This window comes from Phaethon aethereus (genome assembly GCF_964289735.1).
Source record: "Phaethon aethereus genome assembly, chromosome: 3".
NCBI classification, from domain to species: Eukaryota; Metazoa; Chordata; class Aves; order Phaethontiformes; family Phaethontidae; genus Phaethon; species Phaethon aethereus.
Window position 1 is genome coordinate 22,693,401 of NC_138576.1, and position 72,089 is coordinate 22,765,489.

A 72,089-nucleotide genomic window follows, 5' to 3' on the forward strand; every position below is an offset into this window, starting at 1 on the left:
GAGACTCAAAAGGAAACAGCTTTAGTCCAAAGGCTGTCTAATGATAGGATGACAGGCCTAAGTTATCATCTGTGAAATATCACCTTGCCAACTCCCATTGAAAGTTGGTTTAAATTAACTCACTAAGGGCACTATGAGAAGACCTCCGCTTAGTTAGTATAACAAAGAAACAAGACATTGCTTTTGCAGTGCTTGTGAGAACGCACTGGAAGAGTTTGCAGATAACTTTATTCTGAATTATATACTTTATTATTACATTGATGTGTGATGAAATGGTTGATCATCTCTATTTTTAATTAGATGACAGAAAAGCTAAAGTATAAAATTAAACTGAAAAAGTTTTGAACCTACTGAGGTATAATTTTACAATTTAAATACATCAATCGAGTAAACCTTATGTATTTCAGGAGAAGCTAATTATTTTCTTTTAGAAATAAAATGATGAAGCATTAATGAGACTTCTCCAAAAATGCTTTACAGCATCTAACACACTGCTCGTAAACAGTTTCGAAGTCCTTTTCATTCCCCTAGAAAAGAACAGAGGAAAAGGAACATAAGAATAGCAATACTGGCTTAAACAAAAAAATTTTGCAAACTAGTTTCCCGCTGCCACTAATGGCAAATAACTAACATTAGAGAAGAATAAGAACAGTACAAATACTTGGTGATAGTTTTTGCATGTTTCTCCCTCATCTGAACTACTTGCACCTCAGGAATTTCCACAGACACTGTGGCTTTGTACTCAACAGTCCTGGATGAACCTCCCTTCACATATTTCTTCCATTCCCTTTTTTGAGTCCTTATAAGCTTTTTCTTTTTTTCTTTACATTCACAGTAACCCGTCATGTTGAGCTTCACAGTTTAATGAAGCACTGTGTGGAAAAAACCACAAACCTAGCCCACCCTCTTTTTGTTTTGAACCCACTAATGCCATTTGATATTCTCCACTTCTTGGGTAATGAATAGCAATTCCTTATTCATCGTTTCCCATGATATCAAGATTTTACAAAACCCTACTGCATCTTCATCCACTTCTCCTTCCTAAACTGAAGAATCTTAATCCAGCTGGTTGCTCTTGGCTGATATTATTCAACTTCTTTGACCATCTCTGTCCATGTCTTTGTCTCTATCTTTCCTGATTACATCCTCTTTGCAACAAGGCTGACCAACCAGGGCTTTACCCGATATTGAAAATATAGGTGCATTGCATTATTTGAATTTAAATCATTGTTACAAGCATAAAGACATGTTTTCTTGCCTATCCCAATAATGTAATTGTCTTGTTAATTCATTAAAAAAAATGTTTACACTTGGCTTTGTGTAACATCAGATTATATGTCACACATCAGCTGCAGGATCTGGAAAGATTATATACTATACATACACAATTTTTAATCAAGCCACCCAAAGAATTTCTTACACATACATAGTATGGATCTTCAATGATAAGTTGCTTCTGTGGATCATAAGTTCCAAGTAGTTCAATTTTGGCCTTGCAATCTTTAACTTGGTTGCTTTTCCTTTTCAGATCTCTGTAAGAGAGAAAATAAAATTTTTCCCCATGAATTTTTCTTCAGAACCTTTTTTGGCATCAGCATGAGATGCTCATGACTGTTTCTAGAGAACACAGGAAAATAATATGCTTCTGGACTCAGTCAATTCTATGGACACTCTATGCTGCTGCTTTTTTTCGTTTGTTTCTTGTTCCGAGTTGTTTTTTTTAAACTGAGTATTGAGGACATACACATAAACTTAATTCAGAGCATAAACAAGCAGTGAGGCACTCGACCTAAGGCTTAACAGAACTTTGTAACAGTAAGTTCATCAACTTCTTCCTCAAATCAATCATTAGTACTTTCAACATCCACCTTTAGCTTGTATTGAACAAAAATAATGAAAATTATCTAGGTATTTTTCCAGAAGTATGAGTAAGTTTCTCCCATCTGTTCAAAACCAGTGTTTTAAATTGGTATGCTGCTAGTTCTCTCAATACTGACTCTAACTCATGTGAAGTCCTACTACATTCAGTTAACAGAAAATGGTAAACCAGTGAGGAAGACCTGTCTTCCTTTGACATACTATAACATTTCATCAGTTGTCACATCCTTTTTTCTGCATTGCCTCCAATTGATAAAACATACCAGTTTTGAGACAGTATTTTCCCCATCTACTTACAAATGGCTATTACCCCAAACGCAGTTAAAATGCGCCTCTCATCACCTTCAGATTAAAAGCAGCTCAGTACTATGATTTTCACAATGTTGAACAGCCAGAACATAAGTTCTTTTAATATTACACATCTCCATACCAAATCATCATTTTACTTACCCAAATTAAAAAAGGCAAAAAGCCCAGTAAATATTTAGAGTCATAAGCATAAGCAGTTTTTATTTTTTAAATGTAATTATTAGTTAATTCTGATTAAGAAATTAATTTCAGATAGTTTAGAAAGTCAAAGTAGCATTGAGACCACAATACTGTTTTTCCTGGAAGAAAATCAGGACTCCTTTATCAACTAAGAAGTTACTGCTTGAATTTACAGATTTTCAATAAATTCTCTAGCCTTTTATTATTAAAAAAAAATTTAACCACTTCTTTCAAGGCTTTTTGGCATACCACTTAATGAACAGGAGATGGCCAGGTGCAAAGGGAGTACAAGAGACAGTATGTCCTCATTCTTAACTAGGCAGGCATCAGCTGCACATCTATAGCATAAAGTATACTGAATTTCCATGTCCTTAATCCTTAAGTGGCTTGTATCACACAAACCATTGAATTCTAGGTCATTAAACATATTAGAAGTGAAGAATCCATCTATTAGGAAATCATTCACACACATATACAAAAAACCCACCAAACCCCCCCAAAAAACCCAAGACAAACTAAGCAGTTAAATGTGTCATCTGTCTTCAAAATGACTCATGAGACATCACTACAAGTAATCTATATGAATTTGTTCCATTTTTTCATACATTACCTTAGATTGCTCTCATCCATACAAAGTATATAATCAAAGGTCTGGAAATCATCTTTAGTAACCTAGAATTAAAAATACGTGCTTTAGCCTACAAACTGTGTTTGATTTATAAAAAGGGGAAAAAAAGTATTTTCAGATTTCGTAGTTCTGATTTATTAAGAGACACACAGGTGGAAAGAATAAAACTATGTGCCTTCATCAACTTTTACAACAATTTAAGGCATTTTAAATGTTCTCTGCCATGATTATTTATCCCTTTTGCAAGTTTTCCACAAGAAACAAGTTAGCTATTTTACCAACACTTATTTTTTAAACATCTCATGCATCAACTTAGAAACATCATTATAAGTGATGTTTCTAATGCTTTCTAATTACTAAAGCTAAAGCAGGTTTTCAGTCATGGAAACCATGCAATAAAAATATGGACAAATTATTTTCTTAACAGGAAACAAAAATGTAGTTAACCAGGAATCAGTTGCAATACTTCCAGTCCAGAAATTTGTCACTACACAGAAAAAGATAGCAAGTGAAATTCAAAGCTGAAGTACAGTGGTATGAGTCACAATCTCTTAGAAACAAATGCATTCACAGTATTTTAGGCCATGTAAGTCCACTCTGATACGATGTGAAAAAAATCTAGGATCTATTTTACATCTTCCTACCATCATACCATCTGTGTTAGTTTACACTTAAGCCTTAGTTTAGGGTAAAATTTTCCCAGACCATGCCCACAATTCACAGTATGGTAGAATACGATATCTGAACCAAGTGTTCATAATGAGGATGAATAAATGGAATAAAATCTATAATGACTTCACATTAAGACTGCATTTCACACATAGTCCTATGTGTAATATCATAACAAAAGAAACTTGGAAAGATTGTTTAGTACAGGTCCTTCTGGCAGGTGTCTCTGGGAAGGATGGGCTAGAGAAGTAAGCAAGCAAGTGAACAGACAAAAAAGCCAAACACATTAACCTAGAAGTCAGAGTTTTAACTTGTAAAAATTATTTACATATTCAAAAAAGTTTTAGATGGCAAAAAACCCACTTATTTTTTGTGTAAACAACCAGTACACTGATTAAGCGCCCATAACAGGGAGTAAGAAAAGACCTACAGAAATTATCACCTGACTAAAGCCATAAATGAAACATTTCACACAAGGAGAACTGGGGGGGGGGGGGGAGCATCTGAAAAGAAAGAGTTAATGGTGAAAACTAATGCAGACTTGTTTATTTTCACTGTAAAAACATTTGCTGTATTCATGCAGTGCCTTTGACCTATGAAAATATTTTTGCAGTGGAAATAGCTCTGTTTTCCTGGCAACTCTAAGCAATACCTCTACAAGCTGCTTCTGGTTGCTCTACACAGCTAAACACTGGCCCCTGTGAAAAAAAGTGGGCATAGACTTCTTTGTAGTACAGATATATGTAAGACTAAAATTAAAACAGTGAAAAGGAAAAACACACCTGACACACTTCCCACACTCTGTATACTTGACAACCTGACAGTTATCACCCTATGAACTGGCACTAACACAGATGCAAACGCAGCCCTAAAAACAAGATTACTGGTTGGCTTGTGCTCTTAAGCCCTACAGTGACATCAGATACAAAAAGCTTAATTGAGCAAACTCCAGTGAACTAAAGATATTCCTCAAAACTATGAAAACTAGTATTTTGGGGGAAGAAAATGAGGACATAAAAGTTTATGTACATTGAGAAGAATAGGGGAGAGCTCAAGTAGTCAACTTTGGATAGAACTACACAGACAATAACAACTTTACATTAAAAAAATGCATACAACCATTATTAAAGACCATCAATGGAGAAACACATCATCATTCCACTTTATTTGTTAAACATATCCCTTTGTTTAGAGAAGGGAAATCTCCTTTTCTCTGTCTAAAAACTGAAGAGATGCAGTAGTTCTCAAATTTATCCAGTTGTGAAGCAGTGTTTCATACAACCTTCCTCTAATCTCAATTTCATATTTAAGGCAACTGCACAGTATGAGTCAGAAATCAATTTTGGCCTCAGCATGAATGAAAGTGAAATTGATTAATATCTATCTGTTTTGTACATGAAGACTAAGAGCTTAGAGAATTTCAATGAGTGCATAAACATACAGGCACCTACCATCAACTGAAATGTTAACAAACTATTTTATATATATACACATGTATTTTTATACCTCACTTTTAACTTAAAATTCACTTAAACGATCACTGTATACAATGGTAGGATGTAATCAATTTAACATTCTCTCTTATATAAATGATTCTTGTAGAATTTATGTGAGTTTTGAATAAAAAAAGATACAATCTGTGATTATCATAATTATGCACAAAATTACATGAAAGAAAGTGCCTTTAATTGGTCGGTAACAGTGTTCCACAGGAGTGAAGAGGATAATTGCATGAGGTAGTCATCTCATGGCAGTATTTCAAAGCCAACAGAAGACAAATCTCTCCTATTTCTGCAGCTTCTGTATTAAATATTTCTTAATCTGTTCTGAAACAAGTCATACACAAAATCCTACCTTTGAGTTTGTCTCTAATAGTGAAACACATACACCTCCACTTGTACTAACCCAACCACTCTGAAAAGTCCTATTCTATACTGTTGAGTCCCTCTCTATTTCCAGAAGTACTACAAGACTGCATCATGTCCGCACAGTTTACAGAATCAGCAGAGACCATTTGATGGAAATTAAAAAAAAAAAAAAAAAGTTGGAATTACGTAGTTAACATCAGTTCAAAATGAACAGTTACCTGTAGTTCAGGGATTTGAAAATTTTCTTTGTAAAAGAAATTGCTTGTACTGGGATGTTTTAGAAAAATTTTCATCCTGATAGTCTTTCATTTTATTGTCTCATTCTTGTTAATTTTCTCTCCCTCTATACATAACATTTTAGGCTCTTCTGCTTTAAAAATCTCATTTGCCAGAATGTATAAACGAATGTCTTCATTAAAGTGTTTTCATTCCCTCTCTGCCAAAGGAGGATATATAGATTTGTTTCAAGGCAGAGGATCAACTGGGTTTGGATGCTTTGCTTTAGTTTAACTGCTCGTAAACCACTCCAGTAATACCCAAGAACAGTTCTCAAGTTTCCAAGGCTTATCTTTTAAGAATCCAAACATGTTACATACTGTGACTGAAACACTGACTGATTAGTTTCAGTACCATTTAGCTTGTGTAATGATAAATAACGCTGTTTGTAAGCAGTGATAAATAGTAAATCCAGAACTTGTAACAGGAAAGATCACAACAGACTTTTTCTAGTAATTATTATAATAATAAAACATTGAAAATCTGAAACAATGTTGTGCTCAATCCTATTTGTCTTATATAACGGAGATTAGCATCAGGAGAGGTCAGCAAAGGGCAGTTGACTAATTGAGGGAATTTATTTTAAAAAGTTAAAAAATTAAACATGTAGTCTTTGAAAGTGAAGAAAGTAATTATGACCTCAGTAAGGTCTAGTAAAATTCTGAAGGGAACAGAAATGGAAGATAACAACAAGACTACTTGATCTTTTTATCAATACAAGAACTAGTGGCATAAAATCAAGCTAAGTAAAGGTCAAACCCTAAGAGAGTATCTTGTATCCAGAGAATAGTTAACTGAAGTAAGTTATGTGCATTTATTTGAGTATCTGAATGACTTAAATAGACGCATACACATTTATTTCTCATCTTTCTGGAATGCACCATGGAAATACGGGTTCTTTTGTTAATGAAAACTGAGATGAGTTTTGGTAAAACTTAGAAGATTTCACTAACTGACAAACCTGTCTTTGACTTAAGAATGCTTCAAAGGTACATTTTCCTCTGAAGTTACCACCAACCATACTTGTAATCTTGGGTTTGATTTCTTTAATTTTAAATTTTTTAAAAGAACTTCATGCAAGAGCAGAAGTTTTTTTGTGATGGGTGAACAGGTATTCTACTTCTTTTTGGACCTGCTAAATAAAAACAAAATCCCTTGCTGAAAGAAGCATCACAGATTACTAAAGCAAGTTCATGTTAAAAAAATGTTTTAGAAAAATGCCCAAAATACTAAACATTTGAAGGCAGTATTTTTCTATAATGCAGAAACTGCTGCAATGCTTCCCAGTTATACTTCCAATGAAGCTTAATACCAAGAAACTCACTAACCTCAGCTAGAAGAGTTAGGCCACTTTGGAGTCCTTTGAAAAACTGCACGTAGTATTTATTACTCGATGCTTAACCATGCATTGCTCAAATGACTTCTGTGATTGTAATGGTAAGGGCTAAACAAAGCATGGGTATGAATAAGAAAGAAAATATACTCTCTTCTACCTGCCGTGCTTTATGTGCTGTCTCAATGCCATGATTTCTTAGACAGCTTAAAGCCCTTGCATCTGGGGAGCGCCCCACGTTCCAGTCTGAAACAGCAGCACTGTCTGTCATCCACTGTAAGAACAAAACAAATACACACACATATTTAAAGAAAATTAAACTACAGTACCTGCCTGGCAATATGATTCATGGTAATACCATGCTTCTTCATGCAAGTCTGTCCTCGATAGTCAGGAGGGCTTCCTATTTCACTGGTAGATGTCGCTGCACTGTCTATCCTCCACTACAGAAAAACAAATGTATATTTTTATGTTTCCTTTCTCACTGCTTATATTTCTACTAACTGGCTGCGAGACAATTATTTCTTAGGCAGGTACAGAAATAAATAGCTTACCTTATTTTCAACTTTTTCATCAGTTACAAGTTTTCTAAAAACTGCTTCAGCTATTGGAGAGCGACAAATGTTTCCTATAGAAACAGGAGATTAAAGTGAAATTTCAGACAATTAAAAAAAAAAAGCAACATCAGTAATTGTGTGGACTTATCAGCATAGATCAGAGCAAAGATTTTTATTTACTTAGGTAGAATGTGGATTGCCTATGTTGTTATATCCCACGGGATTCTACAAGGGTGGAAACGGAGAGTCCTGCACCTGGTTTGGGGCAATCTCAAGTATCAATAGCAACTGGGCGATAAAGGGATTGAGAGAAGCCGTGCCAAGGAGGAGTTGGAGGTACTGGTGGATGAAAAGCTGGACATGAGCTGGCAATGTGTACTCACAGCCCAGAAGGCCAACCATATCTGGGCTGCATCCAAAGAAGCATGGCCAGCAGGCCGAGGGAGGTGATTCTGCCCCTCTGCTCCTCTCTGGTGAGACCCCACCTGGAGTCCTGCATCCAGCTCTGGAGCCCTCAGCACAGGAAAGACATGGGCCTGTTGGAGTGGGTCCAGAGGAGGGCCACAACAATGATCAGAGGGATGGAACACCTCTGCTGTGAGGACAAGCTGAGAGAGTTGAGATTGTTCAGCCTGAAGAAGAGAAGACTCCAGTGAAACCTTACTGCAGCCCTCCAGTACTTAAAGGGGGGCCTATACGAAAGATGGGAACAGACTTTTTAGAAGGGCCTGTAGCGATAGCACAAGGGGTATGGTTTTAAACTAAAAGAAGGCAGATTCAGGCAAGATATAAGGAAGAAATTTGTCAGCATGAGGGTGGTGAAAGACTGCCCAGAGAGGTGATAGATGCCTCATCCCTGGAAACATTCCAGGTCAGGTTGGACAGGGCTCTGATCTAGTGGAAGGTGTCCCTGCCCACAGAAAGAGGACTGGAACTAGATGATCTTTGAAGGTCCCTTCCCACCCAAACCATTCTATAATTCTATACTGTCCATCAGTCTCTTGAAATGTGTATTATTATATGAGAAGATATAACTTATTAAAATAAATAGGAGGAATATTGTGGAAGCACATTGCTCTGCTCTTTTCCTCCACAAAGTATCCGTGATCACCGCAGACTAGGCAAAATTAGAGAATTTAAATGGCAGCAAATTATCTTCAAATCTTCCTACACACTGGCAAATTTCAACTAATGCTTTACTGGAGAATCATGATTATTTCACTGAAGTATTTATATACCTACCTGTTAACAAAAACTTCTGGACAATTCGAAAACACAGCCACCACCACTGTTGAATCCATATAGTGAAACAGTTTAACAATCTGTAGCAGAAATGCTCCTGACCACTGAAGTGAAGTCACTGCGGGTCAACCTGAGCCCTCATCAAGAGCAGCTTCCACCAATTCCAAAACCCCCGAAAAGAAATCAATTACACAAGTTCTAAAAACACCTCAGGAAAAGAAATTTTCCTAATTTTTTTTGGTCCAAAATATGGAGGATTAGGAAGAAAACATAACTGATGGCAAAGCTGAAGTGCTGTCATTCAGCCAACAAACAGTTAAGTTACGTAATTATATAAATATGTAATCAGTCTTCCCTTCCAGTGGCCTCCAATTGCACTAGCCACTTGATCTGACCTTATTTTCACTACGAACCTATTTCAATAATGAAATAGTGCCCCATTAAAAAAATACAAATAATGGACTTACAGCATTTTTGCTCCACTGCTGAAGCTGTAACTAAGTTAACGGTCTAAGGTAGACTTCTCAAACATGAATGCAAAAATACATATTCTTTGAAAAAGAATGAAATGTCTTAACAACAATAGAGTCTATTCAACTATTACTTGAATTCTTTCTACCTTTTCGTCCTTCAGAAATTCTGAGTAAGTAGATGGATATTCAAAATATTTGGTATGTCACCTAGATGCGCAATAAATCATACACACAACTCTTCACTTTCCATCAAAGAGAACGTACGACTTGCTCATCTCTGACTTTGAACAGATAAAATATCACAAATGGCATTTCTATACCTGTAAATAAATCACTCTTCTACTACTGCTTAAATTCCTTCCAAATCTCAGACAGCAAAAAAAAAATGAAATGCCCATGAACAAAGCCAAATTTCGGGTAGCAAAACAAAATTTTCAGATCAGGCACTTAGCCTCATTTTCATGCCCGTATTTTCAAACAAAATATCAGGGGAGATACTTCACTGCTAAAGAGGAAGAAGCTGCTATGATCTGGGCACATAATAACTTGCTGTCAATCATACCAACTGTATGATTTCCCAAAAAAGTGGGAAATAAACCACTGAAGTAATACAAATTTGTTGTCAAAGTTTTAGAGAATATCAAATCACTAAATAGGCAAAAGGAATTGTCTAACCATTGAGAAACTGATCTTGCTGAAACATTAAGTGAAGTTTGATGGCAGCAGATCTTCTTCCAGGTGAAAGAATACTATTTCCTTTGTTTGAACTAGTTTATTCCAAGCAGAGAAACTAAATTGGTCTTGGAAGAAAAATAAAGCAGGAAAAAGTTGGGTTTATTTATGAAGTAAGTGAGAAAACAAGTTAGTCCTTATTAATTATAAAAATGTTAAAGAATATGGTAATTAATTAAAAATAAATATTGCTGCTTTAATTGAGTTAAGCATTAAACAATATAATTTTTACAGGAAACAGAGGGAACATGGTAACATGTAGCATAAGACAGAAAAGAACCTTCATAATCAATGAGTCCAATCCTTCGGTATTGCAGGTATATACAGCATCACTTCTCTTACAAACACACCAATGTCTCTCTTAAAAGAAGCATCGTCTATCTTATAAGGCTATTGCAGAAACTCATGTCCTGTGGTAGCCAGAAACCTTCCAATTCCCACTTAATATTTATTCTTGGAAGTCTATGCTCATCTGATCTTGGTTAACATCAATCTCTACCTTAAAAACCTTTCTTTCCTTCAACAGGAACAGAACTCTTGTCAAGCATAGCTGTGCTAAACTAAACAAACCAAGCTCTCAGTCTCCTCATTAAATTAACTGACCCTTATCTAATCACTCCAGTTAAGCCAATTCTGCACTTTTTCTAAATTGAATTTATTTTTCTTGAATACTGACAAATAAAACAACAGACTACACTGCATGAAAAGTTTTTACCAATTCGTTTTATAGAAGAAAAAAAAGTCTGAAATATTTACTTAGCTCTTTTGAAAATAACCTGAGATAACTTCTACAATCACATTGGACTCCTTCATGAGTATCAAATTTGTGATCATAATCCCCTACTTCTAATTTATCCATTCCCTCTCTTTCTCTGTTGCTTCAAACACGTGACCTTTAAGTCTTCTTTCTAAACTATTAAATTCTGTTTCCATTACACCAGCTGTTGAGGCCATCTACTTCCTGGACAATCTTTTCCCTCTGTATGAATGATCCCATGCAACTACGCATAAACACTAATTTTCATTACTACACTCAAAATTTCAGTAATAAACAATGGTCCTACTAATTCATTAACTAGCTCCCAGAATTTGGTACTTTTGAAATAAATCCTTCATGGCTTTTTCTATTTGTTTAATCTTCTGCTTTACCTGGATTGAATGACTTATTCCAATTTTCACTCTTCTAGAACCTGCTCACTGCTTAAAATAAATGCCATAAATATCATCTTCAATATCATATCAAATATCATAATGAATGGCACCACGATCACTGACTGATTAAATATATTAACTACCACTTCTAGCAGTAACTAGAAACTGCAGTTATATTCTTTTTGAAACAAACATGTAACCTAGTTTGTGACTTAAAAATCAATGTCTTCCCTGAAGACACATTCCAAATATTACTGGAGGTTTTAACACAGTTATGGAACTGCATTCACCATTCAAATCTGTTCCTGAGGACTATGGACAGAATCCCAGAACTGACTTAACAGAAGCTCTTTTCTCTGCATACTCTGCAATATTATTTTCATCTTAACCAACTCTGTTTAACCATGCTACTCCTTGTGATTGTTACCATTAATCTCCTCATTAATGTAAAGCCTTATCTATCTCATCTCACTCACATGTACAAACTTCAACCCTTTTTTTCCAGTCATCGTCTCTTTCCCACTACAATTTCTACATTTCATATCCAGTTTACATCCCACATTTGTCTTTCCAGGCTTTGTTGAGGTTCCTCACAGATGCACAGTATTTCCCAAATTATGGATGACAGCCATAATTGGGGACTGAAGGGGGAACCTCACAAAAAAATTCACAGGGAGATTATCTTCCTCCTTGGACTTGAACCATATTTGCCTTAAATGTTACCTACATTTTATCTTTGATACCTATCCTCCTCTGGTGTTCCTTTCTCTGTTGTATTTCTGATTTGATCATGCCCTTTTTATGTAGAAGATAACAACATGAAAGGTCTCCAAATCTACATCTTCTCCCTTCATTTTTTAAATTTCAAGCCCTTTAAGTTGTAGTGACATTTTCAATCATAGAAAACTGGTACCCAAGGAACTCAGACAGAGTCTGCCCATTGAAGTAAATCCTAAAGACATCTTCAAATATGATGGTTCAAGGATAAGAGACTTGAGATCAATCACAGAATCATTTGTTGATCACAGTCATGCTATCTCACTTATTTTCTAGGGACAAGGACTCCACTGACGGTTATCCAAGTCAATGCTTAATTTTTTGAGTTCTTGTTCCAGTCTGTGCATTAATCTTTGACCCATTCCCATACTGAAATCGAAGTGTTGCTTCTACTGACAGGAAAGACAACTTGAATCCATTTCCTGCTCTATAGCTATCTATAGAGTCTATAGCTCATCTCTAGATACTGCTGATCTAATAATCTCTTTTCTCAATCATTTTTGCATCTTCATTGTTCTGTATTCAGCTCTCTAACTCTTTCAGAACCTCCCCAAATGCAAATAGATGCTTTTCTCTTCTTCTTCTGTTTTTCTGTCTGCTGTTTGTGGCAGAAGTTTTATTAGCTTTCATCCTCTCACATTTTAAAAACTGCTTTAAACTCTATTTATCTTTCCATGCATGGTCAGTTCATCTGAGTGACTGTAATACTGCTTTCCCAGTATCATTTGCATTATCCATCAGGTCCCCTTCATAAGCAAGTGTTTAAAACTTACTACTCACTCTATTCCATTCTGTACTCAAATTTCTGTCTGAACATCATCATGATTCCTAGATCTTTCCAGTTAAATCTATCTTCTCACACTCAGCATTCAATTAGCTTCATAAGGAACCATTCAAGGCTCTGATTTCAGCCCAGATTCCCTGGCCTTCCCATTCACAGCCAATTTCATTGCATACTTACACTCTTTATCTGAAACATCTAAGTACAGAGCTACCTAAAAGACATCATCTAACTTCCATACATCCCCCCACTACCAACACACAGTGGGATTTCTCTCAGAAGTTGAATATTAGCATATGTGTGTGTGTATACATCTAAGCAGAACTCAATTTTGGCTCAAGATACCTAAATGTGGATGTCTACATGAGGACAGTTTCAAAGTCCCTAGCCAATCAAGGTTTAGTAATGATGTGATTAAATGTAATCAATGTCAACAGCAATATGACTTGCCAGGATTCATGATAGTCAAACTATTAGCTAATTACCTCAATGTTCACATTTTAAAAATCTTTCCCTGCAGCAAGAGCAATTATACTGAGTTATCAGCTACTGGAACATTATGCTTTTCTCAGCAACCCAGAGGCTACCCAGTAAAAATAAAAGTTTTCAACACATAAGCACCTACTCACAACCATCAGACTCTTAACATTTTTAAGCATATGTCTTAATCTTATTTTTCCAATTCCAAGATCATCTTTACAACCACGCTTTCAATGCTCTAGCACTTCTGCATCATTCTGAAACACAGATTAAATAAAGCATTGTATTCTTACAGATACCTTATCAATGCTGAACAGACGAAAGGCATTTTCCTTACATTTATCTAACATTCTCCTATTTATCCAAAAAAAAGCATTATTTCTTTTTGTCAGCTTGCTAAGAACCCTCATTACCGCAGCTGTTTTCCATGACTTCTTCAATGTCTTCTCCAAGCTATTACTTTCCCATTCTGCAGCTATAAATGGCATTTTGTCCCATGAAACTTTGTATTTGGCTATATCCTCCATACATGGAGGAGATCAGTAAGCCAGTGCTTGGTCTAAGATGCCCATGCAGCTTGTTATGTTATAGTGGAGCAGTCATCAGAGAGAAAGAGGCTGACTTATATAACACAGCATTATATTAAGCTCATTTCTGGACCTCAACCATTAATTAGATGAGCTACGTAAGTGTAAAACGAGCAAACTGCATTTTGGTTCACTTCCAGTTTTAATTATTTCTTTGCTTTACATGGAAAAAAAAAAAAAATCTTTCCTAGTGCCTTTTCATATACTGTAATTACAAATGTTCCTGGGTGCTTCATTTATCTCTCAGTGATGAGGAACCCTTATCATTAAGGTAGTTATGCACATCAACTAGCTTGTATTTTGCTGTGTAATGCATATCTGCTTACTTCATTACAAAGAATACAGTCAACAGCTATTTCAGTAATATGTTTCTTTCAAAATCATATAGAAAGAAAATGTAATTTTTCATGAAGGCTTGTACTTTCGTGGATGAGCTCTCACTGAATGTGGCAAACTTCAGAATTAATGTGCTTCATTAATCAGCACAGAATACTACAGATAAATGCGGTTCTAGAAATCTGTTTAATACTCTTTTCAGCAATAACCATAGTCATTATTTCTAATAAAATTTATGAAGAAAACATCTATTAAAGCATAAGTATCACTCTTCAAGACTAACAAAAAAAATGAACCAAATTTAAACCAGGAAGAAGAAACAAGTTGCCTTCAAAACTTAACTGAAAAGAGTATATATTTGACTGGAAAAAAAAAGAGGTGCTTGGCATGTCAATTAGATTTTATGTCACATGCCACATACCATTACAGTTTGGTTTTTTTATAAACCAGTAACAGAGAAGGAGAAATTTAAAAGGTATTTACAACATTTGTTTAAAAAAAATCAATCCCATTAACATTGGTCCTGACTTGTTCACCCTTTCTTCAATCTTAATAATTTCACTTCATACCTAAATTATTATATTATCTTCTACTAATAACACTTCCTCAGAAACCTAACTGGATTAGGAACCTGCTACAGTGCAAATCACCATTGTGGGCTTACAGAGCTATAGATATGTATGAATTGTTCTGTGAAGATACCTACTGCCTTTAAAACATAGTGTTTGGAAAGAAAGATGCATATTAATTAGGTCTTTTATACAAAAATGTTTGTCTAGGGCACTGGCTCCCAAGCATATGCCAACTGATAACCCCTTATTAAAGAATGTTTTCCCTTAATTATTATTAAGGGAATCAGGGGCTGATTCTCCTCTAAGGTAAACATATTTCATAAAACAAAACTCATATTTTGCTATTCAATTAATCTGCATTTCTCCTATTACAACAGGAAAGCAGATTAAAAAAAAAACCACAAACATATTAACCAATGGTTTTGTAACAAAACTGGCAAAATGCCAAGGATTCACAGGGATCGGCTTTCAGCACATAGCTAAGATTATAAGGGTTGGGAAGAAGACAATGTTAAAAGCCCTCCTAGATCAGAGCAAAGAGACATCTAGCTTGTTATGCCCAAAAGGGAGCAGAAGCAGATGTTTAGAGAAAGTATGTACAAAATGGGGCATGGCCCTGCAACCCACATAGTCAGGCTGGCAATTTGTTGGTTGTGAAGATGCAAAAGGTCATCATGCTTATCAGTAATCAACTGTCTTAAGCGTCAAGAAAGCATCCAAACCCCTTCTGATCCCGTTTACATCTCTGTTTTCCATGACTTCTCATGACGTGAGATTCACAACTTAAACACATAGAATACCTTAAAAAAAAATTAAAAATGCTTCCTAGTTCTTCATTTTGGTAGCCCTTCAAAAAACGCTTGTTCTTGTCACTCTTTTTCATGGCGACCATAATTTCATAGATCAAAATCATGTCCACCCTCCACCAAGTTATATTTCTTACATATAGTCCTAATATATTTCCCCTCTTCTTAGAGAGGCTGTTCCATTAACTCAGTCATTCTTGTCACCATTTTCTCTCCCTTTTTAATGTCAGGTGCTCAGAACCGCAAGCCACATCCAGGAAGTACTGCTGCAAAAATGTAGCGTCAGGAGCCTTGCTGGCGGGTTCTCCGTTCCCTCCTTGCTGCTCTAGAGGATAAGCACCGAGCAGCCCATTTCAGAAAGCTATGCACAACCGCCCTTCAGTGCTGCTCTCGAGTCGCAGCAATTAACTCACGCTGGTTTATGCGTATTTAGGTGCCGCTCGCCCCCACACATAACGGTCGCGTTTATCAATACTGGTCTTCACGTCTCATAGCCTATCGATTACTCCGACCTATCACAAAGGCAAACGGGAAGGAGACGGATGCTGCTTTCTGCTTCCCTTCTAGGTTACTACTCCGGCGCTCCCCGAGAAGGCAGACATCCGCAGAGCCACCCCCAGGAGGGACGCCTGCGGCTACCGGGGCAGGCCTACAGCAAGCCCGCCGGGCGGGACCTCTCCCCCGGCAGCGGCCCCCACCTCACCGCGCTCCCTACACCCCCGCCCGAAGAGTGGCGGGAGGAGGACGGGAGAAGACCCGCCTCTCCCCTCGCCCCGCTCACCCAGACACACGAAGAGCACCGATTTCACCTCCCCCGCCGCCATCTTCGCTCGGGGCCAGCAGCCACCCAGAGAGGGGACCTTCTCGGCTGTCGCGCCGCCTGCGCCTCGCTTTACGGCACCGGCCGTTACAGCCGCCTACATTTTTTGCCTGATTTGAGAAAAAAGGCCGAACCGTGAACCTCTGCCAAGCACCAGTATATGCACTTGGGGGAGGGTGCAGAGGGGACTGGGACAGGACGGCGCCGCACGCGTCCGCGGGGGCGGCAGGCAGGCAGGCGGTTGGTAGCCGCCCTGGCCCCGCCCGCCTCACCTGCGGCAGGTGCGCGGCTCGGCGGAGCCGCCCCGGCGCGGCCCAGTGCGGCGGCGGTGGCGAGGAGAAGCGAGGCAAAGCGAAGCAGGGGTGTCCCGGCCCGGGCAGGAGTAAGTATCCCCGCGGGGGGCAGGCAGGCGCCTCAGCGGGGTTAGCCGCGGCGGGGGGGCTTTCGCCGCCTGAGGTGGCGACCTGTTCCGTACTGCTCGCAGCCTCTCCCTTCTCCTCCCGGGCGGGCGGCCGGCCGTCTGTCTGTCTGACCGGCGAGCCACTGGGGAGGGCATGGCGGGGGGGAAGAAGCCGGCCGCCTCCCCTGTCTCTGCAGAAGCCACCCAGAAGGGCGCAGGGCGCTACCAGGCCCGCCGGCCCTTGGCGGCGCCCTCGGGTGGTTGCCCCTGGGGGTCTCTCCCGCGCTGAGCTGATCAAGACCTCACCGCAGACTAAGCAAACGTGCTCTTACGCTGCGAGCAACGCGTAGTTTTTTTGCCATTAATTTCCCTTCCCGCCCAATGTTGTGGCATGTGGTGCGTCCTCGAAGAAGACATTTAAGAAGCGTCGAATATGGCGTTGGCATTACCAGTCTGCTGGTGAGGTTGAGCAGAAGTGTTCTTCGATTTCCAGAAGAGCTTGAGTATTTCTTTCTTTTTTTTTAATCTGGCTTCATCTGTTGTTATATACCATGTACCTGACTGGTTTTTGTAACGCTGGCTGCTGGCCCCGCGATGGCAGGGTGTGGCCAGGACAGGATTCCTCTGTTTCTTTTAAGACTTGTTTGCCTTGTTTTTCAGTCAAAATGCAGCACTTTTGAGGTTAAATAAAAATGCCAGATTCTAATATTTGTGCCAAATCTGTGGCTTTCAAATGAAAGTTAACCGATATAACCTGAAAAGCTTATATATAGCATATTTTCTGTGGAATGGAACAAATAGCGCATTTCCTTTTATGCACCTTCATATGCTGGCCTGCATACATCACTTTTTTTTCATCAATGCAGTTGTACACTGCATTTTTTAATATTTATTTATTTTACTTTGCAGTAGACATGATTGGTAATTGGAAACACTTGTTCTCTGTCCAGCATTCCCCTCATTACGTACTGCAGCACTCTGCTCTCGCACAGGTCTGCTTGCAGGTGTCAGGAGTGCAAGGTGGTGGAGCCAGAAGGAGACCATGGCACTTGCTCAGTTATCAGATGCAGCCTCAGCAAAGGAGAGAAGGACAAGATGCCTTGGTTGTGTAATTCTCGTGTGTAGCTCTACCATGTTGTATAACCTGAGCAGTGTAGCATGCTTTTATTCCTGCCTTCTGTCAAATGGAGTGCCTTGAGGTGTCAGTGTAGGAAATAGATTCACTACCACCACCTCTCTGTGCATTTGTGGGTTAGGGAAAAGTGAGGCTGTATAGAGAAGTGAGTGCTTTTAAAGACCATTCTGGAGTTCATATAAAACCCAGTATTTGTATGTATGTATGTTACACATAGGTACATGCCAAGCTCTAACTTTGAGATGAAGTATTTCATGTTTTCATGTCTTGGGGAGGGGAATGGGGAGGATGATTATCTTAAGAGTTCTGCATTCTCACCCCTCAGTAGTGGAAGGCAGTCATAGTCAATAACTTCTTCAGTTAATGTCAACTTCATACGTTTGAAATGAACTCTGACAGAATTCATTATTGTTCTGTGTCTGGTATCATTGTTTCTCACCACTAAGATTACTGTTTCTGATGTAATAAGCTCTCTATAGTATCTCTTATTTTTTAAACATACATTACATTTTCATAAAAGAGCCTGTAATGCAAGGCTGCTATGAAGAATAGACTGTATGACTCAGTGGGAGAGAAACACTATTGTGAACAAGACAATCAAAGAGCTTAGGTAGGACTTTTCAAACTTGATTAATAACACACTTCTTGGTTTTCGTGGGTTTTTTTAAAATGTTTATTCTTTTTAGTTTGAAGAAATGTTGTGTGATTAATTGTAGAAATTAATTCATTGTGGGAATTAGTAACTTGTTAGATTTGACACATGCGCATAGGGAATTGGGACATGCATGAAATGGGGAGGTGAGTGGGTCAGAATGATAGTGACACTTTTGCTGATAGAAGTGTTAAATATTTTATGCAGAAAATAGCTGGAGTCTGTGTTTTGTTAAGGTACACAAATATTTTTTCGTGCAGGTTATTATTGTAGCATACAGGGCTATTGTAGTGCATGCTGGGATTGTACTCTGTCACATTTTTGTTCTTTCTATGCTTCTGTCCCTGGTGAGAAGATAAGGTGGTTTTTAGAATTTTATTCTGAAAAGCACAACTTTAACTAAAATAAAGTTTTCTTGTGTAAAGTAATGTACTTGTTTACCTGCTTAGATTACCTTGAAGCATATTCTTTGTGATTAAAACAGAGTTAGCAAGCCAAAGTTGGGGTTCCCTTTGGGATTTTCCCCTTACCCCCATGTCTAAATTTCACATCTCATACCAACTTTTTCATTAATACGAGGAGAGACAGGCAGAACTGAATTCGTAGCTCTGACTTAGGTTCAGTCATGCTACTTATCTTGCTTGGTGGGCAGTACTCAACCTCTTTGGTACCAACTATTTACACATCAAACATATTAAAATAAGTGTATATGAAAGACTTTCTAAAAGGGTTTCAGGTAGACAGCTTCCCAGGGCTTGGGTGGCACGGTGCATAGGTGTGGTGGTGTGTTTGGAGCAAAAGCCTACAATTCTTGTAGTACAAATTCTTGGAAGAGTTCACTTGTTAGTCTCGGACAACCCCCAGGGTAATTCTGCCTTTGGTGCTTGTTGTAGAGCATACCATAGTCTCTACATTCTTGAAAATGCTGTTTTCTCACTATCTTTGTACAAACGGAGTGATTTCTTCCCCATGCCCCTTGTGTTTATCCTCTCTCCTAGTGCAAAGGCTACAACTCAGTTGTAGAACTGTGGACTCTGTATTTTAGCATTCTTGAAATTGCTAAAATATAACAAAGATTTTGAAGACTTAGCTACAGGTGTTCCATTGCTCTGCCTCCCATGCAGTTGAACAGATGTCTGATGTGCTTTTTGGAACAAATCCTCTGATTCCGCTGTGCCTCGGGCCGTTAGCAACTGTCTTCACATGCCACAGGTCCATAGAAATAAGGAGCCACCACCTAGTTGAAACATCTTGCATGTACAAAGGGAACATGTTTTTCTTTAAAGTGCCTTGTTCAGCTGGGTCAGTATCATTTTACCCTAATGCATTCCAACTCTCATTGGAAAGTTCATCCTTCTAGAAGATGAGAAGAAATTCAGCATCTCTATTTAGAATTTCCTCCAAGCTGACTTCAATACAAAAACTGCTGGGAACACGACTCATCAAATGCTTTTTATAATGTGTGTTACAGGGTTTTTTTAAATACCTTGACTTCTCTCAAGGAAATGGTTAATTCAAAGTAGGATTGAGGACTGATATCCCATTAAGTTACCAAGTGATACACTTTGTATTTGGATTAGTTAAGTCCTTTCTTCTTTGTTGAGAAAGGTAATAAAAAATATGCACACAGTGAAACTGTAGGCCTAGGGTTTTTTGCATGTTGGAGTGGGGGGTAGCATTAAAAATATGGATATTCCATATGAAAAAAATTGAGATCCTGTCATCTAGAAATGCATACGTAATTGGTAGCAAAATCTGAAAATGCAGCTTGTGAACACTAGCAGCTGACCAAAAACCTTGTATGCTTTTGGACATGGTACATGACAATACTCACACTGACATAGCTAACAGGCATAAATATTTTATCACATTTCATACCATTTCATTTATTCAGGTAGCGTGTGCAGTGACTAAGCTTATTTTTGGATGTGTAATTTTATGTAATTAATGCATTTCAAATAATTTCTGCTTTGCTTTCAGAAAGATCATTGGCTAACATCTCAGTTCATATCTCTGTAAGCTTGAGTTTACAAAATCCTTGTCCTTAGAGGAAAACAGCCTAAAAACTTGACCAAGAAGGAGAAGTTTTCTCCTGTAAAAAAAGTTGTAGCAGAAAGCCCTAGACCAAGGTTAGGTACTTAGAAAGGCTGCAAAGAGCAATTTGTCTTGGAACACGGACTAATAGTAAAAGTAGTACCAGCGCAGGTTGATGGTGGGGCAGTTTCCCTCTCCAGGTTCAGAGTCACCACAGTTACATGCTTCCAATAATTCTCGTTTCCTTCAAGTTATTGCCAGAGGTATTTTGATTTCCATAACTCACAGTAATATATTTTTTTTAAAAACCAACAAAACCCAAAAAACACATGCTTACAGAGATGAGGACAAAGAAATCTGTTCTCTATCTCCATTATTTCATTTCTATCAATGGAAAGGCTTCTGTGTTTGAAGTGGTTCTCTATTCAAAAAAGACTTGTGATTCTGGAGATTTTGGTTTGACTTTGTACTGTGTATCTGCATACCAAAATTCAAATGTAGATGACGGGGTTTCTTATTGTTGTCTGACTTTCTTAGCTGTCTTGAAATAAGCATACAGATGTAATGCAAGATTCCGCACAGGTTTTCAGAAGTACTAATCTTTAAAATGGCCTTCGTCATACCCCCCTCAAATTACTGTGATTTAAATATATAAATATATGTAATTTTGGACATGTAAGCTTCATAAATTCAAAAATTATTTCATATTATAGCCCTCTCCACAGTTCAATCAAAAATCTTCAAAATATTGTAAATGTCTTAGTTTTAGGTAGTGATAGAAATGTCTGTAAGATTCTTCTTTTTGAGAAATATAATTGTTGGGCTATTTTCCTTTTAGAGAAGATGCCATCTGTTATGTGACATTCCTTTTTCATATTTGGGTTCTTGAAGGCTGAGTTTAGTTGTAACTTTAGTATGGCCGTGAGGTTTTTCCTGTGCACAGGCTGTCATAAACATCTAACTTTAGCAGGTTACTGCAGGTGAAACAAGGAAAACCAGACTATTTTTAACATGGATAAGAGTGACATTTTTTGATTTTCAGCTGTATTTTTAAGCACCATTTCACTTCTTTCCAATGCAGCGTTTGAGAAGAAAACATCTGATTGTTCTTATGTTTCCGTCTGTCTTATGTAAACCTAAGACAGGTTTAAAATACTTCCACTCCTTGTTTTCTGTATGCTGAAGGCTGTAGGTTCTGCAGACCTTTCTGCTCTCTTCTCCCTCCTCCACCACTGCCAGCACCAGCTTCTTAATGCAATACCATCCAGTAAACTTCTTGTTTTCCAGGGTGGGGAAGGAGAAAAGAGTAGTTACGTTAATTTATAATACAAAAAACTTCAGGGTCGTGAAGGCACACATTAGAGTCTTTTGGTCTTAGTGCAGCTCAGCTGCCACTTTACAAGATCATGTGGTTCCTGCTGAAGTATTTGTACCCTGCCACAGCTCTCTCTCTGATATAGCACTAACTACTCACACCAAACTTCTTGAGGAACAGTACTGCATGAAAGTTGGTAAAATTTCAGGAATCCAAATGATGAGGAGCATGGTAGAAATGAATGAGATTAGTATAAGGCATCACTATACAGAAGGACCCTGTTTTCTCCTTTTCAACTTCGCTGCCATTGCCTTACACAATGTAGTTTCTGTTGTCTTGCGTCTCCTTTGCCGTTCTATAGCTACCTATGGCAGAATTGTACAACATACACAATTGGCATGAACCTCTCTGTCAATAATTGCTACTTTCTCATTTCCTGAGAATGTTCTTACACTTTTCTCTCATACTCCTTTTTGCCATACTATTAGTGCTTTCCAGCAGGGTGATCAAAGTGCATGTTCTGAGGCTTTCCTCTTTCGTGCTCTTTGGAGCCTCAAGGAAATAGTACCCGCTTAGCGGTGTTGGCTCCAAAACCAGGAGTATGGAGCTCAGGCTCTGACAGCAGTAGCCTGCTGAGTCTCAGCTAAAAGGGGTGGTTATTGCCTTTGTATTATTCCATCCATTTCCTTCAGGTTCCTTTTCACCTTCTACCACTATTGCCTTGGAATTTGCAGATCTTTTCTTGACTTTTCATTGACCTGACTGTTTCGCTGTCTACCTTTGGCTTCAAGTGTTAGAAGTAGTAAATTGAGGGAGGCTGATGGAAACATGTTTCACATAGTCTGCTGCTTGTCATCTACATTTCTAAAGTACTTCACATTTTCTTGGGCTAGGTAAAATGCTTACAAATGCACGTCTTGCACGCTGCTATAGGAATTCCAAGTACCAGATGACTCCCAGGGCTGGAGCTGGCTACAACAGTACCACAATGTTACACATTTGTGAAACCAAAATTGCATTCATCTCTTTAATTGTAATGCTGAATTGCAATCTCTTCTTGAGGTTCTTCTCCAACACTGCACTGTCTTGCTTTTCAGGTTTCTCTGTCCCATTAGATGTTTTTCTTTAAATTTTCCTGGCTATGCTGGTTCTCATGTTTATGAATGTTCTTAATTCATAATTTTGAATGTTCTCTGTTCATACAATCCTTTTAGCATTGATGTTGCTGCTGTAACCATGGATGTTTGCAAGTCATCTATGCTTTAATGTATTCTTGTGCTGTTTCTAAACTTTTTAGTGAAGTGAAAGTGAAGACTGAATTACTGTCTGAGGCTCGTAGAAGGTATTTGCCATTGTTCTTTTTGTAACCATAAAAACCCAAACCCCTTTCCACCAAAATACTTCAAAGCTCATACATACATGGGCAACATATGTATGAAATCTGCGTGTGAGGCTTTGTCTCCACCTTATCATTGATCTTCTTTGAAACTGTACTTTTGATGTTCGGGTTCTCATAATGCCACCTTGCTTTATTTCATCTGTTCATATTCAGCAGAATTTTGATTATACCAGAATTAGTTATAGCTTTTAAGTAAAAAGGCTTTATTTATTCTTTATTATACCTTGCTCAGATAATTTCACCAAATGTTCAGCCAACACATTATTACTGTTAGTCAGAATGTAAATTAGAGGCTGACGCACTTGCCTCATCAGCTTACAAATTAAGCAGTTAATCAATTTTGGTGTGATATTTCCCCAAGGGGTTTGTGTTGCTGACTCACATATGCTCAATATCTTCTTCTTTCAACAACAAGCAGCAGTGCAAATGAAGCTTGCTCCCAGCTGAGCATTCGCCGGTCATGGCATTCCAAATCCATCAGTCAGTATATCCTCCTGATAGGTATTATTGTATTATTGCTCCTGGTTACCTCTTTCCTGAGCATTGATTGAATACAAAACAGACAATTATATATGCATACTTAAAAGCTAATAGTGAAGACAGTGCTACAGGATTGTTCCTTATGTTACTGAAGGGGTGAACTGAACATGGAAATCCTGCTTGTTTTTAAATATTTCGTACAATATTAAATATTTTTATTAAAGAGCAGATATTTCTGTAACAGCTGTTCAATGAAGTTTCAATATTAAATCAGGTTTTAAGGTAAGAATTTTACAGTTCAAATACTAAGGTAAGCTTGAGGGGGAGAGAACGATTTGATAGGTGAACAGAAGTTTTAAACCATTTTTGATGTCACAGAAATCCCACTTATAGTTTTGTCTGTTTATACCATGATTCAAATAAGCAGAAACAAGATTTTGTCCCTAACCTTCACTATAATCTCTAGTCATTTTACTTTTATTGTGTTTTGGGGCACACACCACTATTTCATAGTGCAAACCTCTATGTACTTTTTTTAATAATAAAAAAACCCCAAACACAAGTTTTGAATTGTCTTTGACATATTTAAGTGATTTTCCAGTTAATAGTGTTTTTGCTGAAAAAAAGCATAATGTTTTTTGCCTTTGGACAAAATTTTACAAAACTGATTGATCTAAAATTTGATAGTAACAGTGAGGCCTCACCCATGCTATATAGCTAACCATTGGACTTTGCCTTTTTAGTGTTGATTGTTGTCTCTGTCCTTATTTAATCTTGAATTCTGTCAACAAAATCTTGAGTGTGGCATCACCTAGGAGGGAGAGGCAAATGCCCCCCTTTACTCAGTGATAAAAATATTATAGTTCTTTTACTATGGCTCTAGCAATCTCAGGAAATTGGGAGTCCAGCCAGGCTTTATCAAGCATCATATTATACATAATTAAGGTTAGGGTGTGGGCTTGTTGTTTGTGTGTTTTTTTTTTTTTTTTTTTAAATAAGTCATCAGTTCTTCAAGACCCATGTAGGAATCCTGCCAGTTCCTTAGTATCTATGTAACATTATGGAAGTAAATAAAGGAACTCATGGAAAGAATCATATGGCAGCCACGATGAGTGACTGTTAGTTTTCAGCAGTGAAAGTCTTTAATCAGTTGGCTTGTTGATCCTGTCCAGTGTTACTAAAATCTTTCTGTGCCATGCTTGCTTGCCAATTGAAGTCAATTTAATTTTCATACCTGCTACTGTCTAAATTAAAATCTGGGTCTTAAGTCATCTTACTTGCAACCCTTCTCTACAAGGTGTAGCTTTGAGCTCTTCAATTACAGTGCATTCAACCTCTTCCTTTTTTCCTTCCCCCTCCCCCTGCTCTGTATCTCTACTGTGCTTTAGAAATATGACGCATTTCTTAGCCCTGAAAGCTTCTGAAAAAACACAAATCTGGCTCCATGCAAAATAACTGGCAGAATGTTGTTGTCAAATCCTCCTGCTGTTTCTTAGTCCAGAAAAATAATCCTGCATTGCTTCAGTCTGTGGCAGGAAGGGAAAAAGCAAGGGAAAATGGAAGCATGAATTCCTGTAGATACCCAGGGGATGCATAAGCAATATTAGTGTAGGCAACAAATAGTGCAGGGAGAAATTGAAGTTTCTGCTATTATTTTGAGGATGAGGAGTTAGATTATTCCTGTGCTTACCATTGCTGTGTGCAGCTAGATAAGGAATCTCTCTCCATCTACCCTATACCCTGGTAGTAGAGGAACCCCACAAAATATACCTTTTTAGAGGGACTGGAGTGGAAATACATAATTTTCAGTTTGCTCAAGTAATGCTATTTTTCTATGCAAAGTTTGCGATTGGGAATATAATGTTTAGAATCATAATGCAAATAAATAGCAACACCAGGATAAAAATAAGCCAGGTAGGAAAATCATCAAGTCAGCCTAGGTATCTTGTGAAACTTTCAAAGTAAACACTGAAAAGGGTTACTTTTGACACCTTTCCTCCTGCCTCATGGTGTGACCAAAACCTGATTTTGAAACCACTCATGTATTGAGAGTTGGAGAGGCAGTGAGGTAGTAACAGTATTGCTTTTTCTGGCGCATGAAATTCAGCTTTGAATTGTCTTCAATTAAACAGTAACTCCTGTGTGCACATAAACACGGGCACACTGTTTTCTGATTCTGAATCCGAAAATTCATATGTAAACTATAAAGTTTTGGGGTTTTTAATTGTGGGGTGGTTTTTTTTTCTTTACTCATCTCTTCTTGTTTGCAGACTTTTTAGGTCTGAAAACATCTTGTGTTCTCAACAGACTTAGCTGAGGAATTTCTCTCCTAATCTGTTTGAAATAAGAGCTGGGTTGGGTTTTTTTTTCCTTTTTAGTGGTAAGAAGAAATGAATTGGAGATGTTCCCCCAAATTCTGAGGAATGCATGCAAAGATAAGGAAGAGGATAGTGAGGGGAGCACAGAAGTGTATTTTATTTCTCTGTAATCTAGAAGCTCGATAATGCTTGCTTTTGCTCCGAAATGTTTTTTATGTCCAGTGTGCACACATCTTTTTTTTTTCATTGTCTTGATTACTTTGCTAGGAGTCCTGCATTGTCAGGCATATAACTGTCCATTTTACTACAGTTAAAATGAAGCATATCTTCCACTTTAATCTTATTGAACCGTAAGAATAATTAAATACCATGAAATGTGCATCATGGGATGACTGAGTAGGTGACCCTCCCCAAAATTGAGACCTCTAGACTTATAAAACATGTTTAGTGAAAACCTACATCCAAAAGTGTTCACCTCATTATGCAAATGGACATGCACTGTGTGTTACAATACTAATTATGAATTAGAAGTTATAATATGCTAGAAGTGTATTATTAATGCCTTCTTGAGAAGGATGATGTTGCAATATGCTTTTTGTGGCTGCCTCGATGTATCTCCATACAAAACCCAAAATCTTCCTGTTTTTCTCTTACAACATGCTGGTAATGTTTCCCCTCTGACCTTGAAAATGCAGTGTCAAGTACAAACAACAGAAGTAATAGAGACATTTGCTCCAGCCCAGTTTGTTAATCTACCAAAAGCAATTTGTCCATTCATGTTTTCTTTGGGCTACACTGGCCTCTCTTCTTGCGGTTACCATGTAGCCATGTTCCAGCCTGGTGAACCAAGGAAGAAATGAATGTTCAAAACTCCTGCAATCTAGCTTACAATTTTAGTGCTGTAACAGAGAAAATTGCACATGCCAGTAGCTTTTTCTGAAGGTCCTGATCTCTTAGGTTTTAGAGGTCACCTTCCCCTGTCCTTTCACACATGGGGACTTGGCTATCATCTTAACTTTCTGAAAACAGAAGGAATGATTAGGAGACAGAATTAGTGTATCTTCTCCCTGTTACTGCGATGCAGTTTAGAGTCTGTTGCATTTTATGCATCTATTTCCTTCTGTTCCCAACGAGGCTGATATTTCTGCACAGCCTCATGATGGCTGCTGTCACTTCAAACTCTCCAATGTTATACGTGCTGCATTTTTACCAAAGCCAAGTTTTGCTACAAGCTGCAGAGGGGAAGCTAGTTCAGAAACTCAGCTCTCAAAATCTCTCGTCTGGGGGTCTTCCTGGAGAGCATACTAGAGGAATATACTTCACTTTGAAAAGTAGAAGTGTAATTCCTATTTTAGTCAATGGAGCCTGGACAGAAACTTGACTGACTTGCTGCAAGGTGTTTCGCTTAGTCTGAGCTGAATTGCTCTCCAAGCTTCATTGACTTACTGTCAAAATGTATTTAGTCCTCACCTTCATGGCTTTGGATGGGAATGTTGCCCAGAGTAAAGAGGTGAATAAATGTTCAAGGAACACCAGTTAAAAATCTAGGCCACTTTTGACTCATAGTTGTTTCTTAATGTGCAGTCTTTTCTGTGCTTTTGTGAATTTAAGAACAGTGGCACTTTATAGAAATACTGTTTCCAGTTCTTTTCAGAGACAAGACCTGAGGCTAGATGCATCTTTGGTCTGATAATATATTCATGTACTACTGGGACAATTTGTCATTGATAAACTTGGAAGTGGTGGGTGTTTGGCGCTCCCAAACCAAAGGGTGAAGTCAGTAATCACAAGTTTGAGTGGGGAATGAGTGAAGTACTATAGCATTAGCTAGGCTCCATTTTATTCCACGTAGGAAAAGAGGTAGACAGGAAAACAAGAATAATTTAAGTGATAGCTTTGACTGGGTTTAGTAGATGTAAGAATCACGACTAACTCATATCTTTTTACCTGTCCTAAGGCCTCTTTTTGCAAATCTACAGGTGAAATGATACTATTCACACATGAAATGGTATTTATACTGTTGCAGAATATTAACATCTTATAATACTTGATTCTGTTCAGTAGTAGTTGATTAATGGCAGCAGATCTGGTAGATCTAAACAGAATGAACACTCTTCTGCAGAATTTCTGACCTCATGGTTTTGGGGAGTAGTTTTCAAGATTTTTCATGTTTTCTACTGTAGTCTATAGCTTTATAAAGCAAACAAAATCTATCCCTAATCCCTGCTTTTTCCACAGTTGAAATCTACAGAGGTGCTTATGTTGGATCACATTGGAGAGAAAATATTGATAAGCACTTCAACAGGAAGTAGGTTTCTAAAGGAAATTTCTTGGTCTGAAACAGAATTTTCTTCACTTTCAAAGCATGCTGCAAGTTTAGTTCTGTAAGAGAAATCTCATGAAGAGAAAGGAAATACCATTCATTAATGTACAGAGAAAGCAGAGATGTTAACCTTTTAGTCTTGTATGTTCATTGGTCAACAGTTGTGTGTTTGAAGGACAGCGGAGTTGATAGTGGTACAGAGAAGAGCAATTAGAGTGATCAGAGTGATGGAGCAGCTACCTTGAGGAGAGACTAAGAAGGATGGCACTCCTGAAGAAGTGGAGAAGGCTGGAGGGCTGTGGCTATTTATAAAAGCATGAAGGTAGTGGATAAGTTGGATGCAGTAGTTGTTCACCAGAATTCATTAGACTTGAACTAGCAGGCATTCACTGTAACTAGTAGATAAATTTAAAATAGAAACAGTATTTCTTTAACTAGTAAGTAGTGAACTGCTGCTGCAGAGTATCAGCAGGTTTGAAAAGGTATTAGACAAGTTCATATGCAACAAGTCCATAAATAAATAGTGACAGGAACAACTGAGGTGTATCTCCAGCATTCTTGCTCTTATCAGTGTGGATTCTGAGGAGTTACAAGGGGAGCAAATTGTGGAAAAGAACTGGGCTGATGTGCTCTTCTAAGTGGTGTCTCTGTCTTTCATCAGAGACAAAATGTGGGTCTGATGCAGAAGGTCATTTCCTGTATTTGCTGTTTCTCAGTTTGTTTTACGCTTCATTTGTAAAGAATCACTTTTCCCATACAAATTACACTGATTTATTTTTATATGAGCTATCCTGAACTGACCATAGGCATAACTTCTTACTTCTTTCATGTTTTACAGTGAATAACCCTATACCTTCCAACTTGAAGTCAGAAGCTAAAAAGGCAGCTAAAATACTACGAGAATTCACAGAAATAACTTCCAGAAATGGACCCGATAAAATAATACCTCGTGAGTAAAGAAAATGTTTTGATTCAGCTAAAACCTCCAGTGCTCCCCTGGTGTGAAATCCTGCTCTCTTTACCAAATTTCCTCTGTTTTCACTGACAGTAACATGGGGAGGAAGGAAGATCTAGGGTGCTATAACTTTAGTGAAAATATTTTGGAGGTAAAGGGGTTCAGTTTGCTGTATTCTAGGCAGACATTACTTACTGGGAGAGATCTTTTGCATGTTTACAACAACAGGATATCTGCACAGGAAGGCTTCTTTCTGGGGTGGATGGACTATCTCATGCTTGCCCTGTGAATATGTGTTCTTAAGGGAGAACCTGAAATAGTATCTCTGGTTCTTGAATATTTGTGTTGATCAGAATTAGCTGTGTGAAAATAAGTTGAAGGAAAGAAGTCAGGGTACATTTCTTGTTTGATACTGAATAAGCACTCTTATTTGCTGCAGTCCTCTTTATTCTTGCTGTTGTTACTCTGTGTTTCTCTGAGTATCTTCATCTGGTGTTGCTGGTTGTGGCTTTGAATTTGTAACTATGATGTTCCAGAACGCCTATACTAATACTTGCAGGATGACACTTCATTTGCCACAAACACTGTGTAATGATACAAGCTGATTATGCTGCTGTGTGTTGCTGTGATTTAAATTCAGACGCCTCTCCTCCAAAAATCTGTAGAGACATGGATGTCAACTATTTATTGACTCTTTATCTTGCTAAGGGTATTCACACACAATGTTCATGGCAATAAGCAAACTAATTCTGTGAAGCAGTTGTGGCAGTGTAGAGATCAGCACAGGCTAATGTAACCTGCGACTAGCTTTGTGGCTGACTATGGAGTGGGGGTGTTATTATTTTGTTTGTCATTATTTAGTTTTATTTTCCTTTTCTCTTTGAACTGCTCTTACAAGATCTTGAATAAATGATTTGCTCTTTCAGCCCATGTAATAGCTAAAGCCAAAGGCCTTGCAGTTTTGTCTGTTATCAAAGCTGGATTTTTGGTGACCGCTCGAGGTGGAAGTGGAATTGTATTAGCTCGTCTTCCTAACGGAAGTAAGTGGATATTTTCCTTTTTTACTTCATGGGAGAATTAAAGGGAAAAAAAGAAAAATTTTCTTCATTATTTCTTTTCATAGCATAAAACACGAGGTGTGTGAGGTGTCAAGCCAGCAGGTGACAATGTTTGGTTTGAAAGCTGTCTTCAAAATTTTGTGCTTAAATTTTGGACCAGATTTGAATAATGCTTTCAATATCTTTGTAGAAAAGTCTGAAATATAAAAACCTGTAGTTTAACACTCATTAGAATAATGAATGGTGTTCAGTCATGGACAACTGTATGATAACTAATTTGTAACAAAGATTTGTTTAAATGAGGGTTTGTAATTCTTGCATTCCTGCCAGTGGGATAAACCAGTATTGTTATGTGATTGCATTCTGGTGATTGTGATCATAGTTTTACATAGAGAACATGTTAGTGTTTTTGAACTCTAAGAAGAAAATTGGTATTTCGTGTAACATGTTAAAACTTCTGTAAATTTGTCTTGTTTTGCCTGACAGCCTGGTCTGCTCCTTCTGCAATAGGAATTGCTGGCCTTGGTGGTGGATTTGAAATTGGAATTGAGGTATAATTTTGCATTTGAAATAACTTGTTGATAACTTTTTTACAAGAAATTAAAATGCATTGACAAAGATCTAAAAGTTGGTGAAATAGTAGGATTTTTTTTGTGTAAAAAAGCTATTATAAATTCATTTCTACAAGACAAACAAAATATGGGCTTTTGATCACTCTAATTGCTTTGGAGAGATTTAAAGGAAAAAAAACAGCTATTTCCTCATTTTCTCACTTGTAGCAGACTGAATTTTTCCCTTACAGAAATCTTCCAGTCAGTGTTCACATGTAAGCCAACTGGAGTTAATTAAAAGTATCCTATGCTTAACAGTGTATCAAATGCTTTGTTAAAGAGCACAAGGACTCTTACCTGGTAAGAAACAGTGAAAGGAATTGAAGGTGAAGTAAAATGGAGCCTAGCTAATCCTACAGTGCGTTACTCATTCACCACTCAAACTTCTGATTACTGACTTCTCCCTTCCTTTTGTTTGGGAGCACCAAAACTGTTGGTGCCTCTTCCGAAGAAATGCTACAGAAAATGAAGCAGTTTCCAGCCAGCAAAAACAGTTAAATAAGGGACTCTCAACATATTCTGAGAAATCCTGTTGATCTGAGGACCTCTCTGTGTCTGTTTTCCATCTCTTCCTCACGGGTCCTTCAGTCTTGTTTATTTCCATCTTTCCTCCTCTTTCCCACTCTAGCCTCCAGTCCTGTCCTTTCTGTTTAGCTTCTGTTCTACCAATTCCCAAAGAAAATAAAGTAACAGTATGCTGCCAACAAGATTTCTTGCTATGGACATTCAGAGGAATACATGCATAGCTGATCTGGGTGGTACGTGGCAGCCCCCAGTGTGTCTCCTACAACTAGCCAACTAATTCTGTCCTGACAAGCAGTCAGCTGGCACTCACATAATGAGCAATGGAGTAATATTTTATTGTATCCTCATTGTTCCTTGTGTGATCTCAGGCATTATTACTGTGCACTTTTTAACGGATGCCGTGAATACAAAATTTTTAATTTTTGTAAGGGTTTTTCTTTGGTTTTCCTGGCTACGGGATCTGAATGCGTTACAAAACGTTGAGTTTGAGTCCCAGGGTTTGTGGTTTTGTTTGAGGTTTTTTTGCTTTTATGACAATGAAACAGACTCTTCAGATGCTTTGATTAAGCTATGAAACTTTTCCTTTAATCATCTCCATCTGATATTTTAGATAATGTAACCATTACAATTGATGCTTACTCAAATAATTTCAATACGGAAGCTGTTTCCGAAAGGGTGTTTTTTCTAAGCAATATCTTGCCCTTCATTTGAAATTTTAGTCAGCTTACAAGATACTGTTTCCTTACTGGCATTATAACAACACAATCTTATTTACTTCTTCTAAAGAAGAGATGTTATTCAGAAATACTTAAGTGGCTTAGGAGCCCAGAGTCCAATTTCAGCATTCTTTTAGTCATATATAAACTTAAACCTTGTAGAAATCAGTTGAATTTTATTCCTGTAGGAGAGATTATAGTTGACATAGTTGTAGTGGTACTTATGGGTGGTTGTAAACAACAAGAAGGAAATCACAGACTTTAGAAGTCATGGTATTTGCATGTTTTTCCAAGTGAAACAAGTTGGTACCTCAAATTAAAGACCAATTTTAAAATTAATCTAAATGCTTTCCTTCAAGGTTTTCTCACTGTGGATTCATTTAACTTAGCTGTGGATTCATACTCTTAATGGGTTAGAAGAAGTAGCAGCATCCTCAGTGACATTCTCTCTGCATCTCTGGATGATTCAGAAACTACTCATGTCAGCAGTCTTTTGTTTAGGATGGGGTGGAGGTTACCAGGGGGCTAATAACAAAGGCCTCTCTAACACTGTGTGTAATACTTCTGGGCCAGCCTTGTTTTGCAAATAATCTGGTGATTCCTTTTGTATTCCCTGCTGTCACTGTTTGGAATTTGGGGTAAGTTGAAATTTTTTTCTGAACCTGGCTTTCAGTCAAGTCCATCAGATGAAAGATCAGGCACCATAGTCCTTGGGCACATCTGTTTAAAAAATAATCCCTCACAGTAAGATACAAAAGTGTAATCTATTGTGTTGAAGCTGCTGGTACTGCTGCAGTATTTTATTTTTTTTTAATACATGTATTGTATTTACTGAGCTTTCAGATGAGATAGTGATCTTTATAATATTGCGTTTGTGTTTGAAAGACCTTTTCCTTCTTTAAAATGCTTCATAGTTTGGGAAAAGAGTTGTAGGAGACTTCTATTGAAATTTGTTAAATTGAAGAGAGTTATAGTTTTACAGTACTGATGGTAATAGGCATCAACTTAAATAGTAGTAGAAGTTCTTTGATATGTGCATTTGCACTGTCCAAGAAAAAAATCTTTTAAAAATAGTGATTTTTTTTTTTTTTTTTACATTTGAATCTTTCAAAAGTACTTTGCTAGTTCTCCAGTTATTTGGTTTAATAGTTTCTTGAAGAAAATATATCTTATATATTCAAGTTTTAAAAAACTAAATATTATTTCTTATATATATACACACACGGATATATATTAAACCCCTAATTTTTGATCAAGAAGATAAAATTTTATCAATAATGGGAAAACCTGTATTCTTTTTGTTGTTGTTTATTCTTTGGGCAGACTAATAAGTAATTTTTGTTTACTAAGTTCTGTCTTGCTGTTATTAGTTAATTATGGAAGGATCCATATTATTTTCTTAATGTGATCTCTCTTCACATCTGAAAATGCCTTCATAATTTATTGTTTGCAAGAGCCATAGAAAATAAAAATTTATTAATTAGGAAATTTTGAATTAAAATAGAATTTCTGTTACAGCTGTTGTCTGTTACATACTGACCATAGATGTGCTTGACAAAAATCCATCACTTTTGTTTAAAAATATAAGTGAAGACTTTTAGTTTCTAAATATCTTGCAGAAAAAGTATCAACTGTGTTATGAAAACTGTTTCAAAATGATCCTTTGGAAAAAAGGAAGTAATTCTCTGAAAGAATGAGAGATTCTCACTTGAATTAAAACATTGATAAATCTGGAGATAGTTTTCATCTGGGGGAGGGAATATCTTCTGTGCTCCCACCTGTTTTCCTGCAAAACATGAGAGTCTTCTCCCATGCTGTTCTAACTTTCTTCTTAAAAAATACGGTACTTTTATTCAATATTTTATAGGTTTCAGACTTAGTGATAATATTGAATCATGAAAGGGCAGTAGAAGCTTTTGCCAAAGGAGGGAATCTTACACTTGGAGGCAATCTTACTGTGGCAATTGGACCTCTAGGAAGGTGAGTAAAATACTTTCCTAATGTGGGGTAGATTTAAATATGGGGTAGAATTAAACATGGACGATAGCTTTTAAAGCTATGTATAAACATTCACATGACTTTTTTTTGATAAATTACAAAACAATCTGTGCAACCTATATGTTGACTGGACCATATTGTTCTTGTAGTGTTGTACCTTTTCAGTCACTTCTTGCCTTTTTTTTCTTTTTTTTTTCTTTCCTGATAAAGGCATTTATTGGTAGAAGGAAAATGTTCTGAGGTTTATTCTCTTTTTGCAGGAGACTACTTGACTAGGCTCAAAGAGCACAGGTGCTACCGTGCCTGACAACTATTCCTTTCATTGACCCATGGGCCTATGCTTTCTATCACCACAGATCTGTCTGACAATAAATAAAAAATACACCAAATAATTACTTTTAAACCCTAAATGGTTAAGCCAGCTTGCTCTGAAGGATGAGATGATAGAATCACAGAATAATTTAGTTTGGAAGGGACCTTAAGAGACCTCTAGTCCAATCTCCTGTTCAAAGCAACATCTGGTATGACTTCAGATCTGGTTGCTCAGGCCTGTATTCCAGTTGGGTTCTGAAAACGTCCAAAGATGGAGACAGCTCAGGCTCTCTGGACAATCTGCTTTACTGGTCAGCTGTCCTCATGTGAAAAGTTTTGCCTTACATCTAATCAAAACATTTCTTGTTTCAATTTATGTCCATAGCTTCTTGTCCTCCTACCATGCACTGCTGTAAAGAACCTGGCTTCATATTCTTGTTTGTCTCTTCATAGATACTTAAAGGCTGCTGTTAGGTCCCCCCTAAGTCTTCTCTTCTGCAGGCTAACCAAGCCCAGTTCCCTCAGACTCTTCTCATGGGACATACGCCCCCTTACACCTTTGGTTTGTTTTTTTTTTTTTTTTACTGATGTTTTATCATCTTTTTTTAAAAAAATAAAAGGATAAGATAGTACCTGTTCCACAGATGAGAGAGATCTGTGGATCAGGGGAGGGCAGTGGATATCATCTGCCTTGCAAGGCATTCAGTATGCTGTTCTGCAACATCTCTGTGTACAAGCTGGAATGTCGTGGCCTAGGTGTCGGGGTGGGGCAGACTAGGTAATAGGTGAAAAACCGGATTGTCAGGCTTGAAGGATAATGGTAAATGATTCATGTTGTACTTGGAGGCCAAGTTCCTGTGGAATTCCCCAGGAGACTCGGCAGGGACCTCTACTGCGTGATATTTTTATCAGTGATCTGGAGGACCAGATGTAAAACACACTTTTCAAATTTGTGAATGACACCAACTCAGGGAGTGCAGCCAATACACTTCAGAGCAGGGCTGCCATTCAGAGTGGTGGACCTAGAGAGTGTAGAAGAAAGATTCAAGAGGAAACCTCATGAAATTAAACAAGGACAAATGCTAAGTCCTGCACCCTTGGTTGGATGAACCCTCTGCAGTTATGTAGGCAGGGCCTGCCAGGCTGGGCAGCTGCCCTATTGAGAACGTACTAGGATCCTGGTAGACCATAGGCTGAGTCAGCAGTGCATCCTGACAGCAAAGGCAGCAAACAGTGTAGGAGGCTGCATCAACAGAGCTGTAACTAGTAGGTGAGGGAAGTGATTGTCCCCCTTGACACTTCATAGACTGTGCCTAGAATATTATGTCCAGTTTTGCCCTGCTGTACAAGAAAGATATTCATGAACTTGAGTGCATCCAGTGAAGGACTACCAAGATGGCCAGGGACATGGAGCACATGAACTATGAGGCTGGGGGAGCTCAGCATATTTAACCTGGAGGAGAGAAGACTTTAAGGTCTTCTAAGAAGCTGCATTCCCAACAGGGGATTACCAAGAAGACAGACCCCAACTCTTTACTGAGGTGCATGGCAAGATAGTGAGAGACAGTAGTCATAAACTGAAACAAAGAAGATTCTGACTGAATATGAGAAAAGAAAAAATTTCAACATGAGTATAATTGAGCACTGACACAGGTTATTCAGAATGTCTGTGGCATCTGTCTCCATAGAAGTCTCCAAAAACTGGCTAGACAAAGCCCAGAGCAACCTGATCTGAATTCAGTGTTGTACCCACTTTGAGCAGTAGGTTGGACTGGCTGACCTGAGGTATCTTCAAACCTAAAATAGTCTGTGATCCTGTGTAAGACAAACATTGTAATCTTCCAGTTCTATTGAGGTCTGGTAAGTCCTTGCTTGAAATATTTTGTGCTGTTTTGCGCCCCATAAAGTCAAGGACAATTTGGACATATTGGATAGAGTTCCAAGTTACCACAAACATAATCAGATTGTTTTAAAACATGATTAAAACATGGGTTGTTAATTTTCTGACTGCTGAATGCAAGAGAAGGTCTAACATGGAGTATTCAGATGAGGGAACATTGTTCTATGCTTCAGAGGAAACCTTATCATCAAATTAATTGCTTTGTACTGGGTCCTGTCTGAAATAAGAACTGAAAATGGCTTTCAAATCTGACGCAGCTAAATATTTTAAATAGAGTTTGTAGGAACAGAGAGAAGTGAAACTTTTGCTGGCTTTTCATAGGGTTAAAATAAAAAGACAATTGCTGTTCACTTGCAAAGCCATATTGAAGAATATCAACCAAAACTTTTTTCCTCCTAGAAACTTAGAAGGGGATGTTGCCCTGAGAAGCTCTGCTGCTGTCTATACATACTGCAAATCTCGAGGACTGTTTGCAGGTGTGTCTCTGGAAGGAACCTGTTTAATTGAAAGGAAAGAAACAAATCGCAAGTAAGTTCTCTTCAAATCTAGCTGATTCAGTGAAGGCATAGTGACGAAATGAACTAGGACACGTTCAATTTGGAAAAAGAGTTTGTTGTGAGAACATACTGTGCTGAGTTTAGAGTTTCTTGAGGGGCAATGATTTCTTCAGTGTAGACATCATGCAATGGGTATTGAGAAGATGCTGAACGTTTGTAGATGATATTTGTGGTTGAGTTGACCTTGGCTAGCTACCAGATGCCCATCAAGCTGCTCTATCACTCCCACTCTTCAACAGGACAGGGGAGAGAAAAAGTACTATGAAAAGCTTGTGGGTTGAGATAAGGACAGGGTGATCACTTACCAATTACTGTCAGGGGCAAAAGAAACTCGGTTTGGGGAAATTAGTTTAATTTATTGCCAGTTAATAAGATAGTAGGATAATGAGAAATAAGAACAAATCTAAAAAACACCTTTCCCCCACCCTTCCCATAATTCCGTGCTCAACTTCACTCCCAATTTCTCTACGTCCTCCACCTGAGTGACACAGGAGGATGAGTAATGGGGATTGTGATCAGTTAATGAAGCTTTGTCTCTGACACTCCTTCCTCTCCACACTCTTCCCCTTCTCCAGCTTGGGGTCCCTCTCTTAGGGACATGGTTTAGCGCTTAGGGACATGGTTTAGCGGTGGACTTGGCAGTGCTAGGTTAACGGTTGGACTTGATGATCTTAAAGGTCTTTTCCAACCTAAATGATTCTATGATTCTGTGATCTGGTCCACTGTAGACCTCCATGGGCTACAGAGGGACAGTCTGCCTCGCCCATATCTTCACCACGGGCAGCAAGGGAATCTCTGCTTCAGCACCTGGAGCACCTCCTCCCCCTCCTTCTTCACTGACCTTGGTGTCTGCAGTTGTTGCTCTCAGATATTCTCACTTCTCTCTCCCAATTGCTGTAGTGCAGCTTTTTTAACACTTTCTTAAATAGAGGCTTAACTTTGGCCAGCAGCAGGTCCATTTTGGAGCAAGCTGGAACTGTCTTTGTCTGATATTGGGCAGCTTCTGACATCTTCTCACAGAAGCCACCCCTGCAGCATCACCCCCTATCAAAACCTTGCCATGTAAACTCAGTACAATATCATAGAAGATAGCTATTGAGGCATTTACTGCATAATGAGAAATATTCTTTTAGGTGACTTGAAACCAAAAAGATCTGGTTTAAAGCATCACTGAATTTGAGAAAATACCTAGCTTATGAAATGTTGCTTCTTTTGTGCAGCCTATCAATCTTAAAATCCAAGGACCTCTGAGTGTCTTGCACTTGTATGTTCTGTGATTATGGAAATTTTGATTCTGCTAATATCAGCAAAGACTAATACCGATTTTTAATGACAGCATGTCGGTAACTTTCAGCTATGTCCATTCAGAAAGTTGAGGCTCCAGTGCTTCCATTAAGGAATTTCCCTACATCATTAAGGATTCTATTACAATGTTTTGAAAAAGTGGTGTGTGTTTTTTCAGTTTGCTGTGTGGTTGGCTTTCACATAGTCTAGCTGATGCCTACTGCCTGACCAGGAACAAAATATTGCTGATGAAAAACGTTTTAAAATAAGGTAGTAGGTAGGCATTCAAGTTTGCTGCAGTTACTTATTCAAAATTTCCAGCGTTGAACTAGTTCTGTCATTTCTCAATCCATGATTAGTAGGAGAAATGCGGGGCCGGGGAGGCGGGAGGAACATTTGCGCAAGATGGATTCTTCTAGACATTGAAACGTAATGGTGATCAAATACCCGGCATCTTTCCTTTTGCATCAGGTTTTATGGGCAGGATATTCGGGCTAGTGCCATCTTGCTTGGTGATGTGCCTTTTCCTGCTCAAGCAGAAGATCTTTATGAAACTCTAGCATCCTTCACTGAAGTATATGAAAACGAAGAGCAAAAGAATAACCCAGGAAAAGCTGTAAGGGAACAAAGAAGGGTTTGTGCACCACTTTCACATAGGCTTTTTCTGTTCCTGAACTGTTTCTAGTCAGTGGTAATGTTGATGTTCGTGTGCCATTCTTAAGTTCTCTGTTGGATGCTTAAAAGGGTAACACATTGCAGATACTGCATGTAACACATTTGTTCACGTATTGCCTCGATAGGCTCTTCTGGACAAGAATGTTGCTGGTTTTGCTTTGCGTCCTCCAGAATAACAAAATAAATCCATGTTCTTATAATAGTGCATAATCAAATCTGACATGATGATTAGAAAAGTTTGTGCAACTATTCCTAATCAAGTTAATCTGTAAATAATGAGCATACCAGGTTTGATGTAGATACGCTTCATTTTTCTACTTTTTCTGTCTGCCATTCAAACAATCACATTTACAATACAATACTGAGAACTGTAGAAGATGTTTTCTTGTAGGTGTTGATGCTAGTGGTAGGCAATCATTTACTTTCATCTTTTTTAAATCCATGTTGAATTACTTTACAGTCACCTGTATGTCACTAGTTCTTTAGCGTGCTTCTTGTTTTCATACAATTTCAGTGGAGAAAGAGTAATATTTTTACAGTGTAAGTTGACATACCTCTAGACTCTGAAGTTACAATCCACTTCTAGGTGTGATGCAATTTTTCTTTTTTTAAATTTGTGCATTTTAGATAAATGACACACCTGCAAGACCATCGTCGAGACCAGAGCCACCTAAACCCACTGTTAGGCCAACACCACCAGGTTAGGAAACATTTTGGTAATGATTAATTTATTCTCTATATAAAATTAAAGCATTAAAACTAATGAATGTTATGCAATTACTATAGTAGTACCTGTCTCTATAAAAATATTTTGTTAGTACTCATCCTTGGGCGAACACTGAAAGCATTTTGGGATAGTGCCCTGAGTGATAAAGGGTAAAGGTTTTGTTCATTTGTTTCATATTAACAAATCTTGTCTCTGACAGATTTGCTGTAGAAGTAGTCTTTTTATAGTTACAGAAGGATGTAATAATTCAAAGGAAGCATTCATGTTTATTGGATACATAGAAGGGCCACAGTACAATGAAACTTCTTTGTACAAAGAACAGACCTACTAGAAACTGCTAATCCTACTTCTAGAAACTTTTGGTTTCTAGAAACCTAAAATTTCTCTTTCAGGATATTATCTTTTAAGAGGTAGAGGTCTTACAGCAGAGCAGAGACGGCAGAGTTTTGGCTCCATAACAGTTTGTCTACCAAAGTGCCCTTATTGAAAGTGAGGCTTTACTGTGCAGCTCCTGTTGTTAACAATTTATTTCTCTGGACAAGGATATAAGGCAAAGTCCTTATTTCTTTCTTCTGTAATGCTCCTTAGGTAACTGCAATAATTTTATAACTATTGAATATGTATTAGAAAAGCAGTATATGAAATATAACAACATATGTTAGTATATCATATAACTTGCTACTTAATTTTCTCTTTCAGCTAAAAAGAATACAAACAAACTTTATCCTGAACTTCCAAATGATTATGCCTCTGTGGGTAAGTACTAAGCTTACACATATCTTATTAATGCAGTGTGGAATCCGAGAAGTCCTATAAAAGTACTTTGGAAGATATCTAACAATATCTGGCCATACGTATTTTTCTTTACTGACCATGTGTTAAATTGAGATTCAGGTCTTGTATGCTCTCCTGAAAATATTTCATAAACATGAATCTTATTCCCTGCCTTTACATTACACCAACTATGTTCTTTTTCTGAACAGCAAAAGTTCATTTGTTTTATTCGGTGAGCTTGAAAAATGTACTGAAAGTAGTAAAACTGTTTTACGTTACCACCTAATTGAAGTGAAAAAGAAAGTTTATATAACAAGCTTGTCTCCAAGTCCTTATGCAAGGTACTATAACTCCTGCTTTAATTAAAAAGTGCTTCCACAGGTCATATCTGATTATGCTGGCATAAACACAGATTTCCATTGCAGTTATACTCCTTGAGGGTTTTATATTGAGTTGAAATAACTCTGCGTTATATTAAAAAAGATACTACTTGTTTGTTGTTCTATTCTGATTCTCTTAAGCTTAAAGCAGTTTCACCTCTAATGGGTGAATCTTACTCTGCAGTATTTGCAGTGTGACTCTTAACTGTGGGTCCCATCATCTGGAAGCTTGTGATCTGTTAGGAAAAATTTTATTATCGAAGTGGTTATGTTCATTTGGCTGCCATAGTGTTCTCTCCCACCAGGAGTCTCATCTTTCACAGGTGAAAGACTGTTAGCTGTTAAAGTCAATGACATAAATTATTACTCCCATGAAATACGTTGTCCATTTGATAAATGTTTTAGTGGTCTCTAGGATCAAAACCAAGACAAAGTCATTCTGTATTGCACATATGTATGTATGTATTTATATCACAGATCATTAAGATTGGAAAAGACCTTTAAGATCATCAACCCAAGACCACCATGCCCACTAAACCATATCCTCAAGTGCCACATCTATACGCTTTTTGAACACTTCCAGTGATGGTGACTCCACCACTGCCCTGGGCAGCCTGTTGCAATGTTTGACCACCCTCTCAGTAGAGAAATTTTTCCTAATATCTAGTCTAAAGCTCCCCTGGCGCAACTTGAGGCCATTTCCTCTTGTTCTATCGCTAGTTACTTGGGAGGAGAGACCAACACCCACCTTGCCACAACCCCTTTTCAGAGAGAAATGAGGTCTCCCCTCAGCCTCCTCTTCTCCAGGCTGAACAACCCCAGTTCCCTCAGCTGCTCCTCATAAGACTTGTTCTCCAGATGCCACACCAGCTTCATTGCCCTTCTTTGGATATGTTCCAGCCCCTCTTGTAGCGAGGGGCCCAACACTGAACACAGTATTCAAGGTGCAGCCTCACCAGTGCCAAGTACAGGGGCACAATCACTTCCCTACTCCTGCTGGCCACACTATTGCTGATACAGGCCAGGACGCTGTTGGCCTTCTTGGCCACCTGGGCACACTGCCGGCTCATGTTCAGCCGGCTGTCAGCCAGCACCCCCAGGTCCCTTTCCGCCGGGCAGCTCTCCAGCCACTCCTCCCTAAGCCTGTAGCGTTGCATGGGGTTGTTGTGGCCGAAGTGCAGGACCTGGCACTTGGCCTTATTAAACCTCATACAGTTGGCCTTGGCTCATCGATCCAGCCCATCCAGATACCTCTGCAGAGCCCTCCTACTCTCCAGCAGATCAACACTCCCACCCAGCTTGGTGTCGTCTGCAAACTTACTGAGGGAGCACTCGATCCCTTCATCCAGATCATCTATAAAGATATTGAACAAGACCAGCCCCAGAACCGAGCCCTGGGGAACACTGCTTGTGACTGGCCGCCAACTGGATTTAACTTCGTTCACCACAACTCTCTGAGCTTGGCTGTCCAGTCAGTTCTTTACCCAGCAAAGAGTAAACCTGTCTAAGCCACGAGCCGCCAGTTTCTCCAGGAGAATGCTGTGGGAGACGGTGTCAAAGGTTTTACTAAAGTCCAGGTAGACAAAGTCCACAGCCTTCCCCTCATCCACTTGGTGAGTCACGTGGTCATAGAAGGAGATCAGGTTGGTCAAGCAGGACCTGCCTTTCATGAACCCATGCTGGCTGGGCCTGATCCCTTGGTTGTCCTGCACATGCCCTGTGATCACCCTTCAAGATGAACCTCTCCATAATCTTTCCCAGTACCAAGGTCAGGCTGACAGGCCATATGTGAATATGTACATGTGTTTGGGCAGGAGTGTTGACCTGCTTGAAGGTAGGAAGGCTCTACAGAGGAATCTGGACAGGCTGGATCAATGGGCCGAGGCCAACTGTATGAGGTTCAAGAAGGCTAAGTGCTGGGTCCTGCACTTGGGTCACAACAACCCCATGCAGTGCTACAGGAAAACTGCCTGGTGGAAAAGGACCTGGGGGTGCTGGTTGACAGCCAGCTGAACATGAGCCAGCAGTGTACCCAGGTGGCCAAGAAGGCCAACAGCATCCTGGCTTGTATTAGCAATAGAGTGGCCAGCAGCACTAGGGAAGTGATCATCTCCTGTACTCACATTGGTAAGGCAGCACCTCGAATACTGTGTTCAGGTTTGGGTCCCTCATTTCAAGAAAGAGAGAGATGTTCTGGAGCGTATCTAAAGAAGGGCAGCAAAGCTGGTGAAAGGTCTAGAGGAAAAGTCTTATGAGGAGCGGCTGAGGGAACTGGGGTTGTTTAGTCTGGAGAAGAGGAGGCTGAGGGGAGATCTTATCGCTCTCTACAACTACCTGAACAGAGCTTGTGGCAAGGTGGGTGTTGGTCTCTCCTCCCAAGTAACAAGTGATAGGATGAGCGGAAACAGCCTCAAATTGTGTCAGGGGAGTTTTAGATTGGATATTAGGAAAAACATCTTCACCAAAAGGGTTGTCAAGCATTGGAACAGGCTGCCCTGGGAAGCGGTTGAGTCACTGTCCATGGAGGTATTTAAAAGATGTGTAGACATGGTGCTTAGGAAGGTGGTTTAGTGGTGGACTTGGCAGTGCTAGGTTAACAGTTGGACTTGATGATCTTAAAGGTCTTCTAATCTAAATTATTCTGTAATTTTCACATACTGTGTGCACCACTTGAAAATAAAATGAAACAAAAGATCCTTTTTTACTTTTGAAAATGGAGCTCAGTTCAAGGTTGATAATAGATCACAGTGAAAAGTCTACTTCAGGCACTGAAGTATATTACACTCTGATTTAACATAGTATTTAAACTCTGTCTGAAGGCCAAAATCATGATTGTGTTTTTAATTTCTTGTGTCATGTAATTAGAGATTTTCACTAAAAATTAAAATAAATTTTATGTGTCATTGTCTTTATATTCTCCCTCATGTCTTCTCTCCATACATGCTGTTTTGCTGTGTGTGTATTGAGGGGACCAACATAGGAGGATCTTAAGCTGAGCTGTTGATGTGACTTCTGCAGATCAGAGACTTCCTGAGAATGAAAATTTGCTATTGTGCTGTAGGACTTGTACCAGGAAAAGCATGATTACTCTAGTGATCTGTACTCAGCAGCTGTCATCCAAAATGAAAGAAAAAGTTGGTCTTCTGTCCATTAAAACTAATTTTTTCCAGGCTTAAAAAAAAAAAACCTGACCAGCTGAGAAGAGGTTTCTAAAGCAGTAGGAAAAACTTGCACACACATTTGCTATTTTAGAGGGCGGTTCTTCCATTCAGGTGCAAGTGACAATGTAGAAAACTTCCAGAGCCGTCTGTTGATGGCTTTCAAGATTCTTTGAAATCAAAATGTAGACTCAGTCAGTCTACTACTGAGGATTTCTAACAGTTTCTAGAAATACACAAGCTTATCTTTGAAGAGTGCAAGAGGCAGTAGGATCTTGTGTAAATGACACTTCTGCAAGAAATACCTCATGATAAATTTTTGTTTACCTTGGAAGCTTGGCATGGTATATTTTGCCTTCTATTGCAGGTTGTATTTCCATAGGCAACAGTTCGAATGCTGTCTGAGTCCACAGAAGTACTATATGTTTCTGAAGGCTAAAGAATTGTTCTTATCACAGGGAAAAATCAAGAATCCGTTCCCCTGAGTGTCTCAATACATACATGCATATAAGGGAGCCTGGAAAAGAGTTGCAGTCCATTTCATGTTAGTGACAAAGTCTGTATTAATGCTCGGTGATGGAACAGAAGGAGCCTTAAGGCCATACTTCCTGTCAATAATATCTTTCTGCCTGTTCATAGTCCAGATGATTTCAACAGAGCTGCCTAGCAGCTATAGCTTGTACTAGCCAATCTTCATTGCAGGATTAGTTGCTGCAACAGATCATCTACAGTGATCTGAAAAAAAGTTCAACATTTTTTGTGTTTTTCTAATTTTAAAAAAAGTTATTAGTTAACTAATAGAAGAGTGCATGAAACTAATCTTTAGAAAGCTACATTTTTAGGTATAATGGCTGGTGCAGGCATAGTTTTTGATATTGAGCAACAAGCTTGTCTGGGTTGCCAGTAGTAAGGACTTGCTTTTGGGCAGGGAGGGAGGAGATTGGCATTGTGTTATGAGGTTTTGGTTTTGCAACAGTAACAAAAGTAGTCCAAAGGTTAAAACACTAATTCTTCTCATTAGATGGAAGAAGAGCTAGACCTGTGGATGAAACATTTTTAATTATTTTATGTGGACCTGAATTATCTAGATAGGCAATGTAATATAACCTGTTTCAAGTGCATGAAGAATGTTAAATGAAAAACATGTTTTTTCTAAATTGATAATGTGATACTTGAACTCAGATTGACATAGATTGTTTTCATGTAACTGGATAATACTTAAGGTAATGCATTTAGTTTTAAAATGAGATTTGGTAATATTTTAAGGTGTTTCCAGAAACTTGGAAATACCACAAATGTTTTTTTTAAAAAATAATTTGCAGAGACCTTTTACAATTCTGGAAAAAGAGCCCTCATGGTTGATATATTTATTGTGAGTCAGTGAAGTGTGAAGTATCCACAGTAGTAGAGATTTTTCTGGAGACTGCTCAGATAAAGAAATTATTATGCTTATTAGTATAAAAGTTCATGCCTTACTAGAATTAGAGATTTGCAGCTTCATTTTTCTACTAGTTGTACAATCTAATAAAAGGGTGGACTTGTTCTTCCAATCTTGATTGCTATGATCTAGCTTTACCTTGTCTGGATAGAAGGTTTCTTCAGAGTTCTGTGTGACATCTGTAATCTAAAGAACAACAGGTCATTTATGTTCTACTTTGGGCATCGTAGGCTCAGGAGAACTTTATTTCATTAGGGCATTTTTTTTTTTTTGATAATTAGGTTGATAGTTTGTCACATTAGAATATCTAATCCTAGTATTAGTTTTTAATTGATGTTGTGTTTTCCAGTTATTTCTACTCGGGGTTCTGCCATGGAGCAGCAAGTAAACAAAACTGTAGATAAATGGTTACTTGATTTACCTGTCTGTCCTTCCAACAGGTTGCTGAATACTATACAATTCTGAAAAAGTTGCAATGATGTGGTTTCCCAACAGAACTGGTAGCAGCAGCAGTAGCTATCCACTAGTAAAAGCAGGATCTGGGATAAAGTGAATGTTGATGAGACCTGAGTCATTAACAGGCAATTAGTTCAGAATCAGTAGTCAGATTTATTTTTTTCCTCTTTTTCTTCAGCTCAGCTAATCAGAAAAGGACTGACTCACATGTTTGGAAAAGAATCAGTTAAAATTGCCGAGATGCTGAAACAATCAGGAAACAAACTGGCACGAATAGGAATGAAAATGCAAAAACCTTTTTCCATCCAAACACTGTTCTTTCACTGTTCATTCACAGTTGTCAAAAATCATCATGGGCTTGAGTTCTCTGGCTTTGAAAATGTATACTTGCTTAGTGTTTCATTTTGGCTCTGCTCACTAATATGTTCGCTTCCAGGAATGTTTATGAACAAGAGGGTGGGTCTATGGCTACAGTACTGTAAGACAAAATGCTCATCATAAACACAAAAGTACTTCTCTTTATAACAGTGTAAATATTTTGTCATAATTAGGAGAAAGTAATGATGATGTCTGCGTCTTTTAAGCAGTCATATGATTTGTTTAAGAAACTCATAACAACTTGTGCATGTGAAGCCTAAATGTTCGTGGGTTTTTTTAGATTCCTCTCAAAAAGAGTGGCTTTCTTACTTTCCACAAGTATTTGAACTAAGCATTTTTAAATTTAATTTTATCTTGGGGAAAATGTGTGCCCTCTTCTTTTGATTTTTGAACTGAATAAATTATCTGTCTGCAGACATTGAACCCTTAAGACTATCGTACATAAAATCATCACACCCAAACTTGATTACAGTAAAACTTTGAAAAAATTAAAATACGAATTGAAACTAGATTTTTTCAGCAGAAACTTTTCACTTTGAAAATAATATAAAAATATTAACAGATTGTTACTGCCTCATTAGGCATAAATTTGTATTTTTACATACTGAAAGAAGTGATATATCAAGCCTAATGATGAAGATACAGAGGCAGATGAGAAATTTGTCACCATATTTAAGAAGCTGAAAAAGCCCTCCTTCCTTCAATGATGTTTTGAGTGATTTGTCAACCTTATTAAAAATTCATGCCTTCCTATATGAGTTTGTCTGCAGCTTTTAGACAATGATGTTTGTTGTGGCTTTCTTCACTATATTAAAGAGATCTTTCCTACACAGAGGGTTTGTTTGTTCCCCTCTTGTTCCCTTTGAGACACTTCTGCTGTAATCAAATCACCTTTTGATCTTCCTTGATCTTTCTTTTGATTGCTAAACAGATTGATGTGCTCTTTGGCGTAAGTCATTTTCTCTTTCCTGTCAGATTTTAAATAGTGCTACAAATAGCAAACTCTGAGATGTGAGCTCACTGAGATCAATGAGATTTGGGCTCCTAAAAGCCATAATGAATTTAGACTAAACTCCAGTCCTTACCTTTTTTATTATTTTTTCATTTATTTATTTCATCCTTCTTACATATTGCTATTCTATTTTAAAACAGTTGAGACAACATAAACTCTTTCTCATCAGGTGATACCATGAGGTATGGTAAACTCGGTTTATGTTAACTAAATCCCTCTCAGAGGTGCTGCTTTTCATGGTTGCAGTTCTCTGGGAATCAGGTCTGGCCTGATTCTGTATAATTTCAGAGACCATCTCAATGTTTCTTTCAGTATTCTATGAATGCCAGATGGTTCAGTAGATCTATGAAAATCTGTTTGCTATGAGAATTCCCACACAGATTTTCAAGCCTCCTGAAGTGTATTTTGTCAAGGAAACTTGAGGGTCTGAATGTGATTTTCTCTTTCTTAGTACATTATGGGGTTTTTGTGGCCAGTTAAAAACATAAGTGTTAACTAAGTGCAATTATATGGATGAAGAATTCGTAGACTGCTTCTGAGGTAAAAAGCTTTAAAAAACCAAACTGGTTTGCAGCTCTGAGAGCAATAGCATAATTTTTATTTGTGATTTCACCTCCTGTTTCACTTATTTTATTTGCATGCCTGTTCTACAGTTCAGTTTCCATCTGACTTACAATCTTGTTATTTTTAGAGCTACTACCCTGTAGGATAATATTGATCAAATTCAGGGAGGAGATAAAATAAAACCTGGAACATGGACACTACTCTAGCTGTCTTTGCATTAATTAGTACCTCTAATTACAGGTACTGCTCAGCTTATTTAAACACAGTGTACTGAAACAATTTTTAGTTAGAGCTGCTGAAAGAGAGCATCACTCTATGTGCTTGCAACTTTAAAATAGCCTTGCGTTGCTAAATGTGTATTGAAGCAATCACTTCATTTTTCTGATATGCTTCTCTTGACTTAGTTTTAACAAAACTGGTATTATTTTGGAACAACTCAAATTTAACTGGAAATCTAACATACAGCTATTTATATCAGCTGTGCAGTTCCAAATTTAAAAATAACCACTGACAAAAAAATTCTGACAACTGCACTATAAGAGAAGTGTTCCCAAATCTCCCCTTGATGTGCAACTTGTGACTTGGACATTTTAGTTGTAACAGTAAAGTAAGAGTATTTTATCAGTTTTGGACAAATAAAATTCAAGTGTCTCTGTAGTCTCGGGCTAATCTTTTCCTAGAGTAATATCTGAATTTTTGTTTTTCCTGTGTTGTCAGAAAGCATATGCTTGAAGTCAGTCTTTCTAGAATATTGTCAATATTGCAATTTTCACTTCTTTCTGTCTGTTCTGGATTGAGATGATTTTAAATGATGTCATCATTCTGCAAACTCATTTGCAACTTGAATTGTAGTAAAAATTAATCAAAAGCTTTTAACTTTTAGTTAAGTAAGATTATAAAATGTTTTTTATACCATGCTATCTGCATAGACAGAAGGGAGAAGGAATCTAAAACCTGGTGTTTTTAAGGGTGGAGAAGGACTTCATGGTTCACAGTGAGGGGAAAAATGCATTTTGCTTTTGAACTGGAAATTAAATCATCCATGGAAACATGATTTATTTCTGTCACTGAGGCTGGCTGATACTTCAGAAATGTTGGCCCTGAGTCATTTTCATAGGCCTTAGACTGTACACTTTAAAAAGGCTGTTCATTAATGGGGGTATGAGAACTTGGAGATAAACAGAATAATCTTCTCCACCTGATAGTGCTGATAAAGGAAACCATTCTTTCAATTCAACTTCCCATATTTTCTTGTGGTATTTCTGTGCTGTTACTCACTCCTTGTAGATAAAGAAGTTAACTGGTTAATGAAATTGTTCTTCCATTGTGTGTCTTCATGGGGAATTGGAGCAGACATTTTTTTATGGTGAATAAAAGGTACTGATTTCAGTAATTAACTGAAAACTGGATAAAATAATTAAAATAACAAACTCTGATAAAATCAAATACGTGCATATTCCTTTAGGTGCTGTGGATGTCTGCTGTGTATTTGAAACTGGAAAAAAGCCACTTTTCATTTTTCAGTTCACGAATTACTCCTTTTCCAAGAAAGACAGAGATTTGCTGTAGGATCAAGTAGAACTATTTCACATTGTAAGCAAGAACCCTCATCAGGCTGTGCACTAATCTGTTCCTTCTATACTATAATTTGAGGAGGACCTCTATCAGATTATAAACTGTAAAATCAGTAAGGCAGCTCAGTGTGACTAATAGGTATTTGTTTTAGAACATTTTTATGAAATGAGATACACAATGTATCTGTCATGATCCTTCATGACTTTGTCTACTAATTTAGTAAACATGAAGAAGTTAACCACCTGGGAAGTAACTAAAGTACCTTTTTATTTGTTTGTTTGTTTTTAAGAGTTTTAGCTCAGCTTGGTCTGTTTTTGTGTTTTTCGTGGCAAGGCTTGTGACATGTTTATATTTAGTTACTGGAAAAATGAAACATCCATCTGGTGGTCCCCCACAGTATTAATTTTCGTGCTATTATGAGCGCTTTCTTAATACTAACCAAACCCAGGAAATCCCAGGAAATTATTTTTGAGACTATTTTTATCCCAGATTCACTTTTACTGGATCGTACTATTACTGTCGTGAATGTAATAAGTCAGATAATCAAGTTGCTTATGGCTTATGTTGTGGCAAGCTGAGGGGAAAATATGTAGCATGCAGGACTTCACTGGTCATACTGAAACAAATAACTACTGCATATAATCAGCTAACTCAAAATACAATGCATAGAGAGATTGAGGTCAGATGTGCTAGGATGAAATTGGGGTCTTCTGATGTGTGGATGCATCGGCAGAGCTGTTATGCTAAATCTGAACCAGATCTACTGGCATGGGGAACAAGATTTTTTCTCAGCATTTTTTAATGGCTTAGAATAAAAATTAGGAAATTAGAGCTAAATTATAGGAAAACCTTAGTGCAATCTATATTTATTTTTTAAGTGCAAAGCATATTAAGGTGATAATTCTGATTCACCGCAGTTAAAATGTGAAATTGTTCATGTGAGCATACAAATATTAAATAGTATAGGTTAAAGTCTTCTGTCTGAGGCCCTTGTAAAGCATGCAGCTTAATGTTGTAGTATATTTATGAAATACATGCTTAAAAAGTTTTTTTCAAAACTGTATACTGCATTAGATAGTATTTTCTTTCTGTATTGTTAAGGTAGTAGGACGAAGGCAAGTTTAAATTGCTTTCCTATCTATTTATCTAGAAAAACCTTTGGGAGTATGGGAGCTTCTGTTTCATTAATACTAATGGAAGCCAAACAGGACTTTTATGTACCTCAAGGAGGTGAGAGATATACAGGATTTCTATCCAGACTGCGGCAAAATGCCCTGTGCTTGATTGACTTGGGATGAAAGCTGACATTGATCTAAGAAATGGAGATTGTTTTGCAGTAATGCTAGGGTGAAGCTTCACAGATCCATCTTGATAGCAGGGTCAAGAAACTTCTCTGCATCTGAAAATGGCATTTTTGAGAGCATCCTGTCTTCCACACGGTCCCCACCACTCCCCTTATCTCTGGTGAGAGGTAGGAAGGAGATGGGAGGAAATGCTGCATATCTGTTCCTGGAGAGATACTGAACATCTGCTTAATACTAGGTGCTAAGGGAAGACTCTGATAATACTCCTTTCTTTGGGAATTAATTAGTTTTTACTTTGATAGAACAACCACTTTTAATATGTTTTTCCATGAGCAGTAAAATTAAGTGTCATGGTTCCCCACAGAGTGATGTGTTCTCTGTCATGGAGGGACCTGCGGTCCTGCGTCTACCTCGGCTGTGCTAGTTCAGCGTTACATCGTGCAGGTCAGCCAGCAGGATATTGCTGATTGAACCAAAAAGGTCATTCACATACTGTGGAAAAACTGTCAGTTCCTGAATAAGAAATAGGAGGTCTCGCAAAAATAAATCAATAAGGCAAACACTAATATAAACTAATGTTCGTATGACAAGTAACTGTTCTAGATAGGGTATAATAACGCGTCTCACTTTCACAAAAAGATACAGTGTCAAGTTCTTACCTGTTCATGGGGAGGTCTCGCAAGGATTTCATTGAGGCTTCTCTGGGTATATTCTATTAGGATTCTCTTTCTCATTAACTATTTTATTGCCATATTAGGTAACCTTCACATATTCCTTGTCCAGTTGTGTGTTTCTTTAAGAAGTGCAACTGGAAACAACCTCTACTCTTGTGGAAAGGAAGGGAGGAATTACTAATTTGTTCATACATTGTGAGACTTGCACCCCTCTTACCCCTTTTGTCTCAGTGGTGCATGTTTGTGTTCTTAGCAGATCCTTTGCTCTTTAGAAAGGAAGACAACAAAAGAAGATAAAAAGTAAGAAAAGAGAAAACTCTTCTGTAAGGAAAAACGAAAGGGAAAAACTTGCTTTGGCACACAATTTGATGTATTGGTCCCTGCCATAAGGTTCAGACTGTCTTTTCCCTACTTCTTCCACCAGTTCTGCCATTTGTCAACTACTGCAGAAGGATGAGGAAGAATTTGAGATTAGTGGTACAGCTGGGTATAGGGCAGTAGAGAAAGTTGGGGGGAAAAAATCTGCCTTCGTGTTTGTTGCACATTGGACAAATTGGAGTTAATGGCTAAATCCCATCTGCAAGCCAGAATATCCTCATACTTGAACTAAGGCATTTTTTTTTTTTTTTTTCCACAAATGTTACATGGTGGGTTGGCCCTGACTTCCCTCCACTTCTCCCTTATTGCAGGGCTCAGCTTCACTCCCGATTTCTCTCCCTCCTCCCCCTGAGCAACGCAGGGGGACGTGGAATGGGGGTTGTCGTCAGTTCATCACACCTGGTCTCTGCCGCTCCTTCCTCCTCAGGGGAAGGACTCCTCACCCTCTGCCCTGCTCCAGCATGGGGTCCCTCCCACAGGAGACAGTCCTCCACGAACTTCTCCAGCGTGATTCCTTCCCGCAGGCTTCAGTTCTTCACGAACTCCTCCAACCTGGGTCCCTCCCATGGGGTGCCGTCTCTCCAGCCTGGGTCCCCCCGTTATGATCTCAGGGGTCACAAGTCCTGCCAGGAGCCTGCTCCAGTCCAGGTTTCCCACGGGGTCACGGCCTCCTTTAGGGACATCCCCCTGCTCCGGCGTGGGGCCCTCCCCGGGGGTGGGTGGAGATCTGCTCCCCCGTGTAGCTCCATGGCTGCAGGGGCTCAGCCGGCCTCCCCATGGGCTTCCCCAGGGGCTGCCGGGGAACCTCTGCTCTGGTGCCTGGAGCCCCTCCTGCCCCTCCTGCTGCACTGGTGTCTTCAGGGCTGTTCCTCTCACGTATTCTCACTCTTCTCTCCCGCTGCAGTTGCTGTTGCCATTTTTTCTTCCCTCTTCTTAACTATGTTGTCCCAGAGGCACTACTACCGTCACTGATGGGCTTGGCCTTGGCCAGCAGCGGGTCTGATTTGGAGCCGGCTGGCATTGGCTCTGTCGGACACAGGGGAAGCATCTGGCAGCTTCTCGGAGAAGCTGTCCCTGTAGCCGCCCTGCTACCAAAACCTTGCCATGCAAACCAAATGTAAGTTACTATAAGCTTTTTCTTTTGAAGGAGCCTCTACACATCCAATATTTCACTTGACCTAAAGGCATATGTAGCACTGCATCATATTCATAAATGCATGAAGAACACTGTCAATATCTTCCTTAAACTTTAACTGGAATTGCAGAACTGTTCGCTGTTTCATTTCACAAACTTTATCATAACTGTGTACTTCTTGACCCAGCTGATGTAGTGAGTATTCAGTGAAGGTTGGCTGTGCTAGCCTGGGAAGCGTAATGTGAACACAGGTTGGGTGATGGTGGCAGTCCAAGATGCTTCATCCTCATGAGGGTGGATGTTGCAAGTTGGCAAGTTTGCACTAATCTGTTTAGACTGTAGTTCATGGTTCTGTGCTGTGTCTAGCTCTTACTGAAGTTGTTCTGTGATGAAGTAGGGGTATCTACCTTTATCCTACCAGTTTACACTGTGATCAAATGGCATTGTGCCATGGGATACTGTAAGTGGAAGTGCAATTGCTTGGGCTACCATTTGGCAGAGGAAGGGAACATCTGTTGAATACCTTTTGAAGTAATATGTTGATGGAGCCTGTGGGACAGGTAGAGTTAATAATGGCTGTACTGGTGGTAGATTAACATAACAGCAATGAGAATAAGTAATTGTGTCAAGAATAAAACTTAGCATAGATTTCAATAGCCTCTAAGCCCCTTAACCCAACTAAAGTTAACAAGAGTTTTATATATATTGCAGGTGTTCACATAATATAAATACGTTATCATGAAAGTGGTAGACTTCGTATTAAAATAGTTCGGAGATACTCGCCAGCTTTTTTTACCAAAAGCAGTTTCTGAAGCTTTCTTTTTTAATGACTTGAAACTTCTTTCTGCTTTTCATCAAGATTAAATCAGTTTTGTCTATGCTTTCCCGTTTTTTAGCTAAAATACTTTCCTGTCTTACTCCTTTGTCTGGCAGTAGTAACCTCTTTCATCTGAGTTTTGTTCTGTGAAGCTCATTTTTGTTTCCCCTTGAAAACAGGCTTTCTGTTCCTGGTCCTCATCTAGTTTTAAACGTTGTTGATGAGGATTGTCTTTGAAGTTTTTCACTGAATCACAGAATGGTTGACGTTAGAAAGGGCCTGTAGAGATCATCTGCTCCAACCACCATGCTCAAGCAGGACCACCAAGGACCATGTCCCGATGCCTTTTGAATAACTCCAAGGATGGAAACTCTTACCACCTCTCTGGGCAACCTGTGCCAGTGCGCAGTCACCCTTACAGTAAAAAAGTGTTTCCTGATGTTCAGACAGCACCTCCTGTGTTCTAGTTTGTGCCCATTGCCTCTGGTCCTGTCACTGGGCACCGCTGAAAAGAGGCTGGCTGCATCCTCTTTCCACTCTCCCTTCAGGTATTTACAGACATTGATGAGTCTTTTCTTCCCTAGGCTGAACAGTCCCAGCTCTCTCAGCCTTTCCTCGTAGGAGAGATGCTTCAGCCCCTTCATCACCCCCATGGCCCTTTGCTGGCCTCTCTCCAGTATGTCCATGTCTTTATTTGCACTGAGCTCAGAACTGGACCCAGTACTCCAAGTGTGGCCTCACCAGTGCTGAGTAAAGGGCAGGGATCACTTCCCTTGACCTGTTGGCAATACTTTGCCTAGAGCAGCTCAGGATACTGGTTGCCTTCTTTGCAGCAACAGCCGGCTCATGCAGTGCTGTTGAATCAAGCTAATGGTTGTCTTCCTCTTTAAGATGTCCAGTCGGGGCCTGATAATAGTCTTCCTTTTTAATATGATAATTTTGGGCAAACATCTTTCGGGCTTTTTAGTATAGCCGATATATGTATACACACAGTATTTGCACTCACAATCGTACCTTAGTAGCCACCTTAGATGGTGTCCAGACCATTTGCTAAGGGTGGACATTAACATCTTCTATAAACTCTTCATTGTTTCTGGCACCAACTATTATTTTTTACTCAGACATTTGCAGGACCCAGTAATTAACTTAGTTCTTCAGCCTACTTTGGATTCTTCCCTGAACTCAAATTATAAACTCAGTAGTAATCCTTTCCAAACAAAAGCCTAGTGTCCCATAATGGGTAGAGAACTAAGATTTCTGTCTGTTCGCTGTTAGTTACAACTCTTATTCTAAACCTGTGAGCAATACCTGAAGCTTTTGATGCCTCTGAATACTGTACTAGTGATAGTAAACCTTTTTTGATACTGGATATATTTGTTTTTAAAAGCATAGATGTTTGCATCTGCCTAGATCCATTGTTGTTTTCCATCATTTGGTCTGTTGTTGGTTTTCTCTTACTTCTGCTGCACAAACAGGGTTCATGTGATTGCTTAGTTTTCTAGGTCTCCATTTAACCAATGAGAATTCTATTACAGCTCTTCTATAACATGACACTTTTTGGTGGAGCTTTTATGCCAGCGCTATAGAACTTCTGTTGTCTCTGATGCTGGACACTCATCTGCCTTTAACATCTTGTGTGGTAGTTCCAGTCACATCTCTCTTTATTTACAAAATACGTGGAAAGTAGAAGTTAGTATGGTGACTGTGTTGCTCATTCAGATTGATTTTTAAATAATAAAAAATATAACCATGCATTCTAAAGGTTGCACAACAAATTTGAGTAAGAGAGAGAGACTATTCAGTTTCAAGGAAAAAAATACCTAGACAATCACATTTTCACATGGTATGTTGCCTCCCAATAGAAACAACTTTCAACTTCAAAAGAAACCAGACCCATAGACCATTTACCAAAGTAGAGGTTTAGCAGAAAGCGCATAATGTATGGACAGTCAACAACAGGATTACCCAGTAAGTCATTGGTAGCGTTGATCAGATGGTTCTTTGACAGTGGCAATTGAGTCACAGGGCTCCTTTTTTGCAAGCTCTTTAATATGATTTAGATGAACCCCAAACCAGCAGTAATGTTTGTGTTAGTTCAGTTACAGTTTCTATCATATAGGTGCATACATGACCCACAAAATCATGCTAGCTCTCTAATTGCTGACAATTCGCAAATTTTGCGAAGTGGATGTTTAGCAATCTCACCACTAACCTTAAGCACATGAAACTTCAGTTTTATTACTGTGTCAATGGCGAAAAGCAGCACTTTACAGTTTTTATATAATTTTTCTGCAAGCTCTTTGATATCAGATATGCAGTGGCTAGGGGCTATAGACAACTATGCCAGTAAAATTAAATTTGGGACCCACAGCTGAACTGTACTATTCTGTCTTCTCAGATTTAGTTTTTGAAAGTATAAGAAGCTGAACCCAAAATGATGTGAAACGCCTATTCTCTAAAAACCAGTCTTAGAATCAGCCTGTGGGTTTATTAATATTTTATAGGTTCACAATAGAATGTGAAACTAGTGGCTACATCTACTAGTAAATTAAAAGGTGTGAAGGCATGGGCCAAGCTCTGTAACTCAGTTACCCATGTGGTTGTGGTGTTAGAAACTTCCTTGAAGTTATTCTCACCTAGCACTTTCCCAGATGATTCATAGATGTAGTTTAGGAGTTACTCCAGTATAGAAACCAGCAGGTAGTTGGGATGTGTGTCTCCTTTCTGGATGGTGTTTAATAGTGTGGTTGTGGCCAGTCTATGCCGGTTGGCCTCAAAGTCAAAGAAAGGCTCTGGCACTCTTCAGCCGATTAATAGAAATGTAGCCAGTGTATCTGTTCTGTAGCAACTTCCTAGAGAATGCTTTCATTCTGTGGTAAACGTGCTGTAATTAAAGATAGTTGTATCGCTTTTCCCTTCGCTCTGGGGCTGGTACTGCAGTGCACCCAGGAGGCCGCAATCCATAGCAGTAGTCCTTAGCAAAAATCTAAAATCATTATGGTATGTAAAGATGAATGAACATGAAAGGATATGGTCAGAGCAGTTTTTTATCAAGCATATGCCATACCCATGTATGCTAGAGTGTTGAATATGTATGCTAGCTGCTGCGCTAATTGATCTTCAGCCAAAATTTCTATATTTCTGTTTTGACCACTGTGTTTGTAGAAGCGTGCTGTATGTATTCAGATACCATTAATTAAGGATTTTCCACAATGTAATTTGTTTTTATTCTAGTGTGCATACTCATAAATCTCAATGATTTCAGTGTCATATGCTGTATGAAGCACTGTAGCACCATCTTGTGTGAGCTGCAAATGTGGTTTCAATCTATGCATTCAGCAATCTTCATGTTGACTGTAACAATTTTATCTCAAACCCTTTTATGTAAAACTGAAATTGGGAAACAAGAACATGAAATAGCTCACCCTTATAATATATATGGTAGATTTCATAACAGTGCTTTCATTCAAGAAACCTATTTGCTAGGATGATCCATATAAATATGAGGCATGGGATGCCACGATCTGGAGGCAATAAATATGCATTTTATCTGGTTTATTCTATGAAAATACAGATTTAAAGTACAGAGATTAGAATCTTTGTGAGAAATGAAATGAAACTGTAGTATGATAAAGAGTTGCTAGGGAAAATTAAGTAGGAATTGTTACGGAATAGCTGACCGGAATAAAACTGAAAAATGCTTTTAAATGATAGCAGGTAGCAAATGGGGCAAGGACACAGAACTCATTCATAATCAACTGTAGTGCTTTGGGATTTCTGTATGTTTGGAAAGATACACATGCACAGGGGCAAAAAGTGGGAAGGGAAATGCATAAAACAATTTTGTTCATGTGACAGAACAAACAATACATGGAGGCATGATTGTGGTGCATCGAAGGCACTGCTACACTTTAATATCTCACATGCACTTCTTTTGTTCCACCTTTTCATGCTTTAATTTGTGTCAGCTTCCCTTCATTTTTCTTCCTACTTTTACTGAGCCAATTTCAGTATACTCATGTAAGTTCATGTAAGAGGAATTATAGTCTTACTCTTAATGCAAGTTCAGCCATGGAGGAGGTAACTATAACTTACTGCCATTGCTACAAGTCCAGCATATTAAAGTGGTGGTGACAGTTCTATTGAATGTAATGAAAAGAAGGTCTCACCATGGCTTTTAGCACTTTCAGTCTCTTCTTTTGTGCTGTCAATTATCTAATTTTTCCAAGTATATTAAACATAGTTTGAGCAGTTATATAGTAACTCTCATTCTCCCTGAGTGATTATCCATTTGAACATCTAGGTGATGGAAACACACATGGTTAAGAACTCAAAGTATAAGAATTTGTAGCCTTCATTTTAACTTATAAAATGCATTTTTACCCATGCGTGTTGCCTGAATATGGCACGAGGTAAAACACACCCCATCTTCCTTTTTATGTGCAACTGAGTCATAACTGTTTTCATGCCTTAGCACCTAAAGAGTCCTGAGCCACAGTATTTTCTTACTGTTCTTCAATTAAAACTAGGAGTAAAAAGTCGAAGCTTCTTCTACTTTTGTGGTTTTTGCTATGATTTTCTCAATCAAAATATCTAGCTTCAACCACACTTTGCATGGGAACACATCATATCCTCACTGCATCAAATGCTTGAATTCTTGGAGGAAGATCATGTAATTGCTGAATACTCAGTCTGTCAGGGTTTCAAGGTTGAAAGTAAAAGATATTTAGAAAAGCTATATTGCTGCCTTTTTTGGTAGGAATAACTGGTGGAGATAAGGACTTGATAAACATGGGTATTCTCATCTGTTTTTTTTACATCAAAAGAAATAGTGCTGTGTGACTTCAGATCATGAATATAGATATCAGGAGAGAGAGAGTGTGTGATCAAGGAAAACAGCATTTGACTTCTCTGCAACCAACACTCTCCCAGCACAGTGCCAAATAATTTTGTATTAAACTTCGATGATTGCTACAAATGCAGATCATGAAGGGAAAGAACTGTCCATACATATTGACAGATGCTGGGGAAAAAATATATGCTGTTTATGCATACATTTGTAGTTCATTATTCTCTCTCTGTCCTGTTTTGGCTATGGGTTTTTTTTTGGGAGGAGTGGAAGAAAAGGATTTTTCTTCTTTCTTTTGAAGTGATAAAAGGAACTCAAAGAAAAGTTCTGTGGGTATCAGTTGTTGACAACAGACTGCCAAAAAAAAGTTGTGTCAGTGCTTCTCTCACCATCCTTTCTAGTACTGTACTTGCAGCATGCAGACTGAGAAGAGCTTGGGTTTCCCACTTTGCAACACAGTTTTGGCAGCAAGCAAGTGCAGCTAATGCTAAAAGCCTTTAATCTTGCATGCTTGAGCATTTGTGCAGCCATCATGTACATATGAGCAATACATCTTGAAATGTCTCCACCTGACTGTGTAAATGTCTTCATTTTTAACTCTTAACTAGTCCTCCATTGCACTTTCCATTTTTCACTTTCAGATGCGTTCATGCAAGAGATTTAACTGTTTTCTAAATCAACATTAAACAAATGCAACCACCTCGTACAGTTCAGACAGTTAAAGGAATTGAGAGCAAGCATAATTATTAGCAAATTGAAGATATCCACTTAGATTAAAAGTTCAATAGTAATAAACATTGAGATATTGGCTAAAAAAGCATCAACAGGAATGGAGGATGGATAATAGTATCTAAGACTTTTTGACTCATGGCATGATTCCAACCCCAGCTAAGGACTAAAAAAGTTATGTAAGAGACTGATGAAAAGAGAAGAAAAGCCATTTTCTAAAAATGTGGTCTAAAACAACACTGTGCTAGCCAAGTCACTTCCGGTACATCAAACCATAATCAGTTCTTCCCACTAGCACATTTTGTGTGCTTTGTTTAACATGCGAGTTAGATACACCAAAATCCTAGACACTGGAAACCCTATGGAAAGAGAAGGGAAGTGCTGTGGATATTTTGTATTTTGCCATCCTATATCCTGAGCATTGATAAAAAATTCAAATCCCTGCTTTAAGTTTTGCAGTTTCTATGAAGAAACTGTCACAGAGAACACATACCAAAACTAAAACCCGAAAGTGGTTCTGTTCAACAATCTTTCAGGAAGCACTCGCACTTTCTTCAACACATCACTTTTGTTCCCATTGTCTTTGTTTGACCATATGAGGCATATAGAAAAAATTGCTGATCTTTATTTTGTATAGAGTACTACTTTATTAAATAGGCTGTGCTGATGGGCTAGAATCCAAATTTAATTTACCTAAGAATGTAGTGGAAATGGAGGGTTTTTTCCAGTGGTTTATATGCTCATATAAATTATTCTGGTGTCTTTGTCACTGTTTTCTACTGTCATTAAAGAATACTGTATTTAAGGACTTATTGTATGTGCAGTTTAGTAATTTCCTTTTTAATTTCTTCCACTTCAGGTAACTCTTGGAGTAATCCAGTAGAAGTGACAGCACTTTATTCATTCGAAGGACAACAGCCAGGTGACTTGACTTTCAAAGCTGGAGACAAAATCACAGTCACAACCAAAACAGATTCCCAGTTTGATTGGTGGGAAGGAAGAATAGGCGGACAAACTGGCATCTTTCCAGCCAATTATGTTGCCATAAGTAACAACTAAATCTGTAGAAAAGAAAATGTTGGAGCATTAATATATTTACACTGAAAAAATTATTTTAACTTTTCAGATTTTATTAAAATGAGATTCTTGATCAAGATTATTCTAACACAAAATTGAAATGCATTAAACGACCTTAACCTTCCCCTAAATTTTTTTCTAAATAAACAGTAGGTGGTAGTCAATCTATGATGAACTTTTATTTTTGAGCAAGTTGCTGTATAAAAACTACTCCATTTTGTGTCAAGATTCAGTTTTCTCTTGCTATATGGATTTATTTTTTACATGAGGAAAAATTACAAACAATTTAAAACTGAACATGGTGAAAAAATACTGGTTTCTATTAAATTATAATTTATGGTCTCTTTCTATAATAAATTCTCTCAAACCATCTCTGAGTTGGAGTTCTTTACTTTTACTAAACACAGATTTTTTTTGCAGGTAGGGCAGAGAACATTACCTTTATACTTGGTTTTAAAAATCACTGTAGTCATTGCAGTTTTTCTTACTAACTGCTTTAGGTCTGGTCCCCAATGTTTGTCCTTGTTAGGCTTACAAAGACTTTTCTTTAAGCAACTCTGTAACAGTTAAGAAGTTCAGCTTCTCTGATAGCTTGTCTTGTGTTGCCTTCATCTTTGAAGTATTTAAACACTTCTGAAAGTTTAATAAAATGCATGAATAATCCCTCACAGAAAATATATAGGCTTATGATATCCTTTGATTCCTGTAGGAACTTGTTCCACAGATGGAAAGCAAGATAGAGAAATCTCTGCCTGGTTCACAAGTGAGCTTGCACAACTCTTCCTGCTTCTTTCCATTTTTTAAATGTTTAATCTTTAAGGAAAGAGCAACATAGAGTAAATTACAGAGTAGAGTAAATTACTAACAGTGAGATAGGGAAAATATTTTTGTAGGATATATGTAGTAGTAATCTATAGCACTATCATTCTCAAATTTCAACTTTGAGTATTTTTGTAAATGAACTTCATTTTACAGATGCAGATGTTGACATGAAAGTTGATGTGACAAATCAGAGCAGAGGTGAGAATGAGACTTGGATTTTTTGAGAACCAGTTTAGTTTCCTTCTTGTTGCTGGATGTGCTGGATTTGCCTCATATAAAGCTAATGCCAAGTTGATAATTATGCTGCTTCTTTCCCACTTGAAAATGTATTTTGTTAAGTCCTTAAATCTAACAGTGCCACGAGTGTCAGATGGAAAATTAGTGTGATCTTTCCCACAACCAAGCTGCAGTTGATCTGCTGTTATGATCTGCTAATCTATTAGGTGCGATTTAGCTTTAAGTTATCCCATCTGAATGGCGAGGTTAAGCCTAGTACAGAGGAAGACTTACCACCATTAGAAAACCTGTCCGTTCCACTTACTGGAACTGGCAAAAGTTTCTGGATTTCTTTCAGACCAGGCCACACATTTTTGATAAACAAATTCAAAATGAGACAGAAGAGACTGAAGCCATAGTCAAAGGTGTTTACTAACTTTCAATGAAAATCCTTCATATTCTTTGCCTCATAGGCAAGACAGATGTGACCATCAAACATCCATACTGCTGGTATTTTTTTAGAAAGTATTTTCCAACCAGTTGGAAAGAGTTATATAACCTTACGTAGCTACAGTAGAAGTGTTAATATATGCCTTTGGAAGGCCTGTTGTAGCATTTGCCAGTTTGAGGCAAGAAGGCAAATTCTGTGTTTACCTATCTTTATCTATTCCTTATTAAGCAAGAAAACACAAAATCATCCAATATCAAGACTCAGTGAGCAGAATTAATAATAATATCATAGATCCAGAAGCTAGATATGCCACATATTCACAAAGAATCACTCCTACATTTATTATACCCTGTTGCATTTTAGTTATGCAGTACAAACTGAAGCAGCCACTACCAGAATTGTGCTGTAGTGCTTCGTTAGTCATTTCCAGAATGCTGGCTGCTTTTTCAGCCAGTGTGCTTGCCTTTGTGTAAGGTTGTTAAAGCTTCTTAACTCATCTCAAGTGTCTTCTTCCATGAAACTCTCAGAATTTATGAACTTGCACAGTAAAATCTTTTTATTGTTTATGTAAATACAGTTTCTTGGATTGCTTTAGCTGAGTTCGGGGAGAAATGAGGATTGTCTAATCTAAGTGTTCATGATAGTCTGTAGACTCTGCAGGATAGCACGGATTAATTACTAAGTCCAAGCTGCATTTTGAGGGGGAAATATTAAATGGGAAGTGTGTCTCATACCTGGAACATTTCTTTCTCCATCTAAGTATAATATAGGAGAGAGAAGATTCAGTGGATTAGCCTAATGCAAGAAAAGCTATTGGTTGTCAAAAACAAACCTTCCTGAAGCACTGCAGAACTCTGCTGCCTGATTCTACATGCCTGTGACACAGGGTGGATCAACCCACGTCAGTGGGCTTAGGCTAATTCCAGAAGTGTTTTTACAGTAAAAATGCCTTTACAGTAAAAAGCAGTCTGCGCAATTCAGTAAACTAAGAGATTCCTGTGAGGAACAGATAGTTATTTAGCAAGTTCTCTGAAGCAGGTCTAGGAATAAAAACCTAGGTATACACAGAGCCACCCAAGAGACACTTATGTTCTAGGAAGAGAGGTTTTCCATGAAAGAAAGTCCATGTATCTGTTCCTTTGCTACAGGATGCCTGACCCAGATCCAGAAGAAGGAGAAGATACTGAAGAAGATGATGCCTTTAGCATAAGTATTACATGTGTTCATAGACCAGTTATGAGGTGCCTGGCATCCAGTCTTTTAGTGGAGGTTTGGTAGGATAGATGTCTGTAGGACCAAATTAGTCGGTGTCTGTACTAGAAGAGAAAACATTAGTTATGGAGCCATAGGCCTCCCTCAAGGGGATACTTAATAATAAGGTACAGAGATTATGGGCAAGTACTTCTGCTGTGGTGTTGAGCAGGTTCAATTCATCATCTTGCTCTTATAAACAGTTACCTTCAGCATAAGAAACAACTAATTTTGTGGCTGAAGTGCAGTTAATCAGACAATAATATTTTTTCTGTATATAATACAGGTACTTTCCATATTTATTTTGTGACTATATTTTATGTGTGGCAGCCCAGTTTCCTGTCAGTCTTCATAGGCTTTATTGTGAGCAAGGTAATTCCCAAAGAGTAATAGTTAGGACTGTATGCTCTGTGCTCAACATCATCAGGTGACTTAATCATAATTCATCTTAACATTAAATGTTTCACCATCCTAAATAGTCAAAGTAGAATTCTTTCTTGGAGGAATTCTTAGTTTACCATATAGGCTTCAGCTTTTTAATTCCATGGTGCCCAGAAATAATTTTTGCCATTGCACCTCTAAGCGTTTTTCTCAGGATATGGTTACCAATGGGTCACTGGACTGGTGGATCAGTATTGCAAGGTGTGCTACAAAGAATCTTCCTTCTGACATGTCTGGCTCATGTGCATTTCACTAACGTGTGCATATATTGACGGCAAATTTGCAAGAAAGTTTTCACCCACTCTGGGCTTTTATAAAATATCAAATGATTTGTCTGCTAGGAGCACTTGAAAGCATGTGGCCTAAGGTTTATCCTTTCAGAGACTGAGATGCTTGCATAAATGTCACAGTTGAAGGACAAAAAGAATGAAAATCTAGTGTATTCTCACCCTCAACATGAGTGCAGGTTTTGCTCAGTTTCCAGTGGACTCAGACATATTCCTCACAATAGATTAGAGGACTCAAGTTTTTTGAGGTAAGTCCAAGATGATTAAAGCCTTACCATCTATGTCCATTTGTTTGAAAGATAAGGGGAAGTAGTCTTATTCCTCTTTTAACACTTTACATAGTCTCCCTAAACTGTGTTTTCCCCCTACCCTTTTTTTCAAACCTGAGTTTTAATTAGTTCCTAAGCTTCCTCTGTCACCTACAGGAAGGCACTTCTAGAGCCTTAGACACGTTAAGATAACGTGGCTTCTGCATTGGTCTGAGTTTGTTGAGCGCATGCAAGTTTTTCCTCACGAGGCTGTTCACTGTCCAATCTACTGTCGTCAAGCAAAGTCTTGTTTTTCCAGAATAAAAGCATACCAGAGAATATACAGTGATGGTGACAAGACTATCTACCAAGTCTATCCAGCAAGAGTTTAACTCATGGGAAGATACTAGTGCATACAATCTCCTCATCAGCTTTTGGATCAGAGTCCCTCTTTCTTCGCGTTTTATGTGGTTTCAAGACATATGACAGCTTAGTTTCTTCAAATCCACCCTTTCCATACAATAAAACTTCAAAAGACTTGATATCTGGTTTATATCAGTATTTAGCAAAATTTACATTACCTGACTACTGTGTCTGTTAATTTTGCCAGGAGAATCCATTGAAAAATTCAGAACACCACCATAATTATTAAATACACCAAGTTTTAGATAATGTTTATAATGGTGAAACAATAATATCTGACAGTTCCATGCTTCCAGAATTTTCAGTATTCAGAATATTTAGGTAACTGGCGGTCAACAAATGATGTAAACAAGAAAAGCATTCAGCTTATGGTAATGGGACAGGATGGTATATTTTAAAGTTTGTCTTTAAACCACTAAGATTAGCTTAAAACCCAAAGTACTTATTTTATCCTGGTACCAGCCAAAGATGCAAAATACAGGGGAAAACTGAAAAGGAAGGTTTTTTCTTTCTTACAGGCATTTCATCAGCTAGTTGTTTAGACAGAAACAGCATGCAACCTTATCAGGAGATCTTTCTTCCACATCTCTTTTAATTAATGCATGCACTTTAATTAACTATTTACAATGGTATCTATGCTTTCAGCAATTTTAAAAAGTTTTGTAAACCTTGTTCAGTTTATTTCTAACACATCTTTTTGACAGCTTACATAATTTTGTCCATTTATGTTTTTTTGCAATACTTTTAAGTACATGACCAAACCCATAATTCCAATGTGTTCAAATTCTGTTCTTTGCAATATCTGTTTTGCAAAAATATTTTAGTTTACTAGTAAACTACCTTTAACTCATAATTTTAAAAATTAACTCAGTAATAGGTATAACTGTAAAACTTTTGATCTGACATTTTCCTCCATTCTTTTTTTCCTTGCAAACCGTTGCTGACCAAAAAGTAGTTCTGTCAGGTGTAGATGTAGATTTCTGTTGTGGCTAATAGTTCCAGTTCTTCTGCAACAAGTAAACATACAATCCCACTCTCCCTTCTCATATTGGGCCAAACATTCCCATTTATTGAACCTTCCACAAACACATTTCAGGCTGGTCTTTCCTGCTTAACTATTCCATTTCTCTCTTTCTGTATGTGCGTGCACACACACACGCATGCACACACGCACTGGGTGGTTATTTTTGGTCCCGTGATTGTATAAGGACCAGCTCAGTCTGACTGAATGTCTTCCTCGCTGATGTTCCATTCTGTTTGCCCTCAGAAACTGGGAGTAGAATGGCAGGTGGAAATTGCTCAGCACTGAGTACTGGCATCTCCTTGAAAAACGACTGAGTTTCTCCTTTAAAAGTTCAATAAATTTCTACAGTAGCTCTAATCATGCTTGCACAAATTTTGAAACCAAATTTTTACAAATCAAGTCAAACTTTATGGTCTTAAATCCATATTGCATACATTTCTACCAATTCTATACATAACTTATGCCTACAGGATCATAAGGAAGACAAAAAAAGTCATTTACATACCCTTTAGATCTTTAAAAGAATCATCTGATCTAAAGGGAGCTGAACTGCAGCTGTTTATGTTGATTTATTATGGGTACTTGGATGCACAGAACTTCTGAAATGTAGACCTTTCTTCTGTGTTACCTAAATATAGACACAATACCCTACCTATAGGCATCTATTTCTAAAAAACTTGGCCAGAACATTTTGAAAACAAAATAGGTTGTATTGAGAATCTAAATTTACCCAACACTTCAGTCTAAAAGTTCGCGGGAAACCATTTGCGAGTTTTTAATTGGTTCTTGCTCTTAATTGAATTAGAAATACTGCAAAGAAAACCTTTTGGGCTTTTCCCATGCCATAACTAATGTAAGAAAAATAAATAAAAAGAAATAGCAAGCTTCATTCTTTGGAAAAGGTTTTAGTTAATTTCATCTAAAATTAAGGGCAAATAGTTCCTTAAATGTTAGGAGTGTATGAACTAATGCATGCTAACCCTAACACTAGATTGATATCCACATTTTCTTCTCTATCTGCAATCCGTCCTGTAATTCTTTACCTACAGCTTTTTTTAACAGTAGAAATAAAAACGCCGGTAACTGTAGGCTGCAGAGCAATTCTGCCGTCTGCATTGCTAAGGCGAGTCTTTGCATCTGCCTTTATAAAGCTTACAGGTAGCACCGGCTTTGGAGTTCTCTTCAACGGTTCCTGAACCGTTCACCTGGCAAAGACCACGCTCCATTTAACATTATGGAAAAGGCAAATGCTCCTGGCACGCTAATGCCTATTTCCAGACTTTAGCTTGAGAATTTGTTTTATAAAAAATCTATATGAGAGGCAGAGAAAGCAAGCCAAGCAGTGCCTAGCGGAGCTCATCATAGCTGTCTACCACATGGAAGATCTGCCTAGCTGAAGAACCGGGAGGTGCTTGCTTGTTGAACACGCTTCAGCGTACAATGGTGGTATCCTGAAAGGAACCATTAATAAGATGGACAAGGAGTGGACAAGGAGGTTCTATAGCAGTCATTGCCTTGCAAAGATCTGGGTTTCTGGCAAATTGCTACAACAGATCACCAAGGTGAGAAAATACTGCAGCAATTTTTGTGTTCTATCATTATGTAGTCTCAGCTTGTCCCATTGTATTTATATTCCATAATAAAATATAGTAGTGGGTTTGTGGGGCAAGGTTATAGTACTGCAAGGGCTGCAGGGGTGGCTTCTGTGAGAAGCTGCCAGAAGCTTCCCCTGTGTCCAGCAGAGCCAACGCCAGCCGGCTACAAGCCGGACCCGCCGCTGGCCAAGGCCGAGCCCATCAGCGACGGTGGCAGCACCTCTGGGGGAACTGAGTTAAGAAGGAGGAAAAAACTGGCACGGGGCATTTGCCTGAATTAAGAAAGAGGAAAAAACTGGCATGGGGCATTTGCAGCCGGAGAGAGGAGGGAGAACATGGGGGAGAACAGCCCTGCAGCCCCCAGCCCAGAGCAGCAGGAGGGGCAGGAGGGGCTCCAGGCGCCGGAGCAGAGGGTCCCCGGCAGCCCCTGGGGAAGCCCACGGGGAGGCCGGCTGTGCCCCTGCGGCCATGGAGCTCCCCGGGGGAGCAGATCTGCACCCGCAGCCGGGGAGGGCCCCACGCCGGAGCAGGGGGATGCCCGAAGGAGGCCGTGACCCCGTGGGCAGCCCGCGCTGGGGCCGGCTCCTGGCAGGGCCTGTGGCCCCGTGGGGAGAGAGAGGAGCCCCGGCTGGAGCAGGGTTGCTGGCAGCACTTGTGACCCCGCGGGGCCCAGGCTGGAGCCGTCTGTCCCTGAAGGACGGCACCTGTGGGGGGACCCAGGCTGGAGCAGTTGGTGAAGAACTGCAGCCCGTGGGAAGGACCCACGCTGGAGAAGTCCATGGAGGACTGTCTCCCGTGGGAGGGACCCCAGGCTGGAGCAGGGCAGAGGGTGAGGAGTCCTCCCCCTGAGGAGGAAGGAGCGGCAGAGACCAGGTGTGATGAACTGACGACAACCCCCATTCCCCGTCCCCCTGCGCCGCGCGGAGGGGAGGAGGGAGAGAAATCGGGAGTGAAGACAATCCTGGGAAGAAGGGAGGGGTGGGGGGAAGGTGTTTTAAGGTTTGGGTTTATTTCTCATTACCCTACGCTGATTTGATTGGCAATAAATTAAATTAATTTCCCCAAGTTGAGTCTGTTTTGCCCGTGACGGTAACTGGTGACTGAACTCTCCCTGCCCTGATCTCGACCCACCAGCCTGTAGTTACACTTTCCCTCCCCCGTCCAGCCAAGGAGAGCAGTGACAGGGCGGCTTTGGTGGAGCTGGTGTCCAGCCAGGGTCAACCCACCACGTGGGCCATGCATGGTCTTTTAGTACCTGACTTGCTGAATGCTCGAGGACTATATTTGACAGTGTTCAAGGCAATTAAACCTAACCTTCCTGTGGCCTCCCTCTAAACATCTGAGTAATGGTAACCACTGTACCGAATATTTAGTTAGTTGGGGAAAAAAAAAAGAGACCAGTCAACTGGCTTTGTCAGTCTACATTCTCACATCATTCCTGCAAATTAAAGTTGTTGTTCTGTCAAATCAGATATATGGTCTCACAAGAAACATTATTAGAATTACAAGTTTCTGGAACATCCTGTTTTCACAATATTTGCAGTGCTTTCATGCTTTTTATGCTTTCAGACATTTAATTTTATTTTCCAAATGCAAATGCTAATCAAATCCTTATCTCCAAGGGTTTAAAATCATTTTAGACTCTAATTTTCACACAATTAAATGTGAGTTATGCCTCACAATAAATTTAGATAATGCTGTTGAAGGAAATAAATAAAGCACCTGGATGCAAAAGCAGTGGTCACAGATTGACAGTTCCAGATGCTTGGGAGACATTTTTGTTTACTAAAGTATCAAGTCACTTAAATAGGTGCCATCCTGTAAGGTTTTACCAACTGCAGAAATTTGGGCCAAAATGACCTTTTTTTAATCAGAGGCGACGTATGTTTAAATACTGGGTTTCATTTGAGTTATATGTTCTGTGGTGGACATTTTTTGTGGAAACTACATCTGCCCATTACCTCTTAAAACCTGACTCAGGCTATTACTTGCTCTCAGCCTGGTATTCCCTTTAGTGTATCTTGTATTTTAATGTTCCCAATTTCCTTCTGTCATATCTGATGTCAAAATTAAGGCCACAGTTAATCCAGAAATTCAAAACATCAGTCTCTTATTCTAATTGGTTTCTTGTCAGCCGTCACATTCTTACAAATGTGAACTGGGACAAGCTGCTTTAAGATATCGCAGCTGAAGATTGTATTTGATGTGTTTTGAATCATTTTTTTGCATATCTGATTTCATGTTTTTCAGGCTAACCTCTTGTTGCCTTCTGGCAATGCTGAAAATACTTGGGCCTATTCCAGCCAATTTTAAATCAGTGGTATTCTTTTGGTAGTTTTGAGGTAGACTTTAAAAATTAAATGGTGCTACATTTACTTAAAAGCTACTTGACTCTGCTGACTTTACTAGGAGCCAGGCTGCTGCTCAAATTACAGTGTAAAACAGAAATTATTGATGTATTTATATGCCTCTGAAAACAATCCCATCTATTTTCTGCATGGCCATCACACTCTCAAGCAATACATGCTCTTAACATAGCTTTCCATTAGCTCACATTCCTAGCAGAAAGGATACTGATTTTGCATCAGTCCATGCTAAGTATTTTTTGTTCCTATATTAGCATCTATGTGTTCTTTTGGTCAGTTACTTCTGTCATTTAAAAAGCCATCCCATACATCTCACTTATTTGAAGCTAATTATGACTGAAGGTCTGAAGCAGCCCTGACCTTCTTTGCAGATTCTTGTGCAGGTTGCCAGGATCTTTTTCTATAGGTCCCTTGGAGTCTGGCCATGAACATGGCAGTTAAAGGAAACAGACTTTCTTTTTGAAGATTCCTAATTACAATTGCTTTTTGGATAGCATAAAAAAGGTTTTGCTATATAAAAAGTAGAATCCTATAGCTCTTGTAGCAAGTTTTTTTCTTCTGATACACAGAGGTCCCCTTCTGCGGAGTAGCACTCATTGCCGCACTGCTGATATATGTTCAAAAACAAAAACAACAGTGGAGGGGAAGGATATTCAGCCCCAACGAACACATCATCCAACGAGCATTTTTATTTTTGAAAATATACCCAGATTTGTGCCATCTACTTTCAGATAGCTGTTCAGGTAAGTTTCGGACTCCTCCCAAGTTAGATGTCTGATTTTCCAAAGCAGTCAGTCAAGAGAGGTAGGTTGCATGAAATCCCTTCTAGAACGGTTTCTGGAATCTGTAGTACAGAAGATTAACTTGTTCCTTGAAACTGTCATCCTAACGTCGTTTTGCTGGCAATCCTTCAGGATGATCTCTGTATATAAATACTTTATACTTGCATTTCAGATATAAGTATGATTTTTTTTTCTCCATGACCTACTAAATTAAGCAAGGAGACACAATTTCAAATCCTATTAACGAAAGTTTCCAAACTGGAACATGAACTGAAACAATGGATCACTGCCACTCTGAATGAAGAATGGAAAATATAAGAAAGGGAAAGATATCATTAACAGCAGTATAAGTTCATATCTACTTCGGTAATAGGAATTAACATGGGATACTAATCTTAGTTGCTAGTTTTGACACACTCAAGCTATCTGCTTATTTCGTTGTTGCTTTTTTTGGTACTGAGACAAATGCTGGATAATAATATGTACTTATCTAACTTGATATTCAGGTAATTGTTTTAGATTAATAGAATGCCCTTTGAGTTATTCTTCTTTTGACCAGTTTAGAAATATTCTTGGCCATACGAAGAGGTGGAAAATAGTGAGCTGAAGAGAGAACTTCCTGAACTGAAGATAATACACATCTCATGAAGAGCTGTTATTTCTTAAAATTGTTCAAATCATATGGTGCTAAATGGATTATCTTAATGAAGGGCTCTTAATTTAACAATATTGTTGATGATATCTAACATACCAAGCCTAAGGGAACTCAGGTAGCCTGGAATAGCTTTCTTTTACATGTTATAATATTAAAAAATTATATTTCTGTTCTTCTCCTGAGGGTGATGTCAGAATAAAAAACCTAAATGTTATTCACTTACATTTTAGAAGTGCCAGTTTTCTTAAACATGAAGAGTTTTCTGTTAACAACTGGGCTCCAAAATCTGAATGAACAAAATGTTTAACATGAAACTCAGCAGTTTCACATTAATAGATCCTGGCTGACAGTATGAAACTTGGACATTATTGATTACAGTTCCAATGGGATCTACTAACTTTAATACAGCCTACAAGGAACATGTGCAGGCAAGCCAGATGCAAAACTGAAACATTATCTAAACAGAGCTGATTTCAAATGTTTCGAATGTAAATAACCCACCGGGTGGTCCTTGAGACTGTCAGCAGTCATTATTTTCTGTAGCATAAACAGGGCTGTCAGCTGGGATTTCTGTCACAGAGATAAAAAGTCATTCTTCCCTAGCAAAGCCTAGGCTGTTGTTTTTAAAGAAAGCCGTGCACCTCCATGATAGATGGAGAGTTCCTTTCTGGACTTTAATGACAGTATTTTATAAGCTGCTGTGAAAACCAGAATAGGTGTCTGAACAATGTAGACTAGGAGATAAGTAAAGGTTAGTGGAATTAGCAGAGTGATAAGCCTTAAAATTCTGACATGTCTAAATAAATGCATGATTTCCATAGATTCCCTGTGTTTGTTTTTCAAAGTTTTCTGCAGGTAGCAAAAGCTAAACCAAGAAAATAGATACCAATAGATAACAAACATATAACCTTGGATGAAAAAAATAATTGTACGTTTGAGGCTACTGCTTGAATTACAAATATGAACATGATCACTTTAAGTGATCTGAAGTATTAGTTGA

The 72,089-nt window shown here is 38.5% G+C and overlaps 2 protein-coding genes across 3 annotated transcripts; one reads left to right on the forward strand and one right to left on the reverse strand.

The window, feature by feature from the left end:
* Positions 1–426: 426 nt before the first annotated feature.
* Positions 427–16,460, reverse strand: ACP1 (acid phosphatase 1; the record flags this gene model as incomplete). 2 transcript variants are annotated; one of them, XM_081997099.1, is made up of 6 exons in its annotated part: positions 427–527; positions 1,427–1,532; positions 2,978–3,039; positions 7,302–7,415; positions 7,696–7,769; positions 16,418–16,460. In XM_081997099.1, the coding sequence occupies 6 exons, from the start codon at positions 16,458–16,460 to the stop codon at positions 450–452; spliced, it is 477 nt and encodes a 158-aa protein (XP_081853225.1). In that variant the 3' UTR covers positions 427–449. The 2 variants fall into 2 exon arrangements, with proteins under 2 accessions (XP_081853225.1, XP_081853224.1); XM_081997098.1 differs by lacking the exon at positions 7,302–7,415 and adding an exon at positions 7,471–7,584.
* Positions 16,461–17,010: 550 nt separating this feature from the next.
* On the forward strand, positions 17,011–60,510 carry SH3YL1 (SH3 and SYLF domain containing 1; the record flags this gene model as incomplete). The annotated part of the gene is made up of 11 exons (XM_081998008.1): positions 17,011–17,113; positions 19,380–19,508; positions 29,351–29,461; positions 30,394–30,507; positions 31,012–31,076; positions 34,245–34,357; positions 36,987–37,115; positions 38,900–39,044; positions 39,731–39,803; positions 40,530–40,586; positions 60,311–60,510. The coding sequence occupies 11 exons, from the start codon at positions 17,011–17,013 to the stop codon at positions 60,508–60,510; spliced, it is 1,239 nt and encodes a 412-aa protein (XP_081854134.1).
* Between the last annotated feature and the right edge of the window lie 11,579 nt (positions 60,511–72,089).